Here is a 72,089-nt window from a genome sequence, read left to right as displayed (position 1 = left end):
TGTTTACTGTTTGTTATTGCTTTCCAGTTTCCTTGTGTGAAGCTGAGGTGTATGTATTTGAGATACCTAACTTAACCATTTTTGAGTCTCGATCAGTTATATTTGATAACCATTTCTGAGTCTCGATCAGTTATACTTGTATTACTTTCTGGTTGCTTAGACTGAAGTGTTTGTTATGTTCTTGATGATGTCATGTTTTAACTTGACCATTTTGGAGTCTTTGATCAGTATTGTAAATTACTATTGAGATACTTTCTGGTTGCTCACTGGAGAACCATTGGATTTTGTGACTTATCATTGATGCCTTCAGTTGCTGATAGAGAACTGTCGTGATCATATGATTACTATTTGATATTATCTGTTGCTCATGAAGAACTGATATAATTTTGTGGCTTATCATTTTATGATGTCTTTTTAGTTGCTTGTATAGGACTGATGTGGTTTTTATTATGATTCTTTGATTTATGATTTCATGAGCCTAGGGTAGGTTATCTATGTGTAGAGTCGGGAAGTGGCTTGCAATGGGGGTCGGAGCCCTAAGAGGTTGCCTTGAGAAACCCATTGTAAGTCATTTTTAATAAGTGAAAACATTTACACTAAATGAGAGAAAATGAACCTAAAAAGATAATTGTATGTTCTCTCCCATGCCTTGAGTGCTAGTACAGACTAGGATGGGGTAGAGAGAATGCTTGGTTACGACCTTGCATTCCATAGTAGGCCTCGTCCGTACGAGAGGATACTAGTGGCCGCAGGATCAGTAGGGACCCGGGATTCCTAAGGGATTGCTCGGGTAACTTCTACATGACTTTTGCGATGACACTTTCCCACTTGCATATTAGGTTTCCTACGTGTCTTGTGGTACCTCTGGGATTTAGATGTTGATCTTTTTAGGAACCCTTAAGTTAGCATACTTATAGGATTTCCTGGACTTAGAGAGTATTTATGATTATAGGTTTCGTTATCCTATTTGGGACTTGAGACTATCTCCTCAGCGCGGTGGGAGTGGACCATTTAGGTTCCACGCGGTCGGGTGGTAGTGCTTTTACTCTTACCATTGAGATCCGTTCCATGGTCACCGTGGCTAGAATTTTCATGATTGGCATTTACCTTCACTATGTTCTTGGATTATTATGATGGATGGTTAGATTTTATGATAGATGTTTTATCATTATGGATGTATGGATGTATCATGTATGGGGAATAGTTTCATATGTTTTTACTATACTTTGTATCATGGATTTGAGGATGTTGTATCTTTATCTTTACATATTTATATTCTTTTAAGCCTTTCATACCCTGCGACATGTACAGTGGATGATTGAGCATTCCGAATTAATTTGTCGAGAGGCATTCGGAACAAATGTATATTATGGACATGGGACTTTCTGATTATTCTTTCATATGTATGTGATAGTTGTTAGACTTAGAATTAATTAAATTTAAATGTGACTCAACGTCTTGGGATCTTTAAGAAATGTAACTTACAATGTATGTTTGTCGATGATTACATGTTATTGCTTCCGCTACTATGTGTTCGATGTGAATGTTATACTTTCTTACTTTAAAAAAAAAAAAAAATGTTTAGCAAACTTAGTGAAACTTTAGGTTAATTCTTTTGGATCCCTTGGCGGGGTGTTACATCTGGTATCAGAGCTCGAGTTTCTACATTGGGAGCTCTGGGTATATTGGAATGCCACTAGTATTAACTAGTTGAACAAAAATGCAAACCTTAAACTGAAATTATACTTAAACTGAAATTATAGGTAAACTGAAAATTGAAAATATCTTGTTTGCAAAACATGTGTCTTTTATCTATGTGTTTTGGTAGTATGTTTCATGGTTATTTTAGCATCTTGTGTCTTGGATATTATTGTAGGATGGTATCTGGGATGAGATCTTCCGTTAGAGGCCATAGCCTTGGCCGTGGCAGAGGTCGTGGACGAGGCAAAGATATTAGTGTTCATGAGTCTATCCACGAGAGCCCCATTCAGGAAGAGAATAGGGAAGAGCATGTCAGTGAACATCAGGAAGAGAACCACGGAGAGGGACATGCCGACTCTGAGGAGGTTGATCTGAGGCAAATGTTGCGAACCCTTATTGATCGCTTACCTCCTGTTCTTGAGCAGGATAGAGCACACCAGGCAGGACATGAGCATAGACACAGATCTAGGAGTCCTCAGAGGGATCGACATAGATCCATAGTATCTTCTCAGATGAAGGATCTTCAGAGGTCCAAGATCAAGCCCTTTAATGGGCAAGGTTCTGGGTATGTAGCTGAGCAGTGGCTTATTGCCCTTAACAGGATTTTTACTATGCAGGACTTTGACAGTAATGTCAAAGCGAGATTTGCCATTACCAATCTAGAGTTATTTGGGGCCACCTGGTGGACTATTGAGGAGAAGAAGTTGGGCATTAACATGGGTAGTGTCACTTGGGAGATTTTCTTGGAGAGTTTTCATGAGCGATTCCGACCAGAGGAATGGAAGCAGCATAGAGCAGATGAGTTCCATAACCTGAGACAGTTCACTATGACCGTTGTAGAGTATGAGCGCAAATTCTATGAGCTCATGCCTTTTTCGGGATTCAGTGACAACCCAGCATAGTTGGCACAACATTTCATTCGAGGCTTGAACAACCGTTTTATTGGCGGTGTTAAGGTATTTGAGCCTAAGACCCTCAAGGATGCGGTACATCGAGCTATCCTGGTAGAGCAGAGTGTCAACTTTGGACAAGGGGGCTTTGTGGGAGCGCCTACTATAGCAGGATCTAAGGGCAACCACAACTCTGGTGGAATCAGGAAGCCTCCCTTCCCTAGGAGGAATCAACATTCTCAGCAGCATTCTCAGCAGCAGCCTCAGCAGCATAAGGGATTTTACCCTCAGGCACAGAGTGGTGGTGGTGGATCCAACTCTAGGATCAATCGCAATGCTCAACGTAATAAACAGAATCAACAAACTCGGCCTGCACAGAGCAGCCAATCTTTTACTAGCAGGGGTAGCCACCAGCGGTCGAATGCACCACCTATAGGGAGAGGATCTGGTAGAAGCACGGGATGTTATTCGTGTGGACAGATTGGTCATATTGCAGCATACTGCCCATAGCGAGCATCTCAGTATTCAGGACCTAGGCCAGCAGCATCTGAGCCTACAGTCAGAAATGTAGGTGGATCTCATAGAGTATTTGCAGCGGTGGATCACCGTCAGGCAGACCATCAGGGGACAGTAGTTGAGACTACAGGAGCTATCCGAGGTACACCTCTCTCTGTATTATTTGATTCAGGTGCTACAGATTCTTTCATTTCTCCATCTGTTAAGCAAGATCATGGTTGGCAAGTGGAACTAGCCTCAGGCGCTAAAGTTTCCACAGATTTTGTAGTTCATAAGTGTGGACTTAGCATGGGAGGGTTTCAAACTTCAGTCGATTTTTGAGTTATTCCTCTTGGCTCCTATGATGTGGTCTTAGGTATGGATTGGCTTGGCTCTCATAGGGCTAGTATAGACTGCAGAAAGAAAACCATTATGTGTCAGGATGACCAAGGGAAGGATGTTGAGATTGTGGGGATACCGAGGCCTATATCCCGACGGATGATCTCTGCTAAGCAATTAAAGCGAAGCTTTCGTAAGGGATGTCAGGTATTTGTCGTTACGATAAATGAGCTAGATGAGGAAGACTCTACGAGGAAGACCCTAGATCACCCTATTTTGCAGGAGTATGCTGATGTCTTTCCGAGTGAGATTCCAGGCATGCCTCCGAAGAGAGACATTGATTTTAGCATTGAGCTCACTCCAGGAGCAGAACCTATCTCTAGAGCTCCTTACCGTATGACCACTCAAGAGTTAAGTGAGTTGCGTTTGCAGTTAGAGGAACTTTTGGCCAAGGGTAGTATTCGACCTAGTGTATCACCATGGGGAGCTCCAGTGCTCTTCGTGAAGAAGAAGGATGGTTCTTTGAGCCTTTGCATTGATTACAGATAGCTGAATAAGGTGACAATAAAGAACAGGTATCCTTTACCAAGGATAGATGATTTATTTGATCAAATCAAGGGGGGCTACAGTGTTCTCTAAGATTGATCTTAAGTCAGGATATCATCAACTTCGCATCAAGGAGGCTGATATTCATAAGACCGCCTTTCGAACTCGCTGCGGGCATTATGAGTTCACAGTGGTACCCTTTGGGCTGACAAACGCTCCATTAGTTTTCATGTGCTTAATGAATGGGGTGTTCCGTTCCTATCTTGATAGATTTGTTCTTGTGTTCCTCGATGATATTCTGCTATATTCTAGGTCCCAAAAGGAACATGAGGAAAATTTGAGTTTAGTTTTGCAGCGCTTGAGAGATAATCAACTTTATGCCAATGCGGCAAAGTGTGATTTCTTTCAATCAGAGATACAGTATTTGGGACACGTTATTTCAAGTGAAGGTATCTCTGTAGACCCTGCGAAGATCCAGGCAATAGTAGATTGGCCTGCACCCACTACTGTGTCGGAGATTCGTAGTTTCATTGGTCTAGCTGGTTATTATCGCAGATTTGTTCAAAACTTCTCCAGAATAGCACACCCTATTACCTCCCTTTAGAGGAAAGGAAAGCAGTTTCTTTGGACAAAAAAATGTGTAGAAGCATTTCAGAAACTCAAGGAGCTTCTGACTAGTGCACCGATCTTAGCAGTACCTGATCCAGAAGGTGATTTCATGGTGTGTACAGATGCTTACCTTGAGGGTATTGGAGCAGTTCTAATGCAGAATGGTCAAGTGATTGCTTATGAATCACGCAAACTCAAGGATCATGAGTTGAATTATCCTACACATGACCTTGAGTTAGCCGTAGTAGTTCATGCCTTACTGAGATGGATACATTTCTTGTTGGGACACAGATTTGAACTACATAGCGATCATCGTAGTCTTCAGTACATATTCACGCAGCCTAATCTGAATGCTAGGCAAAGGCGTTGGATGGAGTTTTTGTGCGAGTATGACTTTGAGGTAAAGTATATCCAGGGGAAGGAGAATGTTGTAGCTGATGCTTTGAGTCACAGGAAACATGTGATATCATCTATGACTCTTAGTGTCGATTTGAGGTGTCAGATACTTCACGCACTCCCCACTGATTCATGGTATATGGAGGTGTGCAGTGAGATCAATTCAGAGAGACCCTTGGAGGGTAAGTTTTCAGGCTATGTCCTAGAGTCAGATGGCCTTTTGAGACATTCAGGAAGGATCTATGTGCCGCTACTGGATGAGCTTCGCATATTGATCCTATCAGAGGCCCATCGTGCACCTTACTCGGCACATCCAGGTGTCAAGAAGATGCATGCAGATTTGCGACGTTTATTCTATTGGTCCGGGATGAAGCGCGACATTGCTGATTTTGTGGCTAGATGTCTTGAGTGTTAGAGAGTCAAGGTACAATACCAACATCCGACAGGACTTTTGCAACCGAATCTCGTTCCTTCATGGAAGTGGGACATCATCTCTATGGATTTCATAGTAGGATTACCTATGACTCCTCGTCGTCATGATGCTATCATGGTCACCATTGACTGGTTGACTAAGGTGGCACATTTTGCACCAATCAGGTCTTCCTACACTGCAGCTTCAGTAGCTAATGTCTTCATGCGTGACATTGTGAGACTACATGGTATTCCACGAAAGATCATTTCGGATAGGGATCATGTTTTCACTTCCGCATTTTGGACATCACTACAGCATGATCTTGGAGTGCAGTTGAATTTCAGTTCAGCATATCACCCAGAGACAGATGGGCAGACGGAGAGGGTGAATCAGGTTCTCGAAGATATGTTGAGGATGTACGTGATGGATAGGCAGACTCATTGGGAGGATTATCTCTACCTAGTGGAGTTTGCTTACAACAACGGGTATCACAGTTCTATTGGCATGGCACCTTTCCAAGCCTTATATGGACGCCCTTGTCGTACACCTTTGAGTTGGGATAGCCTTGAGGATCGCATCATGTTGGGTCCAAAGATGCTTCGTAACATGGAGCAACAGGTGGTGCGTATCCGAGAGCACTTGACAACGGCACAGGATAGGCAGAAAAAGTATGTTGATGTCCATAGGTCAGATAAGTAGTTTGCTGTGGGAGAGAAGGTTTTCTTGAGAGTGCGTCCGCGGAAGAGTCTGATCCATTATGGAAAGGGCTCAAAGCTAGCACCTCGCTTTGTGGGACCATTCGATATTCTTGAGAGGATTGGTCTAGTTGCCTATCGTCTTGCTTTACTGCCCAGCCTTGCTCGCATTCATGATGTTTTCCATGTTTCAGTACTTAGACAGTATATCCTTGATGTTGTACATATTCTTGATTGGAATGCATTGTAGGTAGAGGACGGGCAGCTGGCTTTGGAGCCAATTTGTATTCTGGAGTAGCGGGAGTTGACCCTCAGGGGTCGAACCATAGAGTAGGCAAGGGTCCAATGGGACCCTACTGATGACTCTTCAGCTACATGGGAGGATGCATCTAGATTACGAGATTTATATCCCTATTTGTTTATAGGCTTCCAAGAGTAAGCCTAAGTCTAGGGGGGGTGGATGTAGTGCCTGCCCCTAGTCTACATTTTCGAGCTACATTTCTGATATCATTGCCAAACTCTTTTAGGCCAATTTATGTTTGATGATTAGTATTATTATTTTAGAGATTATCAGATGTTGTTTTACACTCAGTTTATTATATGATGAGATTACTTGGTACTCTATATTTCATGCATGTATGATGATTATTCAATGGTTTCAGTTATCGATGATGATTAGTTAGATGGTTTATTATTCCATGTGCTTCTTATGGATACTTACCCCATACTGCATGTGTATGGTGTGCATGTTGTTTTATTTATGTATGGTGTTTCTGATGTGGTTAAGGAAGGGAGTTGTAGTCACCTGCTAGTCGGGATCTACACGATGCACCACTTCCTGCCATTGTCTGTTTAGCTTAGAATATTGTGTTTGTACATGCGTGAATTTTATGCAAGTTGCAGGTACCGGGTATCGACTTCCCTGAATTGTCAGGATGAGCGTACCCTATCGCACTGTCTCAATGGTAAGAGAGGGGAGATAAACTCTTAAGTCCAATTCCTAAACCCTTTAGCCAATTGTCCTAATTGATAATTACGACAAGTATCTGAGTTAAGTACCCTCTGAATGCATCAAATGATGTAATTTCAGGATTATAACCTTTTTGTTTTGATTTAGTATATCCTTTTCTATGTAGGGTTTTCGTATGTTGTTATATGAGTCCTTGATGTGTTTTCTATTAATTAAGTCTAATTAAAAAGACTAATTAAAGATTTAATTTAATGGAGAATTAATATGATATCTTTAATATTTAATTAATTGAGAAATTAATTAAATAAAAGAACTAAATTTGGAGATTAAAGTTCAAAGATAAATTTAGAACAGGATAATATTTATTTAATTTAATAATAATATAATTGGAGTTCATTTTTAAATAAATGCTAAATATTATTGTTAGTTAAATTAATTAAATATGTTATCAATTAAGTTTCTAAAATTAATTTAAAAAGTTGAAAGACATTAAATTATTAAAGGATTTTAGATCGCATGATCTAAGCATGAGTTTAAATTTGAGTAATCAATTAAAAGATTAAATTATAGAAATTAATAATGTTATTTTAATTTCTTAAAAGTGCTCATGAGATTAAAGTAATAAATTAATTTAAAATAGAAGTCAAGTAGAATATTAAATAAAATTTATTTAATAAATCAACTTAATATGCATGAAAGTTGAATGCAAAATAAAAGAAAAGATAATAAAGGTTAATTGGAGTTAACTCAGTTGTGCAAAGAGTCTTCTCGGGTGAACGCACAATTAAGTGCCCCAGTTTGAGGAGAAAATTGGCTTATCACAACGTTGGGGGTTCATTCTTGGGGGACACGAATGGGGATACGTTTTTGAACAGAAATTTTTGTGAGACTACTTTTGGAAGCGAATTTCAGAAGGCTGATACCAAGAAGGTTTTCCAGAAGAAGGTTACTGAGAGGAGCAAATTCTTTTACAGTTCTTGGAGATTGCATAATAGCATCAGGATCAGGTAGGGTCTTGTGTTTTTGTTTATCGATTTATTACGCTATTATCCTTTCCTGTCTTCTTCGTGTCTGGGGTTTGTAAATCTGAATTCTCTGCGAGGAATGTTTAAACATTACCATATTAGAATTTATCAGATACTTGTCTATAACTTCTGTACACAAAATTTAAATGGGAAGGGTTGAATCTTAGACTGGAATTTTAAATTAAACGTTCGGATGATTGACTATATTTTCTATATTAATATATATAGAAAGAAAAAAATTTTCAATGCATATGTTTATATATATATATATATTAAAAGAAATTATTTTAATATATATATAGTTATAAATATATATATATATATATATATATATATATATATATATATATATATATATATATATATATATATATATATATATATATATATATATATATATATATATATATATATATATATATATATATATATATATATATATATTTATATATCCAAACAAATTTAATTTAATTTTTTAAAAAAAATTGATATAACACATATTCGTACTTCTAAAAAAAAAAAAAAAAAATATATATATATATATATATATATATATATATATATATATTTAATAATATAATTTTTAAGTGGGGGGGAGGGATTTACCCCGTGCCCACCCCCACTGTCGGCATAGCCGACAGAACCTGCGTCGCAGGTACGATGGCAGGCCGTCAGCTTATATAAGCCGACGGTTATATATATTACATGGTTTTATTTTTTTTATAACATATTTGTTAATTCATTTTTTTTTATAAAAAAGTATATTATTTACAAAACGATTTTATTATTATTTAAAATTTTTAATTAATAAAATTATAATATATTTTATTTAATAATAGTTTTATTTTTATTAATATTTAATAAATAAATATTAAATGTATTTCACATAGTTTGTAAATATTAATTTATTAATAATTTTTGGTTTAATATTAATAAGTTAATAATTAATGAATAGATTAAGATAGGTAATTAGAACAAGAAATTATTGATTAATTTAATTAAAATTGGTTTAATTAAAGTGAATTAATAATGAATATCAAATGATTAATGGCAGATTTGGAATATTGACTTAATGGAAGTTATTATAGAAATGGGTTAATTGTAAAAGGGTAGTTGAGAAAATCGAGTTACTTAAATTTGACATTAAACTGAAACATAAACCTTACCTTAACTCAATAATATACTTTCAAATCCAATCTCTGAGACTTTGACATTTTTTTTGTGTCCTCTGTGTTTTGGGGTTGTTCTAGTATTGACCAGTTTAGGTCGTTACCAGAGGCTCGGGGTTGTGATTGTGATGTCATGATGATTTGGTCTCGATCTTTCTTAACCCGACCATGGTAATGTGATGAAGTGCTCTATGACATGATTGTGTTTACTGTTTGTTATTGCTTTCCAGTTTCCTTGTGTGAAGCTGAGGTGTATGTATTTGAGATACCTAACTTAACCATTTTTGAGTCTCGATCAGTTATATTTGATAACCATTTCTGAGTCTCGATCAGTTATACTTGTATTACTTTCTGGTTGCTTAGACTGAAGTGTTTGTTATGTTCTTGATGATGTCATGTTTTAACTTGACCATTTTGGAGTCTTTGATCAGTATTGTAAATTACTATTGAGATACTTTCTGGTTGCTCACTGGAGAACCATTGGATTTTGTGACTTATCATTGATGCCTTCAGTTGCTGATAGAGAACTGTCATGATCATATGATTACTATTTGATATTATCTGTTGCTCATGAAGAACTGATATAATTTTGTGGCTTATCATTTTATGATGTCTTTTCAATTGCTTGTATAGGACTGATGTGGTTTTTATTATGATTCTTTGATTTATGATTTCATGAGCCTAGGGTAGGTTATCTATGTGTAGAGTCGGGAAGTGGCTTGCAATGGGGGTCGGAGCCCTAAGAGGCTACCTTGAGAAACCCATTGTAAGTCATTTTTAATAAGTGAAAACATTTACACTAAATGAGAGAAAATGAACCTAACAAGATAATTGTATGTTCTCTCCCATGCCTTGAGTGCTAGTACAGACTAGGATGGGGTAGAGAGAACGCTTGGTTACGACCTTGCATTCCATAGTAGGCCTCGTCCGTACGAGAGGATACTAGTGGCCGTAGGATCAGTAGGGACCCGGGATTCCTAAGGGATTGCTCGGGTAACTTCTACATGACTTTTGCAATGACACTTTCCCGCTTGCATATTAGGTTTCCTACGTGTCTTGTGGTACCTCTAGGATTTAGATGTCGATCTTTTTAGGAACCCTTGAGTTAGCATACTTATAGGATTTCCTGGACTTAGAGAGTATTTATGATTATAGGTTTCGTTATCCTATTTGGGACTTGAGACTATCTCCTCAGCGCGGTGGGAGTGGACCATTTAGGTTCCACGCGGTCGGGTGGTAGTGCTTTTACTCTTACCATTGAGATCCATTCCGTGGTCACCGTGGCTGGAGTTTTCGTGATTGGCATTTACCTTCACTATGTTCTTGGATTATTATGATGGATGGTTAGATTTTATGATAGATGTTTTATCATTATGGATGTATGGATGTATCATGTATGGGGAATAGTTTCATATGTTTTTACTATACTTTGTATCATGGATTTGAGAATGTTGTATCTTTATCTTTACATATTTATATTCTTTTAAGCCTTTCATACCCTGTGACATGTACAGTGGATGATTGAGCATTCTGAATTAATTTGCCGAGAGGCATTCGTAACAAATGTATATTATGGACATGGGACTTTCTGATTATTCTTTCATATGTATGTGATAGTTGTTAGACTTAGAATTAATTAAATTTAAACGTGACTCAACGTCTTGGGATCTTTAAGAAATGTAACTTACAATGTATGTTTGTCGATGATTACATGTTATTGCTTCCGCTACTATGTGTTTGATGTGTATGTTATACTTTCTTACTTTAAAAAAAAAAAAAAATGTTTAGCAAACTTAGTGAAACTTTAGGTTAATTCTTTTGGATCCCTTGGCGGGGCGTTACAGTAATGACTAGTTTCACATTTCTTTAATTATTGTTTGATAAAAATCATTTTTCCCCTTACAATTTTCCACACTAACCAATAAGCCTTTAAATAAAGACTATTTTAAAATATTTTGATAAATATTAAAAAAAGATTAGAACTTTATAAAATATGAAACCTCAAAAAATTATTTAATTCTTTTGATTTTTTTAAAAATCTTTATTAGTTTTTAATGTGATTGAACGATTGCGTTAGTTTCTTATCGTCGACATGAACTAAAAATATATTCAGAATTATCATCTTGAATTAAAAGAAAAAACTACAAAAATAGTCAATCAAATCCTCTACAACTAGATAAAAAGTAAAAAAGAATTCCATTGCAACACCTTGAGATGCAACCAGGGATCAACTGACCTTCCTGGTGGATTTGAAGGTCAAACACGTTTCTTTCCTTGACCTTCTCAACGGAAAATCACAGCCTGTGTAGATAACAAGATGATTGCTTTATGAAAATATATTGTGGGCAGTTGAATTATAACAAAACTTGCCCTTAATCATCCATCCATACAATTAACATTGCGTCTTGTAGCAAAGAATATGACAATGGTGCCCCAAATAAGGTGATGTTTGTAAAAAACCTTTAATTGCTTCTCATAATACAATGTCAAATTTAACATGTATTGACCATGAAGCTTTCCAATTTACACTACAAGTTCATCCTTGTTGCCCTTCTTTCAAGATTAAATTCAACCCACCTCAGATTTAAACATTCATCTAGTATTGGAAGAGGTGTAGCCAAGGGAAATTGATGACATTGTAAGAACTTTCTAAAACCTTAGCAAGTAATTGTAAGTTCTTGACTGCAAGGTGCCCCATTCATGATGTAAAATTGTAAGAATTTAGCTTAGGCCAGAATTCACCCAAGAACTAAAGAAGTCAACACAAGCACATAGTAGACCAAAATAGACAGAGTATGATCAGAATGACGATATTCATTCAATATGCTAGCTTAGCCAACTTGAGGGTACACTAGGAGTGTTTGTATATAAAGGCCTCAAGAGAGCTTCTAGAATACATAGAAGTCAGCAACATGATAAGTCATAGAAGCAAGCACATGTCCACCAGATATGGGTTATCTTCCATTAAGCACGGGATTAAGTGCAATGATGTGAGGATAAGCCTAGAATGGTGTAGCACGCAAATAAGTGGTGTAGACAACATGTGCTAAATGAGGAGTGTGAATAACTGTGTTATCAATATGAAAACTCAGTGAATGATGCATACTCCTGTGTTGTAAACACCATGTGCATAATTAGAGTTGCATAACTCAATGAGAGTACACAAACTCCTAAGTGTCTCACCTAAAATTTAAAAAAAAAAATGCAAAATAATTAAATAGTGCATTAACCTAAGTAAACTTAAGTAAGTGTAATGAGTAAATACTTATTTACACCAACACCCTCCCTTAAGTGCAACTTAGGGGAATGCCCTTAAGCTTACGAAATCTAGGATGAAATGCATAATGGGTCTCGGCTACTAGGCCATGTTAGGTACCCATGTACATAATGATATGCAAATCTCTCATAAAGCGAGGAAAGAGGGAAAACCTCATGGGAAAAACCCTCCACCAAAAAGAGAGATAAATAGGGATGCACAGATGGATAGAGTAATCAAGACCCCCCCATTACGACATACATCCAGTATATACATAAGAGAATGATGAGAAGAGGAAGAGAGATAGAATAGGCTCGCCCCCCCCCAAAGAAGAATACTGACCAATGACTACTCAGATGAAGAAGCTGATCCAAGACTACAGAATGGTATTCCTCCCCTTAGGAAGAAACAATGCCAAGGGTGCAAATGAGATGCTTCCACTATGCGTGGAAAGAATCCCATGAATAAGTGATGTCTTTGAAACCTGCTCAACTGGCTGAAGAACCTATCCCAAAGAACTGTCTATCTCTGCAACTGTTGATCATAAGTATCCATGGTCACTTCAACTTGTGAGGATCGATCATGTAGAGAATGAACAAGAGATTCTAATGGATCCCTCGTGACAACTGAAGAAGGTAATTTTGCATCAAGAAGAGGCAGATCATCAATACTATCCCCCAAATCTGTCACTGAACCTATATTTGGAAGACTAGATGTACCCTGTTGTTTTAGACCTATCACTATGGCGATATACACATTTGGATTGAACTGATGAAGTAACCTTTTGTTGTAACTATCGATAGAACTCCACATGTCTGAATCTATTGAAGCACTATCGCTAGTGTCACTATCAGTTTTCACACTATATGATGTACGAAGAGGAGTAGAGGACAAGCTTGGTGAACTTTCCTCAAAATGTACATCCTTCTCCACAAATATCTAATGTGTCTCTAGATCTAGAAATCTGTATGCCTTCACATTGTCTTCATAACCAATGAAAGTACAAGGCCGAGATGACTGTGCCTTGCATCCCTTGGAAGATGTCTTTGCCCATGCAAGAGAACCGAAGACTCTAAAGTGTGTCATAATAGGTTTTCTGTCGCACCATGCCCCAAAAGGAGTTTTTCCATCTAAGGCTGGATGAGAAGAATGATTAAGAATGTGAGTGGCACTGGAGATTGCTTCAACTTCTAATGATGGATCGAGAGACTTGGCATGAATCATGCAACTTGCCATAGACTTGAGAGTGCGGATCCTCAAGGCTGCAACATCTGTCTTATGTGGACTGAATGTTGGCAAAGTCTGAAGATCAATGCTCTCATGTCTACAAAAGTCCATAAGTCTTATGTTCACATACATGCTTCCATTGTCCATTCGGAGTACTTTGATGGCCTTTCTAGATTTCTGTTCTACATGAGTCTTGAAGGCTAGAAACTTGTCCAACACTTCATTCTTGTTATGCAGAAAGTAGACCCAAGTGAACCTTGAAAAGTCATCAACAAAGCTAAGTATGTAGCAACCCTGGCTAAATGCAAAAGGACTTGCTAATACCATGTGAACCATCTGTACAACACCGATTGCTCTAGAAGACTTCCCTCTTTGTAACTTCCCCTCTGGATGCATATCCACTAAATTTGTTGAACGCTCACCTTTAGAAAATTTGATTTGAGGTAGACCTTTGACCATTCTATATGTGCAAAGTTACTGAAGATAGCAGAAGTCAAGATGACCATACCGCTCATGCCATAATTGCATGTTTGAATTGGATTGAGATAACAAGCCTTTGAAGGAGACTTGGGCACAAAATGAGAGAAAGAGTACAATCTTTGTTATGATTCACTTTCCCCACTACAACCAAGGAATTTTCTTGAAGACTGTACACTTTTATTGAGTCTGGAAGGAACTCAACTCTATGTCCATCTCCAAGGTGAGTGATTTGGTAGATTGAAAGGAGATTTGAACTTAAGTTTGGAACATAGAGAACCTCTTGAAACTCTTCATTTTCCATCTCTGTGTTTCCTTTTCCTTCAAATTCCATTTTTCTATCATTCCCCATGAAGATGTGTGGTACCTTTGAGTGATTCATTGAAGAAAAATCCTCCTTTGAAGAACTCATGTGATATGAGGCACCTGAGTCAAATATCCATTCTTTTGAAGAGTTTGAATTTGCCATGAGTGCTTGCCCTTTGCCCTTTGAATCTAAAGACAACCCTTTATCCTTATAAGCATTAGGCAATGGAACATTATGTTTCTTCATGATGTTGGTCAGTTCATCAATCTTTTTGAGTTAACACTCATGCTCTTTATGACTCGATTTCTTGCAATAAGCACACTTATTCTTCTCCTTATTGTTGTTGTCCCCCTTCTTGTTCGAATTTGAGGACTTGCCTTGTTGATTGGATTGTGTTGTTGTCTTTTTTGCATCCTTAGATTTATTCTTCTTCCACTTCTTCTTACCCTTTCCTTTACTTGAAGACCGTCTAGCTGAATTTTGAGAACCCTCATTGTTGGCCACCAATGCTTTAGACTCAGGTGATTTGAGAATCCCCATTGATCTCAACTTCTTTTCTTCATCATCCAACCATTTAGCATATTCGTCAAAAGTGACTTTCTTGTAGGCTGACCTTAAGGTAGTCTTTGAGGTGTTAAAAGAAGATTCAAATGCGGAATACTCTTATGGCAACTTGTTATGAATGAGATAGATCAATCTATCATCTTTGATAGAACTTCCACTATTAGTAAGCTTTGTCCTTAATTCATTCACCTTGATGATGAAATCCTGGATTGAATCATATGACTTAGGATCAAGGAAACAAGTTCATCTTCAATTTTGAACACATCCTCTTCAGACACTTTCCCATAAAGGCTTTCGAGGGTATTCCAAGCTTCCTTGGATGTAGTACATTTCTTGATTTGATACATGATCTTATCATCTACCCCCAAACATATATCACCTAGGGCTTTCCTATCCATTGCTACCCAAGCTAAAATTTCACTTTCTAATGCCTTATCACCTACTAGTTTCAGAAGAGTACCATCTACATATTGTGAAACTCCATTATGCATTAAGTGATACCACATTTTGATTGACCATGAAGCATAGTTATGAGGAGTTAATTTAAGAAACTTAAAGTTGCCCATAATGCAAAAAATGAAAGAAAAGTGCATAAAAGAGAGAACACAACACCAAAAACACCCCCCCTTTTCACTAAATCAAGAAACCCCCCTAAAATATATGCTTTGGGCACTTTATCAGTAGTGCGATTACAATGGGCCACTTGCCAATTTTGGCCTTCGTGGACTTCTGATTTTGCTTGTTACAACCTCTAAATGGAGTACAAATCTGAAACTTTACAATGTGCTACAATTCTGAAGCATTACAAAGAAAAGAAAGGCCCTACTGCTGAAAGTGACACTTTTGTCCACACAACCCTGCAATTTGATACTAGATTTGGAAAGTAGACAAAAAATAATGCACTTTCAAAAAAAATGGAACCTATTTTTGACTCTAGATGTGCCCATACAGAGCGTTTGAAGTTGCAAAATGCAGGATTATCTAGGTATAGTCACCAAAAAATGTAATTTCTAAACAATCTGTGCACCAAAACCAGAAAATAGCTGCACCATTGAAAAATTTAGAAAATTCTACCCAATTTCAAAAAAAATTGCATATGATTTGGAGTCTGGATGTTTGAGTTATGGCCTCTTGAAGTTGGACTGCAAAAACCAAAATCAATCTGGAGAGGGGTTGCATCAGGGAATGACGGGGTTAAATTTGACGGTCATACAGTCATCGCAACAGTTGTAATATGCCCTATAATGACGTCCAGATGGGCATCAATTTTATACTTAAGAAATTGATGACATTAACATCCACCATCCTTATAATGACATCATCATGATGTCACTCGATGACATGGTGGTATAGAACCATACAGATGTTCATGGTGTGTCAGTCCACGCAAGCGTACAGAGATTACATGGCAGCCAAATATGTGCTGATGTAGATAGCAAGGTGGCAACTTGCGTGTGAAGGGCATACTGCTGACTGTGCTACGTATGGGGTTGCCCTAAGAGTAGCGGTTCTCCAAGTGTTGGACGTAGATTGGGGGAGGACTGTCTGTGTGGGCAGCTTGAATCACACCATGTGGCTGCAGTAGGGAACCATCAATTACCGCGTGGCGTTATTGTAACACTGATTGGGACTGACTATATGCATAGTTAGTGTCGTGTGTCAATAGTCGGGAGCTCGTAGGGTGCCGGTCCCCCTTACATAGGTGGCCGAAGATTGCTACAGATGTCAGATTCTTTGCAAACGTCGATGGCCTATGGAAAACTGTCGCTGGAATGTGGGTTAATTGTCCCACATTTACTGTGCTTTGTATTGCGCAATGGTTTAAAACCAAATGCCCCAACTTATTGAAATAAGTAGCAATCTGGTTGCTGAATGTTGGAGGGTGGGCCGGATAGGTTGCTTCGACCGCCGATGACCAATGATGTTTGTTGGGTTTTGGATTTGAATTGATGAAAATTTAGCAAGTGCTTGCTGTACAACCTGAATTGTGCAGAGGTGCCTGTAGTGATAATGTCTGTGGATTTAGCAGGAGTCTGCCAACTATGTAAAATAAACCCTACAAAAAATAAATATCTCCCACCAAAATACAGAGCCGAGCTAGGGTGTCATTGCCCGGTTTGGCAAAAAAAATTTCTCTGCTAGGGCAATTAATAAATTCGAAAATAATAATTCAAAAAATACCCAAAAAAGGCAGAGATGAAAATTAATCAAATCTAAAAATTAATGATCAGATCAAATAAAACGATCATACCCAAACTGCAAATCGAGGCCTTCGAGTTTCGATTTGCAAATTTTTTTGCCTCATGATCAACTTTCACCTAACATAGGCAAATTTATAGTCGATCTTCACCGAATCGACACTTCGGATGCAACGGTGAGGTCAGATCTAGCTCTGGATGCTCCCAATTTTTGTGGATCCTCCAGATTCGTGTCGAGGTGTTGAAGTATGAACGATCTCGAACAACTATGTGATGAGAATCTCCCTCAGCTCTGATACCATGTAAGAATTTGGCTTAGGCTAGAATTCACCCAAGAACTAAAGAACTCAGCACAAGCACATAGTAGACCAAAATAGATAGAGTATGATCAGAATGATGATATTCATTCAATATGCAGCTTAGCCAACTTGAGAGTACACTAGGAGTGCCTGTATATAAAGGCCTCAGGAGAGCTTCTAGAATGCATAGAAGTCAACAACATAATAAGTCATACAACCAGGCACATGTCCACTAGATATGGGTTATCCTCCATTAAGCATGGGATTAAGTGCGATGATGTGAGGATATGCCTACAATGGTGTACCATGCAAATCAGTGGTGTAGACAACATGTGCTAAATGAGGAGTGCGAATAATTGTGTTGTTAATATGACAACTTAGTGAATGATGCATACTCTTGTGTTGTAGACACCATGTGCATAATTAGAGTTGCGTAACTCAATGAGAGTACACAAACTCCTAAGTGTCTCACCTAAAATAATAATAAAATAATGCAAAATAATTAAATAATGCATTAACCTAAGTAAACTTAAGTAAGTGTAATAAGTAAATACTTATTTACACCAACAAAAATGCCTAAAGCTCCTCACACATATACATATGAAGTTTTCAGTGGATATTCCTGACCAGATGATGTGTCCTTGACATATTACAACTAGGTTCAACGATATTTCCCTTCTTTTGGACATTCAAGACTGTGTGCGGTCGAGGGCAGACCTAGAATTTGAAGGTCACCCTAGCCTATCATATGATTTTTTAATGACAGCTAAATTATTTTCATGCCTTTCATTTTACATTAAATTTAAAAATAATAAATTTTAATTAGCAATATAACTTATAATTATAAATTAGTAATATATACAAAAATCTCCAATAAAAGAAGCAAGTTGTTACTTAAAAATTAATGTAATTATATAACAAAAAATATAAAAATATAAAATAAAAATTCATTATATTATATTTCAACAAGATTCTAAATTAATAAAAAGATACAAGTATCAAAATTAAAATATATCTAAACAAAAACAAACAAAAAATAGAAACATATATAATATAAAATAATATATATTTATCTTACATATACATTATATATATTATAAAATCATATTTATGTAAATTATTGAATAAAATACTAAGTTGCTTGTAACAAATATTGACGGTTTAGTAATAAATTTACTTGTCATAATGGTGATTCTCTGAAAATTTAGCCTATTAATTCATACGGTCTTCCAAATTTTCACCCTGTCATATACAATTCAAAATTGCAAAAATGAGCAATACGACCATCAAATTCTAGGCCTGGTCGAGGGTGTCTTAAAACAGTGCAATTCTTGCATTCCATATCTTTCACATGGTATCTTTATAACTTCGAGCCAATCTTTAAGTGTGTTTTGCCACTTGTTTGGCATTTAAATTAATCCATTTTAAGGAAATGATCGCCCCCAAATTTTTGGATGAGTGTAGTTTTATGTCAAGGGGACTCAAGAGTTAAGTGAGTCATTAATAATATGAGCTCTTGTACTATGGAGTCCTATCAACATCGTTTAAAAAAAAGAGAGCCAAATGATCCTTTCAAATATGGCAAGTTAAATCAATGATAAATAATTTAAAATATTAAATTAAAGGTCAAATTTATTACTAGATTAATTTTAATGTCGATATTAATATTAAACATATTCTTTAAAGTTTAATTTATAATTTATATTATTAAAATTTTATTTAGGTTTGAATAGTTTGAATGACTATGATCTTTACATTTTAGTAAATATAAATACAATGAAATAGAAATAGTTCACCATGTCAAGTATCTATTTTATAAATATTAGTGTGTTATTTAGGGGAAGAGAACCATTAGCCACTTAGGCTAACTTCATGCACCTAGATCTTCTAAACTGTAAGTTGAACTATGCCAATTTTTTTAGTGTACCTCTATAGGGTACTCAAGAACTTAAAAACTAGGGCTTCAACATTTGGGAATTTACAGATCTCTCTATAGAGGTCATGGAGTGTGAAGTGGTTGAGAAGTGTCATTTTAAAACACTCGCCTAATACCCGCTATGTACACCCCCCAATAGCCGCTTACCAAAACAATTAGTACTTTTGGCATAAATGGACCAATCAACAACTAAGAAAGCTAAAAAATGATCCACTATTAATACATGTGTAATTGACTATTAATACATTTGTTATCAACTATTAGTACATGTATTATCATTCATTGGAGCTTTTTAAAAGCGGTAATTGGGGGGTATCGATCATGAAACCCTCACGGTCATTAGGCCCCCTAGTGGTTATTGGGTCTCTTCCCTTATACCATCTTCTCTTATGTTTCTTTCTTTTGTCTATTCTCTACCACTTAATTTGTAAAATGTTGCAAAGGTGAAGAGACCTAGTAGGTGTCGAGAGGTCCAATGATTGATATAGTATTGTTATAGATACCCCCTTTTACCACTTTTAAGAAGCCCTAAAAAATAATAACACATGCTAATAATCAATAACACATGTACTAATAGTTGATCACACATATACTATAGTTGATCATTTTTTAGCTTTTAGGTTGCTGATTGGTCCATTTATGCCAAAAGTGCTATTTTTTTGGTGAGCGACTATTGGGGGTAAACATAATGGGTATCGACAAACATTTTCAAATGACACTTTTCAACCACTTCACACTCTATGACCTCTACAAAGAGTTCCATAAATTCATAAACCCTTAACTTTAAGCTCTTCATTAACATACAAAGGTTCATTAATAAAATTGAGAACTTTTGACATACGGATTAGAAGAACTCATCCATTCCTCCATTACATTTCTCTTCTTGTTTGACTAAGTGATGCAAGAAAGAATTAGGGGAAAAAAATTGTGAAGGACAGAGAAAGTGACAAAATTTATAAGAAAAATAATAAAAAATAAAAAAAAATGGAGAAAAGAGGGAAAAAGGCATTTAATAGATGGCATTATATAATGTAACTTGTGGCTTGAGGGTTTATTTAATGTAACTAGCTATGCTAACTTGTGGCTTGGTTTGGTATAAGTAGAGGGTCTTGTCTTGTCATTATTCATGATTCAACATGAAGGAAGTTAGCTAGAGAGAGGAGTAGCTGAGCAGAGTGAAGTTTGTGAGCAGAGCTAGTAGTCGCGACTTGGGAAACAAGAAGGTTGTTTGGTGGCTTGCAAGCATAAGTTTAGATTCTTCTGGGGGTTTTCTACTAGATTGTGGATTTGGGCTAGCTAAGATTTGGATCTTGCAAGATCTTGCATATATTACTGTTGTAATTGCTTATGTATTTGGTCATAACCCAGAAGACCTTATAGTCGGGCATATTGGATGTAAATTTTATGATTATGAGAACTAACATTATTTTGGATCTAAATCTTTGTATTATTGTTATTCTTCTACTGTGTGATTATTTGCTAAGGGCTAGGACATCTCCTTTGGGGATTCTCCTGCCTTGCACTGCATCATTAAGACAACATGTGTACATGCCTAATAAATGTGGATCATGCAGATGCTAAAATCACAACTCCAATCACTTCGACTAAAATACAGATGGGGAAACCAATAAATCAATGCATGTTTTCTTTAACAACCATAAATTTGCATCTCTATATTACTTTTTAACTTGGATTTTATTTTGAATGTTCAGGGACTTTGATTAAGCTTGGAAATAGATTCTAATTTGTTGATGACAAAGGGCCTGGATTGTGACATAGAGTCAAAAATGTATGAGCAATACAAAGTATTCCAAACAATTTATCTCTCTAGTTACAGAGTGACTCATCATATTCATGGCATGTCATCCATCTAAGTTCCCAGCAATTGACAAACATTTTGATCACTATGATGAAGAATTTTTTATAGCTCATATAAATTCCTCATAACTCTTAGTAAATCGAAAACTATTACATGAATTCAGAAAAAATAGTGAGTTTTAAGCAACAAAAAGAAGCAATTATAATACATCTATGACGCTTTAAAAATAAAACTTGTTGAGACATATGTTACCTTTTTCCTGTAACTACACACTATATAATAGCAAGATGTACATCTATAACTACATAATATATAATTGATAATTACAAATTAGAAGCACAATTTTTTTTTTACAATAAAAAATTCATATCAACTATAAAGTTTGGCAAAAAATTGAAGAACAAACAACATCATTTTCTATATAACCTTATATCATTCAACTTCGTGTACTTCATTAACATGTACAAAACGATAGACAAAAGTTGACCTACACTTCTTCAACGCACCCATTGCACACATAGGTGTGATTGCTAGTTTTTTATAAAGCTAACTATTTGTAACAATTAAGGAAGTTGGGGAAGAAAGTAGCAAACGTAAAAGTAACTTGAGACATTCCATAAATCGACCACTCATTTGGCACAGAACAACAAAATGAAAAATATGTTTGATTATGATACTAAAGAGGAGGCTGAATAGGAAAGTGAAAACAACTAAAAATGAAGAAGGGAAGAGGAATGGGTTCATAAAGACGGGGGAAATGTAGAGGGGACAAATAGCTCAAAGAATTCGATAAAAGAGAACTCCACCCAAATTTTTGTAAGCATAAAAACAAAGTTGACAGACCTAACCTATGTTGCCATGCTCGAAGAAGAGGAGACAAACAAAACCAATGTGTAAGGGACTATGTAAATTTGGTATTGAAGGGACCTGCACAAAATGTAAAGCTACTGCTAGGGAGTTGGAAATGCTCAAAACCAAAGTTAGAGACATATAGAAGAAGATGGGGTGTGTTTCTTGGTTCAACATGAGTGTCATGCACAACTTTGCCACCCCACTCTACTTGATGCAAAAGAAGATCCCATAGGAACTACAAGGAAATTTATAAGTTCTTTTCCAAGACACATCTATTTCATCAGGTCGATCGTATGATCAAAACTACTTGCCATGGTTAATTTGTCCTTTTTTTTTTTTTGGCTCTTAGCACAATTTATGATCGTAGGTGGCCTTAAGACTCTTTATGATTTAGATAGTTTATAAGACTACGATTCCAAAGTTAAAATTTTAGTTATTTTATTATATAATACTAAACTACTATGATTTTTGATATTAGTACATTGCTAAAATATTATTAACATCTTTATTTTGCTCTTATTAATATAAAAAATAATAAAAACATAAGTTTATCAAAATAAAATGAACAATCAAAGACAACATCTTCAACAAAAAAAAATGAACAATCAAAACAACATCTTCAACAAAATACACCTTTGACTCTATTTTAAATCTATAAAAAATAAAAAATATTTATTAAATATGAGCTAATATGCATTAAAAGCAGCCTATTGACCAATATATTCCCATAATAATAACTAATATTCTACTAAGAGCTGCGGTAAACAATTATAAAATAGGAGTCTCCCAAAATTAAAATTGTAGTCGAAATTGGAAAGGGAAAATTCCTACAAAAAGAATATAAAAAAAATAAAAATAAAGGTTTACTCCATGAAGGGCACAGAGCTTACGAAGATCTGATGCTTGTTTTGGTTGGAAAATTCAGCATAACACACAAATACCTAACAAGCGTTGAAGGGCATTCACAGGGAATATCAATAATAAATCGTTACTCCTCTCAGAACTTTTCTGTTCACAGGCCGGGGAAGAAAATCAGCAAATATGGGGCAGGCGAGGAGGATCGTTGGATTTGCCTCTGCAATAACCAGGAACCTCCGTCGTAATAGTGATGTTCATAACGCCCGATGTTTTGCCACTTCAAGTACCCCGCCTGTGTTCATTGACAAGAATACTCGTGTCATTTGTCAGGGTATAACGGGCAAAAATGGTACATTTCATACGGAACAAGCCATCGAATACGGAACTAAAATGGTTTGTATCTATGAATACGTTTTGTTTTGTCCTTTAATGCCATTCGAATAAAAAAATTTGATTATCGTCTGTTCAGTGTTTGTGGGACTTAAGCGTCTGATCTCCTTGAGCATCGTCCAATAATGTATGGGCGCGATCTTTTCCTGTAATGTGTTTTCTAGGCCTCTTTTAAAGTGATTGTTATACGCAGACGAATATGGGCTGTAATAAGTTTCGTTCACAGATCAAATCTAGCTTTTTGTGTTTTGGGCATTCTCTTCTGGTAAAAAAATTAAATTTTGACATACATTGTACGGTTCGGTTACTTGTTGGGCTGTCATTGCGGTTGAATTTTCGTTTTCCTAAAATTTCTTGTATTACATGCTGAGACATTTTCTGATTGTAGTGTTTCAATTTTAGTTTTCGTCAACGAGAGAGAACTAGTACGACCCTTGGGATGTTGCAGATCATGCTCGAGTCAAACTGTTAAACATGGAATTCGCTGCCTTCCAATTAAAATTCTAGATCATTTCTTTTGAATAGGATCTCATTCAACTGTGGCTTCTAATGCAGCTACATAAAATTTTTACTTGGGAATTTCAAAAGATGGATTTTAGGTAGTCTAGTTAGACGCCTCCTTTTCTTGTTGTCTTGAAACAGTTAAATATGACAAACATTTCCATCATCACAATTGCACATTCCATGATGGGTATATATAGTGCTGGTGGTCATCGAATTGCCCGTGGTTTGAGGAATTGGTTTAGCATACCAATGGGGACATAAACTATGTGGCAGGGAGAAGTTGCTTCTGCATCATGCCATCAGTGGTCCAAGGAAAATCATTGCCGGTGTGAACAATATCAAAAATATCTTGCAGGTGTTTTATATATCTATGTGACAACCAATGCAAGAAATTGTACCCACGAAATATGAAAGGTCTTAAATAAACTGTTTTTGGGAGGAGAATAAGGAGATTTCCCAAAATCCAGACAGTAAGAATATGCTTTTGAATATCACTGCCTCATCTTGGTCAGCGTATTCCTGCAGTTTTTGTTATTGTAAAAGCCCATGGGAAAGGGATTTCAGCTAAGAAAGGATAAATGATTTTGTGGAGCATCCCCAATTTATGCCACCTTGTCCTTCTAGAACTATATTTGGATAAAAAAGAGGCAAAAACCAATGCAATTATTTCATTTAGAGAAGAAATCATGGGTGGACAGTTGAAAGATTGTTCCATTCATTTACAACATTCAATGCATTTTAGGGCGACGGGCAGATATTGTTATATTGAGGGAAATATTTGTGGAAACATCAGAACTCATCAATGCAAAGTTTAAAAGGGTAGGGGAATTGGGCACCTAGCATTAATCCCTAATTGCTGTGAATATCCTCTTAAAAATTCATTTTGTGTATGGAAGCGAGCATAGACTCTCTAATGGAACCATGTAACAGCCAAGGCCAGAGAATCAGACATACGGAGATCATGAACCATCTCAAAGATTACTCATTTAAGGAACATCATGATGACCTCTTTCAGAGTTAAGAAAACAAAATATATTTTGCAAGATGTTTATCAATAGTTGTCAGTATTAGTGCAAGGATAGAAATTGTAGTGGAAAAGAATCCTTAGCTAATGGAATATGCTGAAAGAATAATAATGGGATGCACTGATGTAGAATTTTTCCTAAAGTAGCTTATATGAATTTGCTTCTGCCTCATTCTTTCCAATTGCTGTCATGTTGTCGTTTGATCTCTGTTTTTATCCACTGTCCTTCCATGCATTTAGTCCCTTAGACCAATGACTCTTCCCCCCTCTGTTAGCTGTATTTAGTCTCGTATTCTTTTTCCTTGTAGGGTGGTAAAGTTTTATAAGTATTTGTTAGCTTGGCCAGCGTTGTGGTTGTCATAGCCTCATTGGAATATTATCATAAAAGACTACTACATTACTTGTTTCACCAGCTTAAAATTATGTGCTTTGATTCACGATACAGTGTGTGCTTTCAATGCAAGGAAATTGACATACAGATTAAACTCATTCCACAAAAAATAATGATTGGTTTGAGTTATAGACATTCTGCATGGCTTGATCTCATTAATTTGTGATGCCTTTGGTTTGGGTTCATCTTACTAATGTGTCCCATTTGTTACCACATGATTCTAGAGGGTTCTTTTTAATGAAATGTGTCTTTGCTCATTCTTGCTTGAATTCATGCCTAGATTATTGCACACATGTTGCATTGAGTTGTAAGTTTCTTCATTCCTGTCAAATGCCCAATCTAACTTATTTAGAAGCCGTTTAAAGAAGAAATTTCTGTGAATGGCATATTATCTAATATCTTCTTATACATTTTGTGTAGGTTGGTGGAGTGACTCCCAAAAAAGGTGGAACTGAACACTTGGGTCTTCCAGTTTTTAACAGTGTTGCAGAAGCAAAGGCTGAAACCAAGGCAAATGCCTCTGTAATTTATGTTCCCCCTCCATTTGCTGCTGCAGCTATTTTGGAAGCAATGGAAGCTGAGTTGGATTTGGTTGTTTGCATTACTGAAGGCATTCCTCAACATGATATGGTAAAAAAATCTGACATTGCATTAGTGTGACATTGTTTTAATAGTTTTGTATCATCATCTTCCAAAACTGTTTGCAATGTTTTAAAAATGGTATATTAAAACTCCTTTTTCACTAAGACTGGGTACAATGTAACATTAGAGCAGCCTGTCTTTCTCATCTTCAATGATTTCAAAACAACGTACTTAAGTCCCTTTCTTATATGCTTTCATTTGCATTTGTATAAATGGCTGATATTCATGATTGTGAACTCGAGTGCCTTACTTGATTGTTGGTAATTGCAATTTTTTTCTTCTGTAGTTTTTGTGCATTCAAATGCTTGTTTTTTTCTGTTTGTGTCGTAGTTCATACCACAAGGGGGACTCCTTAGTATGTTTCTGTGGTTGTCTGTGCATGTTCGGGAAGAAGGAAAGAAATATCAATGTCCACAGATGATCCAAAGTAGTAAGTCAAGTGTGATTCAAAAAATAAACTAAACTACATGATAAATATCATGGCAAAACTACTCCAGGTACTGAAAGGCAAGTAGAATTTAAGTAATAAAGAAAAGCAAGCATAATCAATGTGCTGATTATTTCTGATTCCTTGACCAGTTCTGTGAAAGGAACTTACATTTATTAAGCACAAAAAATAATAACACTTGTATGTATTTGGAGTTCCCTGTTGAACACATGGATTAGTTCATTCTATGTTGAAAAGAGTGAAGACTAATTGGTGGTAGTGGAAATAGTTTTTAGACCTTCCCTTTTTGGTTCTCTGATTTGCCGTTTTCAGCAAGGAATCTATCTTTCAATACTTAAAAGTAGGGGACATTTTGAAGCATCATGTATTTCAGCCTCATTGCCATGTTTTTACCAGTTAGATTTTACTAATTAAAAAAAGGTTATTTCAATTATTAACTGGGAGATTTTTAAATTGTGTCCAGTCGAATGCATTTTTCTCTCGTTGCTCAGGTCTTCTCTGTTGTCTTGAATTTGAATGTAAATACAATTCTTTCTGAAGCTTTCCTAGGATTTAGTCCTGAATAATTTCTAAATAACACTGCATCAAAATTTGAAACTCAATTTTTAGCCACTGAGATGTGGAATGTGTACCATATTTAATTCAATGTGTGTACTCAAGTATCATTATTAAAGTTGACAATTAGTTTCTTTACCATTCTTGCAGTAAATTTTTTTAACATTTTCAATAACTTTCAATTACTGGCATCTGAAAATATTTCCACAATAATTTTTTTCCTTGGTAATAGATTTAATATTATTCATAAAAAGGCAAAGGTACATTTTTTGAAAGCAGTAGTAACCCTAAATTACACACCAACATGAAATTGCAGATTAACAACTTCTTTGCAAACTTCCCACTCCTACCAGCAGCTAGCCCTTCACAGCTGTAACAGTGTCATTTTCAAATTTTACAAATTTAACAAAATTTTCAGAAAAATAAAAAACTGGCAATCTCTCATGCCACCTATCCCAGACATAATTACATTGTTTACAAAAAAATCAGACCCTTAATAAACATTCAATTCAGCTTCAAAAGAAACGAACCCAACTCCCGGGGACAGAATTGATCACTGGAGCACTTGTAATCATCCTCCTCAGCTTGCTGGTGCTTCCATGTGCCCGTTCCTTGTGCCATTGCGTTCACACAGCCACTTGTTCAGTTTTGCCTCACTAATATTTTGGTCCTTGAGCAGCATTATTTTTGCGTCTGGCTTCTCTGCACATTTGAAGCCATTGGTTCATCTTCACCTCATCCTCCGCTGTCCACCCAGCTGCCCTCTTCATTTCTGCAATGTCTTCGTCTAGCAGATGAATTATCACAGCCAATTTAATTGCTAACCAACCTTTACAAGCCTCCTTGAATCTTTGCCTCCTGCGGTTTTCATCAAACCCCCACACAAATGGGGTGTACTTGGTTCCTTCAATCTTCTCAAGTCCACTTTGTTTGCCAGTGAAGTGTATCTCCAAACCTGGAATTGACTTCACAAGAATTTCATCCATGCCCCCAAGGAATTCTCTTGGAATAATTGTCTCCATTACCACTCTGATAATTTCCTTTGCATCTCCTGGTTATAGCCCCTTCGCCTTAATCATTGAGAATACGTCTGTGTTCGTTCTGTAGTGATTCTCCACTTGATAAACATCTCTCCCAAAATGATCATCACACTGTCTGTTAATTTCTTATCATCAAAGATGAACAACTTGTCAATCTGCTTTTGTTGCTTGGAGGAGTTGAAAGTGAAAGCCGTCTCTATCCTTCCACTCTCAAACGAGAACACATTTTCCAAATTACTCCAAAGCCTACAAGTTAAATTATTAACTTCTATGTTTTAAAGGCGAAACTTCAGCCTACCCCTGTAATAAATGCAATGTCCTTCAAGGGCTGCACATCACTTTGTCCTTCATCCACGATCACCTCACCATTCATGTACGCCTCCGTCAAAACTAAAAACCTCTTTTACTACTCTTTTTGTTTCTTTAGGGCGATGAGAATGTAACAGTTATTAAATTTAGCATTCCTCATCCATTACTAAGTTTTGAAAGTCCTCAATTTTAGTCTCTTCCATTTTAAATGCCAAAGCCCAATTTGAAAGCGTGCCTGCCTCTTTATTCCCTTGCCTTCGACATGTGTTATTTTATAGTCTTCTATGGGTGTCAATTCCTCATTGATTCCAACTAGGTAATCCTGAAGATGCCAAACATCCATGTCTCCTTTAATTATTGCATTTATAATTATTTGTGAATCTTCTTCTACATGAAGTTTCCAAACTCCTAGACTTTTTGCTGCCCTGATGGAGAATAACACTGCTTCAACTTCGGCTATATTATTTGTTCTATTTACTAGTCTTTTCCCCCCCACATGCAATTACATTATCGTCCCAATCTCAAATGGTAAATCCTGCTCCTGATGGCTTCAGGTTGCCTTTAAAAGCATCATCAAAGTTACATTTCCACGAGCCCATGTTTTTTACCACAACACATCACCAACCACCTCAGATGATGGATTAACCCATTCAAGCCCATTGTTTCAAACTGTCAATCAACTCCTTTTTGTCCCGAAAAATTCATCTATTTCTTTCCTTCCACATTTCCCAAATTACTAATGATGGACTTAATATCCAGGTGCTCAATAGAGTCAATTTTCCCATTTGTTGTGGCCACTTGTCAAAAACCTCTCCTATTCTATTTTGTAAGGGGCCTTGCCAACCTAGTTTATTTTGAACCATTCTCCAACATTCTTTTGTAAATTTATATGTTACAATAAGTGATCGACATCCTCTTCTGCTTCTTCTCATGAAACACATTTTGTTGGTCCTTGAAAGCCTAATCTGTTCCTTCTTTCTCCAGTTAGGATTCTACCTTTGTTTGCCAACCAGGCAAAGGATCTGGCCTTTGGTAAGCATTCTTTAACCTAAATAGATTTGTTGGCCATTTCTCACTTGAGTTTTTTCCAAGAATTCGTAGCGTAATTTTACTGAGTACCTTCCATCAGTTGCTTCATAACTTTCCTTAAACCAAATGGTAAATCCTGCTCCTGATGGCCCTGTGTTGCCTTTAGAAGCACATCAAAGTTACATCTCCACGAGCCCTTTGTTTTTCCCACAAAACATCACCAACCACCTCAGATGATGGATTAACCCATCCTAGCCTATTCTTTTAATCTGTCAACCAACTCCTTTTTGTCCTGAAAAATTCATCTATTTCTGTCCTTCCACACTTGCCAAGTTATCAATGATGGACTTAACATCTAGATGCTCGATAGAGTTGATTTTCCCATTTATTGTGGCCACTTCTCAAAAACCTTCTGTATTCTATTCTGTAAGGGGCTCTGCACCATTCTCCCACATTCTTCCGTAAATTTATATGTTACAATAAGTGATCATCCTCTTCTGCTTCTTCACACAAGACACATTTAGTTGGTCCTTGAAAGCCCAATCTTTTCCTTCTTTTTCAAGTTAGTATTCCACCTTTGTTTGCCAGCCATGTAAAGGATCCGACCTTTGGTAAGCATTCTTTACCCCAAAATAGATTTGTTGGCCTTGAGTTCTTTCCAAGGATTCGTAGTGTAATTTTACTGAGTACCTTCCATCAGTTGCTCCACACTAAATCACTTTGTCTTGCTTAATATTCAGCGTAGCTTTCCTAGAACCAAAGATTTCCTTGAGTTGATTTTTGTGCCGTTCTGTTAGATTTGTGATTTCTCCATTCTTCCATTTCCATGGTCCCCCTAAAACATATGTACTCAATTCTAGGTAATCTTCGACCTTAGCAGCCCAATTTTCTATTCAACCAGTTCTTTAATTCAATTAAATCACCTTGTCCCCCCTGTGCGTTGTTCCCATTCCATGACTCCTCCCAATTTTTTACCTTTTGACCATCCCCTATCTACCAAGTAAAATGATCTAATGTAACATGCCTACTGGAAATTAGGAAGTTCCAAATAGCCGACCTTGGAGGGGGATTTCTTATAGTAAAAATTCTGTCATTTTCTTGAATCCAAGTATTTGGATTTCAAAATTCTGACCCACAGTCGCTCTGATTGTGTGTACATGTTCCAAACCAGCTTAGCTCCAAGTGCTTCATTAAGCAGATTCTAGTCCTTCAATCTTGCTCCACTACAATGTTTACCAATACAAATTTTGTCCCATGCCAAGAATGATAACTTATCTTGCTCATTTGCTCCATTCCAAAAGAATTTGCGCATTTTCTGCTCTATTAATTTGGTAACTTTCTTGGATATCTTTAAGCACATCTTAGAGTATACTGGGATTGTTGAGATAACTGTTTTTACCATCAGAATCCTCCCAGCAGGGGATAACCATCTATTTTTGCCACCATCCATCTTCCCAAAGCAGTTATCCATTAATTTTTTTGCCATAGTTTAGCTGTACTCAAGCCACCAAATTGAGGAATGCCTAAGTACTTACTTGGAAGTGAGCCAGATCTAATGTCCAAAATTACGCTGATCTCTCTCTATTTCACCCCTAGAGTATTGAAAAAGAAAATAGCAGATTTTCCCCAGTTAATCCTTTGTGATGATGCTTTATTGTATTTATCTAGGTTTCGTTGCATGATTATGACCTCTCTTAAAGAGGAAAAACCAAACAAAAGTATGTCATCAATAAATTGTAAGTGTGTAACCGCCTCCACACCAACTGCAATTTTTATACCTTTTCAACTTCCAACTCTCCTTTTCCTAGAGATTAATCTGCCCAAAGCTTCTGCCAAGATTATAAATAAAAAGGTAGAGATCCGATCACCTTGCCTAATGCCTTTGATGGATAATGTTACACTATGGACATAAAGTAGAGGAATGCAGAACCAAGATGCCACCAACAAGGAAATTTAACAAGTTGGTGAACTGCATGAGAAAAGGAGGTAATAATCCTATAATGTGTTTCAAATGTGGAAAAACAAGACATGTGACATTAGAATGCAAATTGGGAGATACTAGAAGAAACTTTGACCTTGGAGAGCAATGGGATTGCCATGTTACATTTGTCAGAAATTTGGTCATGAAGCATACAATTCCAAATATTGGTTCTCTATCGACAAGGATGATAAAGGAAAAGGAATTACAAATCAAGAGCAGGTTAGAGAAGAAATGAAGAAAATATGGTTAAGGATGAAAGTGTTACTTCAATGGAAGACCCTTTGTCATCTAGGATGGGGAATTCATCTACCAACTAAGCAAGTTAGTAAATGCTCAACTAAGCAAGTTAGTAAATGCTCAACTAAGCAAGTAAATGCTCAAGGACTTAGAACTTCATTGATATATCAATTAGTCCCCTAGATCATTTAAGCTATAGCATCTATCAGCATAAATAGATGCATTGGTGATAAAAATTATATAGCACAGAAAGTAAGACAAATTTGACTATTGTAGAATTATAAGGTTGAAAGGAGTATACTTTTATGCTATAGGATAAAGAGATGAAATCTCAAAATGAAGGATATTATTTGTAACTAGGTTAATTTCGGTAAAGAAGAATCTCGTCGGCTAACAAGATTTAATGTTTGGTACAAATAGCCGTTGGAACACCTTTGGTCACTATATATAGGAATGCCCATTTCACTATTGTCACATTATATCAATTGCGTTTGTATGAATGAAGATCACTTGTGAAGTACTGTCTAGTTGAGCAAATCTTCACTTGAAAGGAATTTGGAGCTATCAGATTGATCAAGTTACGAACCTTAGGCGTACAAAGGAAAGAACTTTTCGGAAAATTGTACAAGTGTGGAAAATTTGTGAATAGAACTCAAAGAATCATTATGGCTACAAGCATGAATGTCCCAGTTTTGAATGAGAAGTTATAAGAATCTGAACCTGAGTTCAAGCCACATCCACTGAAAGCTACAAAAGCAAACAAAATTGTAGCCTTATCTTCGATATTGCCAAAAGTTATGATGACTAAAGATATGAGAACCTTCACTTGTTGCAAATTGATTGAGCTAGGAGATGCAAACATCAAGGAAGCCTACAAGGAGATGTGTGAGGAGGATGGAAAACTAAAATAAGAGTTTTGACATCTAGAAAAAAAGGACTGACACATATGGTACATCTACCAAAAACATTTGATGAGGAATGGATCATATACATGTTCATTAGAATTCATGGAGAATACATATGGCTGGAAGGAAACAAACCAATTGAAACAACGAAAGAAACCATTCACGTGATAACAAGCCTATCGACTGTCGCAAGAGAATGTGTTATGAAATTGGACTCCAAAACAAAAATTGAAGGACCAACAAAATTCAAGCAAGATCAGAAAGCCATCATTGTAAGCAATATTCTGGATCAAGAGGTAAGATTTGCCTCAGTGGTTATTGGTTAGAAAGTCTATCAATCGAGTAGTTTAAACATCGTACTGTGAGGAGCAATACAAGTTGCATATGAAATTGTTACTCAAGGAAATATATATGGTTTAACAAATATGTCAAGGAATCAATTGATGCTGAATCTGTGAAGGATCAAACCAGAGAAGAAGCAAGAGATGAAATTCGAAACACTATTGGTATGTATCTTTTTCTATGTGTAGAACTATTTTTTGGGTAGCGGTAAAGTAAATCGGAAACTAGAAAGACCAATCATTTATTAGATTAATGAATATACAAGTCAGTTGGGAGGAAACCTCAATAAAATAATGTGGACATAATTCAAAGAATTTCAGGTTAAAATGCATAGAAGATATAGGATCCCACCTCATATTGTGGAAAAGTATAAGAATGATATATGCTTTCTAGTAACCACACATTCATGCATAATCAATGCAGTAAAGCCGAGGACATCACGTATACCACCCCTACTCTACGAAGTTAATGAAAATGAACTGATCACAAGCATTGATCAACTAAGTCCACCAGAGGATGTGGAAGCAAATAGGTTTGGAACATATGAAGAAGTGTACATAAAGATAACATTAGAACAAAAGAAATCACACGATGAGAAAGGTGAAGGAAGTAGCAACATAAGAAGACAAAAATCCACAACAATACTAGAGACATGCTAAGATAAAGAATAAAATAGTTAAATGACATGCTACCGATAAGAAAGTTGAAGAGGATACACTTGCAAGAAGAACTAGATTTAAGATTACAAGAGCAACCGTTGGAATATTTAGGACTTTTGTACCCTTTCAAATCTGATAAGCCCTTTGTAATTTATCCACTCGATAGACATGCACATTCATAACTTCAATACGGAAATGAAAACAAATATAACTTATCTACTTCAACATGTGAATGTAAACGTAAACCACAACATCACAACACATGACACAAAGATTTGGTCATGCAGAAACCTTTGGTTAGAGGGAAAACTGCGGTGGGGATGACATCCACAAATCCTTCACTACTGCATCAAGAGGTTGCCTTGCTAGGGCTACAATTGTTTGTCACTTCTGGTGACTTACTTTGTAAGGAGTAATACAAAAGATTTGTAAGGATCTACCTTTCACAAGGGTTTTACAAAACACAAATACAATGTGTGTACTTGGTTAAGAGATTTACAAACTATTTGTTAAGAAGGATTTATCTGCTACAATGGTAAGAAAATAGCAGTGAACTTTGATTTGAGCGATTGCAATTTACTTTGCTGTCCAAATCTCTCATCTGTTCAATGATTTATCACCTCTAGTGACTGATGTATCAAATCCTTTTTTGGCTGCTTGGAACTTTGATTTGTAGTACATCTAACTTCTCATTCCTCAAGCATATCCCTCGCATAACTTCAACAATAGCAGCTTCAACAACAATTTTCATCAATTTTAAATTGTTCCTTGTCCTTTAATAGAAATCTTTTACTTCTTTTGATCCTTGACCTATTTAGGGTTTAGGAATTTTTTGGAATTTGCACTTGATCTAGATCAACAATCTAGAATCATCCTTTTCATAGTATTGGCTTCTTGTATTTCTTTGGTCCTCATTCTGCCTTGGGATCATAAACAATCAAAGTGCTCTTCCCAAACACTTTCTTCGATCTGTACAAATATCTTTTCCTGCTCGGTGGAATTGAAATACATAGAATTTCGTACCATTTCAAACATTTATGTGCTTATTGTGTAGCTTGGTAATTACTCTGTCCATGCTCACCATATATGCTGTCATTCGGTATCCTCATGACACAGTTAAACTTTGTTTGGCTTGGTTAAGTCTTTGTTCGATGTACATACATCTGCTCGGTGTATATAGTGCTCATTTACAACTTGATTCATACTTACACTTTAGTTATGCCTTGACTTGGTTAATACTATGGCTCGGTAACAACATTCACCGACCATCATCTTCTATTCTCACCGACTGACCTTTTTGCACTAATGACAACAATGAATGTGTATAGGAGTAACAAGTACTATATCTTAACCTAGAAGAAGAACAAGAAGCCAAACAAAACCATCAACCAGTACAGGTACAAAGAAAAATTCCTAAGAGAGCAACTCTTAAAATTCCTAAACTGCCGACATATCTGAAGCAATAAAGCAACATGGAACTATCAGAGTTATATATGAAATAAAATATAAACTATGGTTGGATGAAGACAAAAAGATCATCGAAGATGCAATACTATCTCATTTTTACAAATTCAAAAGATTTCCAAATGAACTTAGGCAGAATATTGGCAAGGAATGACTTGACAAAATCAAGGTAAGATGGGAAGAAGCTGTTGTACAATAGAAGGAAAGCAAAGAAAGAACATTAATTATTACAAAACCAGAATTAAGAGTTGAAGATATTGACACCACTTTGGAGAAGTATAAGAAAAAATTTGCTATAAAGAATAGAACTGCAAATATATTGGCTGGATTAAATCAAGAATTCGAGTATTAAGCTATATGGATGTGGAAAGAAATTTTTGATATTGAAGAACTACAAGAACAAGAATCAGAAGAATCATTACAGATTGGAGAAATGTATGAGATAAGCAATATAATTGGACAAAATATGAAAAATGTAGTACATATTGATTTAACAGAGGAGCAAGATGATGAAGAAGCTGAAAGTGTTTCTTCCAAGCCAAATACACCAATAAGAGAGAATATTCTTCATTCTGAACAAGATTGAGAAGAAAATTACCTATTGAGATCCAAGATGATAGCGATGAGAAAAAAAATGGTAATCAACAAGGATCAGAAATCAATGACATAATAGAGCAAGAAACATGTACAAGTACCAGAACCAAGGAAGCATAGACAATCGATAAGGTTCAGGTCCTAGGTACCTGATGCAGGAGCATCCAGAGGTATAAGGGCAATCCTGTGTCACCCAAAAAAATGTACTTAGACTTAGTTTTTGTTTCACGTCTTTTCATTTTTGGATACCCATTTGGGTCAAATAAAGGTTCCAACTCTCACAGTTCAACTATCAGTGTGCTAGAAAATCCCGAAAAAATAGGAGCATGCAATTTGGCCATCATTTTGGTGACCTAGAAGGTGTAAATTGGCCAGATGAATGTAATTGTGATTTAGAGCATTCCAGAAAAAGAATCAGGTCAAAAGGCTCCACGGTTTGAAAGTTATTGCAGTTTTTCGGGTTTTGGAGACCTCCTAAGAATGCTTCAAAGTCAGGTTAGGGGCATTAAATGACCTCGAAAAGGGCCGAAAAATGGGGGACGAGCGAAGCTGTCCATAGGGCTATAGAGCGCTTCGAGAGCTTTCCGAAAATGTAAACGGTTCGTCAATCGGAGCTACGGTTCAAAAGTTATGCCTCCCGGAAGTTCAGTTACCGTTTCTAGATTCTTCTAGATTTGCACCGATTTCTAACACAGCTTCTGGAACCTTCTATTTGGTCGGTGGATGCCTACTAGCACTTTCTAGAATGTACTCCTAGTCCTTAACCCTCCGGGGTCTATTTAAGGAGATTTCTGGCATTGTAAAAGGCAGTTTGGAGTGGAGTTTGAGAGGAGGTACTGAAAGGAGAAATTATCTCCAGATTTATGCTATTGTAAGCCCTTAGGGCATGTTTTGAAGTTTATTTTCTCTGTACTATTTGTACTAGCTTATTTTTTCAGTTAATACAATTTTCCTTTTCTGTTGTGTCCATTCTTTTCTTGGGTTGTGTCCCCATCAGTACCACCAACAAGCAAAGAGAATTTACAGAAGGAAACAAGGAACAAACAGATGAAGCACAAATAATTGAAGCAGTAGAAGTTGCTAGAACTCTACAGAGTATGATTGTGATCATAGATAAACAAGAAAAAAAGGAAAAGAGGAGTTGAATCAGATGAAGAGAATGAAGATTTAGACAATGACCCCGAATATGCTATTTTAGAGCGGTATCCAATTGAACTAAGCTATAAAGAGAAATACATTTTTGTACAAAACTGTGAAGAAAAATCAGAAAAGGAAAGATTAAAAAAAAAGAGACAGAAGAAAAGAATTCTGAGGAAAACTGTTGAAATTTTTTTCAGAGTTACTACTGAAAGTTGATATTGATATGGATGGACCATTCATGGATTAGTTAAAGGTATTTATAGATGCAATTCAGGCAGATCAAGATTCAAAAGCAAAAAACAGAAAGAAAGTTGAGAAGAAACTGCAAAACGAGAAAGATGAGAAACTAGTGCAGAAGATTGCAGAACTTATGATAACATTTTCGGAAGGCATAAAGGAAATACATCAAAATTTAATGGAAGCCAAGAAGATATATAACAGGACATGCACTGCTACAGAACTCACTGCAGAAATCAATGCAAAGGTAAAAGAAATAAGAGCTAACATTGGTATTCTAACAAATATCTTACAACCTATAGCTGCACCAATATTGGAGCATACAACACAAATTGGAGAATTATCTTATAGGCTACCAGAACTGTGACATACAAAGGACAAGATCAAGAGAAATTTATTGGAGATACAATGTATGATCACACCCATTATGGATATGATGCAGAACTAGCTAGGAATTGCTACTGAGCTACTTGATACATTAGGACAGAGCATTACCGAGAATGTGACAGAACAAGTAATAAAAGTCAGAAGCACCATCACTGCTCTAAATCAACTCAAATAGGTATGGAGTAAAATTTACATTGACATAAAGGACAAGTACAAAACCATTTTTGACAAGTTATAAACAAGAGAGTACCCCAACCTGCATAGTCACTGGTGTACTCTTTGGCATTGCTGCCAAAAAGGGGGCTAATAGAAAAGCAAAATTTGGAACAAGTAAAAAGCCCAATTTGGGGAGAGTAAAGTGAATTTGGAAAAGATAAACCAAAAGGGAAGAGCAAAGAGTAAAGATCTTAATGAAGGAGAAATTGACTTAGGAGAAGTGAAACAAAAGAGGAGCAGTATAATCAGAGGGAAATTACAGACAACAAATTTTGATGAACAAAAAATCTTTGCCATCAATGCTGAAGGGGGAAATTGTTACTTGATAAAATCCTCTATAGGTTATTAAAGAAGATTTTTGAATATGGTTGTTATTGCGGGCAAATTACATAAGGCAAATCACATAGGTAAATAAGTTAAGTAAACATGCAAATAGATAAGTCCTATCGACAAAGGAAGGCACTATTAGAAAAGGTAAGAAAGTGAGAAATGTTATCGGAAGACTAGAACACTACTGATACAAAGGGAATACCATTGGAACAAAGGAATGCTATCGGGGAACAACAAACTGGACAAACAGGTCAACAAAGGAAGAACTTGGTAAAACAGGGACGTGATCATCACAACAAGAGATTCTTTGAATTTGGACAAAAGAAGAGGTAAAGGACATGAGTCAAGGAGCCATGAGAAAATGGTTTATAGAAACAAGTTAAGTGATTTGAGTGTTAAATTCGAGGAAGGTTTAGTGAATGAAATAAAGTTTTATTTGAGGATGACATCTAAGGTCAAAATGGTTTATGGAAGATTTGTAGGATATATTATGGAACTCTAATTAGGTTTAGAAAAAGGAATGATGTATAGGTCATCAAGCAAAAGATGAGAGAGAGAATGCCAAATAGAAGAAGTGAAGAACAAAGTTACAAAATTGTGGTGCAATTATAGAGTAGAGTAATTTATAGTTTATCAGTTTATGGTTAAAAGGTTAAGTAATTGAAAAGTGTGGTACTAATTCACCCCCCCAAGTACCTTATCTGAATCTTTCCAACACTTTCTCTGTTAGTATATTTCTATCATTATCTTTTGTTGTGTGAATGCAGTTGACAATTCTTCTTGCTTTCACCGAGTTGTCCAAAAATTGTGTTTCTATCCCCTTATTGCAGCCATGTTTCTCTTTTGTCTCCAAAAGGTTTCTTCTCTTTGTAGAGTCTCTGTTTATTTTTCATTCAATAGCCTCATTTTGAAAATCAATTTCTTCCATTCCCTTCATTATAATGTTTTCATTCAGCATGTTGAGCTCATGTTCTATTTGTAGTTTCTTTGTGAAAATGTTCCTGTACTTTACTCTTTTTCATCTTCTTAACTACTCTTTAAGTGTTGTAGCTTTTTGAAAAACACAAAGGCGTTGTTCCCTTTCCGAATTGGAGCTGTTAACCACCAATCCAACATCAATTCTTTGAAACCTTCAACCTGCATCCACATTTTTTCAAATTTAAAGGGACATCTCTGAGGAGTTTCACCTTCCTGGATCCACAGGCTGATTGGAAAATGATCCAAGCTTGTAAATGGTAGAATTCTTGCATTCAAGTTCCACTGTTTCATTACTCAATTCTTTGCTGTTACGAATCTGTCCAGTTTCTCTGCTATGTTTAGAAAGCCTTTCTATTGGTCCATGTAAATCCACTTGAGTGAAAGGTGAGTTCAAATAATCTGTTATCCATAACAAAATTGCTGAAGTTTCTCTGTTTTGCATTGTAGTGCCCCCCACCCCCCTCTTATCCGCTGGTCTTAGAATAGAGTTAAATTCACTGCCTAACAGAAAGAAATTGCCCTCCCTGTGAAGAATTTCTGACAATGAGTTTCTAGATGTCTAACAGACCCACAATAGAGTTAGGTCCATGCGCATTTATCAGTTCAAAACTTCAAAGCCATCATTAAGTTGTTTTGACTGCATGCGTGCCCAATGCCAAGATTTATCTGAGGTAATCACTTGGATTCCATAGTAGACCAATTCCCCTTGATGCCCCTTGAGCATCCATGACAGAACATTTCCATTTTCTAAACTGATTAGTAAAAGAGCCAATCTCATCCCCACTTAGCTTCAGTTCCTGTAGCATAACAATATTCTCTTGACATTGCACGAAAGGACCTTCGTTGCCCCCAACCTGCTGCTTTAAGCTGGGCGGTGACTTACTTCCTTCCTCATTTTTTCTTCTCACCAACGTCACTCCAACATTTCTTTGAAATAGATTGTGCAATAGACCTTTTTCCACTGATAACCTTAACAACATCCAGTCCCAAATGCTTTTCTCCACCCCACTCCTCATATTGTGTATTCAAAATCAAAACTGTTACTTTCACCTATACCCACTGCATCCTCAAATTCGTTTTCTAAGATCCTTTCTGGTGACATTGGAGTATCCTTAAAAATAATCATCTCTTTAGTCTCGTAGGTTCCACTACCCTTCACTTTTTGTGGAACAACTTTATTTAGTGTGGTTTGGTTTCCCTCATTCTCCCTTCTTCCTGATAGTTTCTTTGGTCCATAACCATTTCTGTGACTGTGTCCAGCTGTGCTCTACCCTGAATAGATTCTACCTCTCCCACTTCTTGATTAGGTGACATTGATTTCCTCGGTGTGTTAGAGGATAGGATTTTGCCTTTTGTGTCAAACAAGTCCTGTCCTCCCAATGCATGCTTGGTTAAGTCTTCATTCTCTGACCTAGTTGGAGATAGGGAAGAAGTTATCTCCATGGTCTTTAAGCTGCACCTCATCCTCATCATTGCCCCCACGATGTGTTGCATCCATTTGTGTACTGTTATTAGCTTTGTCACTGCCATCCTTATTCCATTCCTCCATATGATTATTCACGACTCTCCATCAATCATTCTCTTCCTACCCACAAGGGTTTCTATTTCCTTGGTTTATTGTTTAAAGAAAGTCTTGATTCTTTTGAGGCCTTCCCTTTATTCTCTGCTATAAGATTCTGTAGAGATTCACTTTGCACCCCTTTTCCTTTAGATTTTTTAACGGGCATTCTCCAACTTGGTGCACACACCCATCACAATACTGACAAGATGCCATGGAATCCTCTACTTCCACTAGTTGTCTCCATATCCCGTCTGTTGTAATGAGTTCCACCAGTTTTGGTAATAGATGCACAGATTGCTTTAAAATACAAACCCGAGCATACATGCTAAAGTTCTTTGTTTCAACAGCCTCATCGGTTTTCACAAATTTTCCCAGCTTGTTACCAATCATCCTTAAAGTATTCTCACTCTAGTACTCATGAGGTAAGTTGTATAATCTAATCCATAGTGGCACTTCATCCATATCAGCCATTTTTGGATTAAAGTTTGGTCCAGTCTTTAACATAAAATTCTTTGCTGCACACCATGCAAGGTCCACTCCCCATTATCCAATCTTTATACAATGTGTGTGACACCAGCCCCTAATTATTTTGAAAGTAGGCCATGGTTCACTCCATTTCAGAAAAGAACCTCTGTCTTTTAACTTATTCACTGAATCATTCCAATCATTATTATCAATCTGAATTCTAACTACAGTCGAGTGAATGACACTGTGACTTACCTCACATGTCTGTCTGACCGGGCTTGGTGTTTTCAGCCTCTAGAATTCTTTCTCCGGCTTTTTGAAAATTATTTGTTTTTGCAGCCTCATGTTTGTGTTCCCTCATCTGTTTTTCTGCTTCCCCTCATCAGTGACATTCTTTTGCCAATGGGCATCCGTGTTTGGGTTTGCCGGAGCCTTCCATGCTCGGGACCAAGGAGCATTGTTGAATATGTAATTCTCATTCCTGTTTTCTTTGTTAGACCCCTCAATCTGTTGATCAAACACCGACTGTAAACATCTGCTGAAGGGCCATTGTCTGAAGGCATTTCCTTTGTAGCTCCTACCATCGACCCTTGCCACAGTCGTCTCTTGCGCTTCGCCATTACAATTGCATGAGTTTTTGGAACTACTTGTATATTTCCACAATAGTTTTACTTATGTATATTAACCACGTTTTTAACATTTCCAATAGCTCGCAATTACTGCCATCTGAAAATATCTCTTCATTAATTTAACCTCTGTTTATAATTTTTTTAATCACAAGTATCATAATGACCATTAATTTACTAGAACAATTTAATATTTAAATGGTTCCAAAGATCTTTTTGTTCTGATTAACAGGTACGTGTCAAAGCAGCTCTCAACAAGCAAACTAAGACTCGTCTTATTGGACCAAATTGTCCTGGAATTATCAAGCCTGGCGAATGCAAAATTGGAATTATGCCTGGTTATATCCACAAGCCTGGCCGCATTGGTATTGTTTCCAGATCTGGCACACTTACATATGAAGCGGTATGACATGATATTGATAGTTATCTAGAACTTGTAATGTTGCCAACTCTGATGGAGCATTTTTTATTTATTTATTGTTTAAATTGGCAGGTTTTCCAAACAACTGCTGTTGGCCTTGGGCAATCAACATGTGTTGGAATCGGGGGCGATCCTTTTAACGGGACGAATTTTGTTGATTGTTTAAGGCGATTTGTAGAAGACCCTCAGACTGAAGGTATTTTATAACTACTATTTTCTTCTTGTGAGGAGATGTTTGAGTTTCTTTTATTAATGGAAACCAGTCTACAATATTGTTGACTCTGTTTATTTGCATAATGAGACTCCTAGTAGAAAACAATTTTACAATGTTGCATCATGCATGGATGGGATGCATAAACATACTTTTTTTTACAAGGTTGCGTCATGTATGGATGGGATGCATAAACATAGAGTGTTTTTTACAAGGTTGTGTCATGCATGGATGAGATCCATCCACAAAGAAGACTGTAGTTATATAAAGAAACATTGTTGGTCTAATCATAGCCAAAAAAACAACATTACAAACACATCAATGTTATTGATATTATCTGTCAATGATAGCAAGACAGTGAGATCTCAATGATGATATCCGAAGAGAGCCTGCAAAAACTATGGGAACAACCTGCTGTTACGAACCAGATCTTGCCTGCTATTAATTATATCTATCCTTGATCTGATCTGCTCTGATTTTCAATACAGAAGTCTGAACATGAAATTATGTTTGAAAGAATGGATCAGGACTGTAAAATATCAAAGACTGATGCAGGATAAACATGCTCCTATGCAACAGACAATAGTAGACTAGGTCAGCAAGATAACATAGGTAAGAGCATGGGCAGGCAAAATTATTTTTCTGTATAACTTGTATCGATGACCTAGAGTAATACATTATATGGGATGAATGTGGCTGTTCTGGCAAATTTCCTGAATTCATGGCGTGGAGGGGAATTCTGATCCAGTAGTTTTATTTCCATTCATAACTTTCAACAGGCTTAAAGACGTGTGTATATGTAATATGAAGTACCATGGAATATTACTTGGTGTGTCTTCATTTCAGCACATATAGCCTCTTATTGTGTATTCTGATCACAATGATGAGAATCAGATTCAAGCAGGTTAATTTTCATCTTGGTCTTGAACTAAAAACTCAAGAATACTTGGCAATTTGAGAAAAACATAGTTTCCAGTGGATTTTCTGTAAAGGCTTAGGCATGAGTGTGTCCAATAAGGTGTAAGAGTCCTTTTTTTGTAATGTTATAAAATTTCCTTTTTTTGCTTTCTGCATTCAATTTTAGCTAATGCTGTCTTCATTTTTTAAGCAAACTTGGGGATTCTTTCTGTTGATACGTGTGAATCTGCAGAGAACTTGAGTCTTGGTTTCTTTAGTGTCTGCAAGCCAGTTCCCATTGATCTTATAATGGCCAAAATTCCAAATACTTGCCCTGTCTCATGTCCGTGGTTCTGAATCTCAGACACAATGGAAAGCTCAGTGCTATGTTTCCACGTTAGTAAGGCATGTTGGAAACTGGCTGTTGTGGATGTATTTTTTATAAATAATCTCTATCAAAGTATATTTAGAAACTTGTTCTTTCCTGGATGACATTTTTTCTAACCTCTCCAATAAGAAACTACCATAGAAAGGCTATGGAATCTATTGACCTTGATTCCATAAAGTGTTGCATGTTGGCTGTTTGAATATTGAAGTTAACAAGATGAATCTGTATTAGGAATGGAGTTTGATTTAAAATCTATTTTGTTGTTGGGGAATCTAAGAGATCGCATAATGTTTTACACTGTTATACTTCCAGGCATAGTTCTAATAGGAGAAATTGGAGGAACTGCAGAAGAGGATGCGGCTATGTTCATAAAGGTATCTAAATATTGATTGTTTATTAAGTTATTTGGACATTTTTGAAGTGCTTTTCCTGCTTTATGCTTCTTCCATTTTTTGTTTGTGAGCAGTACACAAGGTTTAAGCTAAGCATATAACATTTGTAATAGTTAAATCAAAATGTATGCTACTTAATATTATTTACAATTCTTTAGGTAGTTTGGTTTAAATGCCCATATATTGTTTGTATGGCATTTTTCAGTCTGTTTAAGTACTCTACCAAACAGGGAACAAATCCTTGTGAACGATTCCTGCACTCACATCTGCGGCTTAGTTGCCTATGGTTTAATCTTTGATCTGGTTGAGTCTGTTGAAAGTTCTCACTTCTCTCGTAGGGAGGTCATGGTCTGGTTGATCTTGGGCCTCCCTAAATCTAGTCAGCCTTATTTAGCATCTCTAACAGTTTTGATTTTTAATTGCTATTGCATCCGATCTTTGTTATCTATCAAGATGGTTACAGAAAATAATTTAGCATACCTCTTCTACCAATTTAGAATAATTATTTAGGATTTTCAAATCGGCCGGCAAGAATTTCATAGTAAAGATATTCAATCGACTGAATTGTAATCAAATTTACCCCAGCCTGTATCAAGAATTTATTTGCTCAAATTTGGAATTACAGATAGCTGCACATTTATTTGTTTTCTGTAAGATAATCTTCAAGTTGAGGATATCAAATGGGTTAAACCTTGTGATACTTTTATGGAAGCTTAAATTCATCTCCACATGTTGTTCAGTTGAAGTAAATGATCAACATTTCAGCTCTTGTAAAGAGGATGTGTTCAATTGGTTCTACTTCTCCACTCTCTTTTATTATTGTGTCATAATCATTTTTTATTTTCTCAATTTGAATTCTGTAGAACACACTGTTGTGGCAATCAGTTTTTTACCATTTCCTCTGTGTTGATTTTGTTCACTGGACAGGTCAGTGGTTTAAGCACACAACTTCAGACATTATTACAATGTTATGTTATTTTTGAATATTTTTCCATTTTTGTGTCATATTTTCAGCTTCGTCACAAAATGGAGGAAATAAACAACACCTTTAGATTCAGCAACATTTCATACTCATTGTTTTCATCAAATGATTCTAATTTGCATTGCGGTTTATTATCTTCTTAAGTCAATTCTGCCTGGACCCAGCATTATTATGTAAGGATTGGTGTCTGGTTAAAATATGGGTTACTTTTTGTTGAAAGGTTATACATCTCTGCATGAAAGATGGATCCATTTGGTTTTTTCCCCTGTAGTTCGCAGAGACTTGATAAAGTAGAAGTAATTCTGATCAAATTAGGAACTGTGAACATACCACATGGGTCTGGCACGGTTCTTCAACAATTATGTTATGTGCCCACATTGTCTGAAAACAAACAGGAAATCTGAGTGTGATAATCTTTTGAAGGTAGGCATCATTGTTTTGTTCGAGGGCACCAAATGCAACAGCTCTTATGGTAAATCAATGTTATTATTGTTGTATTAAACAGAGGAGATGAAAGCTCCATATGCAGATTTATAAAGACATTTTTTTAAAACGAATTTAGAAACAATCGTTAACTAAAGACAAAAATAGAAACACTACCTAATAATCTAAAGGCTCACTAAGATGACCATTAAAAAACATTACTCTATGCTAATACCCTCCCTTAATGGTCATTGTTTAACTACCCTGCAAAAGACAATACATGTCTTGTGGTCATAAATTCTTCAGACATTCTGCCATTGCTGAGACCCTTTCTAGATCTGTAGTATGTCAATGACCAAAAGTAGCCAAAATCTGTTCAGAAAAGAACAAAGAAGGGTTGATGTTGTTATTATTGTTGTATTAAACAAAGGAGATGGAAGCTTCTTATTCAGATTTACAAAGGCAATATTTCTAAAACAGTCAATTGTGAACTAAAGACGAAAATAGAAACAACCTAATAAACTAAAGACTAAGTAAGTGTTAGATAGCTGAGATGAGGGGGGGAGGGGGGCGGTGAATCAGTTATCCACAGTCCCTTCAAACAACTTCAGTACCAAACAACATTCATAATCATCATAAAATTTCACTCAATGTATTCATTCAACTTTACAATTAACTCATTTAATCACTTTACTCTAAACTGTTCATTCACTGTTCTGTTTTAACTGACTGACAGGAATAAAACTTAGTTATTACTGACCCTAAACTTAGTTGTTACTGAGTTGCAGTAAAATGACAATAACTTGCAACATAATAACATTCACACATTTGACACCAATATTTTAATGTGGAAACCTTGATAAGGGAAAAATTACCTGGGACCAACAACCCAAAAATTTCACTATTGTGAGGTGAGCTCTGTTAGGAGCCAACCTTGTTAAAGATTACAACATATTGTTAATGTCACCTTGTTGGAGGATTTAACCAAAATATCATGTAGACCTTATCACTCCTTGATCTTGTCTAAAGAGTGGCCTGCTCTAAAGGACTTACAAACACCACAGATTGATTAACCCATAGAGGATTTCACAAACTTGTTAGGTCCACTTGTGTAATGTCCCCCACTTGGCCAATTTGGAGGTATGTTGTCGTTAGCCCATTCTTGTATGGTCCCGAGGGCTAACCAGGACTTCAAAAGGGATCCTGAGGTTATTTGGCCTAGTCAAATTTAATTACAGGCCAAACGGAGTTCGTTTGTTGGGTTTTCAGAAAGACTTACTATTTTTAGTAAGCCAATAGGGGGATGCAGTGCTTTCAATTTTCAGTGATAGGATGAGATGCGTTTTGTTGGGCTCTTTCTGATGAGCTATTATATGTGGGATTTCGAGTTTATTTGGTATATTATTTTAATGTTTGAAGTTACAACGATAAAGTGACTATTTAAATTAAATATTATAATGTTTCATAAAGTCACTTTATAAAAATCAAGAGTCCCCCTTTTGAGTACATATATGGATTTTGTAAAAAGAAAAAAAAGGAAGTAATATTAAAAGTCATGTATTATCCGACATTGGCAAGACGGAAGCGTGGAGCAAGTGAGGAAGGGATTAAAAGAAAGAGGATAGCTCTCATTTATTCATGCTTGGAAATATCAAAGAAATTGGGAAATTTTCTGAAGATTATGTCTCTATAGTTTGAAGGACGAAATCCCTTCAAGCTGGAAATCTTGATGCCATTGAAAGATATGGTCTTGAGATTCAACATAGCAGCAATCCGAAAAAGCAGATACGAAAAAGCAGTCCGAAAAAGCGGAACCGAAAAAGCAGGCTGAAAAAGCAGGTACGAAAAAGCACCTCGAAAAAGCAGAACCGAAAAAGCAGGCCGAAAAGGTAGTTCGAAAAAAGCAAAGCAGAAGGGGCAGCATTGAAGGAAATTATTACAGCCATCTCCAACTAGGTTCTTTGTTCATATTGCTTTTTAGGGTGTTATAAGCTTTCAGCTGTAAGTGTGCATTATACGAGCATTATCATTTTGTAATCCATGTAAATGCCAAAGTCTTGGCCATATTTCATGAGCATTGTAATTTTCATTGCAATCAAGAAGATAATAGTTGCTGGTGTCATTTAAGCAATTTAATATCATTATTTATTAGCTAGTTAGTTTGCATACCAACTGTTTGTAAAAATGTCAGTTGGCTGTAGATGTTCATTTCTCATGCTTAGATTATATATATGCACTGAATATTGTCAAAATTAGTAGCACACTCATGTTAGGTCATTGTGTAGTCCATTGTAGTCTTCTAGCACAAGATTCTCATTGATGCAAATTGAAGAAAAAGTCATTTGAAGCTAGCTGAAATACTATATCAGTCATACGTCCCTTGCATGTCAATTGTTTGATGAAATTCCTTGAGCTATCATCAGTTTTTTTTTGAGGGCAGATTTGAGGAGGGTTATTACAACATGGTCTACGAGATTTTCTGCTACAATGATTAGAAAGTAAGTGTAAAAATGATTTGTTTAGGTATGGCATTACCTTGCTTGTTCAGATCTCCTTTCTGTTCTTGTCTCCGTTGATATCCGTCTTTTGATCTTCTTTCTCTGTTCACTTGACTGGCTGATTCATTCCTTCTCTTTCTCCTTCCTCAACTCTGCTCGGTTCACTTGATTCAACTATCTTCTAACACCTTCAGTAATAGTTCGCACAATCAAAACCAGCAACCTAAAAACTGTCTTGTCTCCTCCTTAAATAATCGTTTTTGTGCTTCCAAATTCTTCCATTTGTTGCTGCTTAATCACAATCGTTGATCTCAGATTCAATGTACTTAACCACATAGAAAATAGAACTTTTCATAGAACTTCGTTGTCTTCCTTACCTTTCTTTAATCTCCATCATCAGATCCTTATTGAATTTTCCTAGTCGTTGATCTTGCAACAAACTTTGACTGGTGCGTTTGAACATCTCGAACATTCCGTATTTCCATCAAAAGTCGACCTTGGATTCCATTTCTTTCAACTTGTTCTTCCAGCTGTTAGTCGGTGAACATTGCATTTCACTCGGGTAATATAGTACTTGGTTAATACTAGACTTGCTCGGGTAATACTGAATTTCCCTCTTACTTTGCCATTTGTTCGGTGAATACTGTAGTCACTTGGGGAATGCAGTCTTTCTTCTTTAACCTTGTCACTCGGTTAAACTTTTATAGCTCAATATATTAAGATATTACATGATTATAAAATAATCAAACCATCATTACATTATCACTGATCAACTCCTTCGAGTGCTCATTCTATACCATATTTATCAACTCTCTTTTCAGCATACTTTCCTCGAATTGTCTTCATCAATCATAATGATATAGCACTCCATTGAGTTAGTGTAATGTCTAGCCAACTAAGACTTTGACATCAATGACAGCACAACAACTGATATGACTCTTTTACATGCATTCATAGCATTACCAATTACATTATCAGTTGGGGCTAACACTAAGATGACTATTAAAAAAATATTACAATATTCTACTAACAATTACAATATATTTGTCTTTAAAAAAAAGGTAACTTCTGCATTTGTTGATTTTCTGGCATTGAATAACCCTTCACAATTGTTTGGATTATATTGTTGGACAGAGAAATCTATTAATCTCATTGATGGATTTGTAGTGCATTTCAAATAGAATTTCACAGATTAAGATATAGCGAACACTGATTTTATTGTGTAAGGGATCAGATTCGTACACAGTCAAGCAATTTTGATTGACTAATGCTCCAGCAGAATTTATGTATATTACATGATATTCCATTTCTTCATGACAGTTGATTCAGTGATAGGGTTTTGCTTTCAAATGAACTAATCAAAGACCATATTGGACAATTTTTGCAAATTGTAGAAAAATCTAGGCATTTTACTTGGAATTTATTTGATGAAGATAGATGTCAGTCATTTTGGCTTACAACATCTTGGGGCACATTATGTCTAATGGAACCCATAATAATTACACATATTGTTCTAGTTTCTCAATTGTGAATTCTTCACAAGGCAAAGCATCCTCCAAATTTGTTGTAAAAACATATGCCTTTCTAGCAGATAGGGGGTTTTGCATGAATCTCAGTTGAAAAGTTCATTGTCAAAGCAGTGGTATCGAGATTTCAGGATGAATCCCAGCCTTTCATGTGCTTGCTGGTGTGTCTAACTAGAATTGGAGACATTCACTGCCAACACAGGGAAGTCAATATGACATTCTGATACATCCTGCCATACGTTGAAGTATACCGCCATAAATAGTGATACGTTGTCTCCGTTCTATTTATTGCAGAGTATTTCATACCATATGCTTGCCATTTAATTTAAATATTATTTGGTTTATAAGGCATGTACATATTCTGTAAGAAAACTAGTTATAATGGGATTAGCTATTGGTTAACGCATTTTTAAGAATAACTTCCTGATCAGCAGTGGTGAACTTTACTATAGCCAACAAGATGGGTTTAACTGGCTATAGCTGACAAGATAATCTTTATCATTGCAAATTACCTGTATTGCAGGGGAGTGAACATTTTGACAAGCCTCGCACAACATTTGAATTTCTATGAAACTTTCAAACTTCTGCTGGTTATATGCAGTAGAATATCTAAGGAAACTACAATGCAACCAACAAGAAACCATGGCACAGATCCGTGGCAAGGTTTATGGTGGCTACCATCTATGCATATGCATTTGGTAAGCAGAGGGGCAAGCCATAGATGAAATATTTCGCACTTCTCAAACTGTATTTCCTACCATGCTTTTGAGTGACGGATTCTTGATTTTGTTGGAGGTTTGACCTTACCATGATTTACATATATCCTACTTGATAGTTTTGTTGGGACAAGCATCTGAAAACCTTTTGCTGCTCGATCTAATAATATAGATGCAGTTGTAAGTTTTTCTGCAATAATCTCTTTCATTTGTTTGTGCATTAAGAGGTTAATGCAATCAATGCACATCTTTTGTTAGTGAAGTAATCATTACCTTGCTTAATTATCTGACAACTCAACAATGCAAAAGCACATAGTATCCTAGAGTGAATTTCGATGGTTGAGATTGTACTGAATTATATGAATGCATCCATTGCACACTTCTTTTATGTACATGGAAAAGCATTTAAAGCTGCTCACCCTATTATGAAGAGATGATTTGTGCTAAAACCAAAGAGCCAGGAGGTTTTAAACCATTTGGATGTGAGAAAGTCACATTGATTTTATTGATAAGGAAGAAATATGATTAGGAAGTTGAATGGAAGGGTTTTTTGTGTGGATATTTGGACTTGCCAAAGCTGTCGACTTAAAAAAATACTATGGTAGCTTCCAGCATGGTTAATTGTTTAAAGCAAGAGAAACATGCAGACTTACTTTAAAATTAGATATTTGACCCCACTAAAGTGGACACGTCACATATTCTTGAGATAAATACAGATGTTGCTTCTATTTGTGAAGTTGATGATTCACTGCTTCAAAATTACAAGCCTTTATTTCGTATGCTGTTGGAATGTCTAAGTGGGCTTAACAGCACACTAAAATAGTAGAAGAATTCAAAATATTCTTATGCAGTCATCAGACTCACCATTTACAAGCTACTTATTTGATAAATGGGTAGGTGAAATTAAAAATTCCTCAAACCTATTGATACAAACTTTGCTTCTTTGTCCCACTTTTGAGCATTTTGATGCAAGTTAAAGAGGGTTTATGTTCCACTCTAGTTAGTGATGCACAGGCATTTTGGAGGGAATCTTATCAGGGACTGATTTAGATGATATTAAATTTGTCGTTGATTTTGTAAGTAAGATTTTTGAGATGATGGACTTTGTAGACTTGAAAATTTAAAAATCAGATACATGAGGCTTATAAGAAAAACAATATGGGAGATGGAACAAATTTAACATGCCTTTACATACAGCGGCCCATTATTTAAATCTGAATTGGTATGATATAATTTAAAAATAGGCTTCCTTGCATTGAGAGAGTTAAGAAGTGATTTGTTTGTGGTGTGAAGATATTGGACCAATAAGAGGATGTTTTTGCATTATAATTTGATGTTTAAACTTTTAATGTGGACAAAGTGATTTAAGAAGTCTGGAGGCAATCTACTAAAATAGCGTGGAAGATATATAGGACTGAGAAGAGGATACATCTGCATTAGAATCTGATGTTTAAACTTTTCATGTGAAAAAAGTGATTTAAGAAGCATGGAAGCCTTGCATGGTAGGTGTATAGTGAGAGAGCTACTGAAACAGTGGTATAACTATAAACCTTAGTTCTTGGTAAATATGGTAGTTGATGAAAACAACCTCTGTTTGATTTCTTGGAGAGGTGCAAGACCTCGAGATTGATGATGATCCAAAGATTATTTTGCTAAAGGATGATTGGAGATGAATGATATAGCTGATGCAAGAGTTGAATGCTATCCTTTAGATGAACTGTGAAACATCTGGCACATTGAGCATTTATCACTTTCTTATTTGTAGCTTTCTTGGTATATCAGTATCTACTCTTGACACTTCTTAAACTTTGTTGCATTTAGACTTGAGTTTATGCCATTATCACCAAATTCCTTTGATATCTCATTTGTGCACTTAAAATCTTTAATGCTGTGTATTTTTGTCAATAATAGTGTATTTAGTGAAGTTTCCATTAAATTTTTACAATTTTAGCATCTCCCATCATCTGCACCCATTTATTTTGAAAAACGACATCCTCTTTTTGTAATTAGCTGGCATTGTCTCCTGGTGACTTTTCTTAATTGGTGTGTACTTGTTATAATTTGTTCTTTTGAGCATTTTCGAGGCTAATTTCAAAGAAGATTATTTAGAAGAACACCTTACTAGAATACTGAAGGGGAGTCGGTATAGGAGAAATATAAAGCAAATGATATGAGAAAGAGAATGGTTGAGATCAGAATCATAAGGAAAATAACAAAAAGCTCTCCAAATGAAATTAAATTTTATGGCATATTAGTGTAGTGCATAATGTTTAACTTCACTGGTGTATCAAACAATTTTTTCACATTTTGTTGTTTCTCCTGTTCCCTATTTAATGTTGTTTTTGATGGTATCTCATCAGGAAAGTGGAACACAAAAGCCCATTGTCTCATTCATAGCTGGCCTTACAGCACCACCAGGCCGCCGCATGGGTCATGCTGGAGGTTAGTTCATTTGATTTAGAATCAATTGGTTTGATGTTGTCATTATCTTCTAGCTATTCTGACAACTTTACTGATATCTCTCCAGATGAATTGGATATTGTATAGTTTGAAGGGAATAAATTATATTGTAGGTTGAGAGGTAATGCTTCCTGTAAAAGGTCATTCTTTTTCAGGTTGCATTAATTTCTTAGTAGAGATAAAGTTGCAGTTTTTATTACCCCTGATAAAAGATAAAGATTATGGTCTAAAATTAGTCCCTTTTGATAATTAAATGCTAAAGCATCATTAGTGTTTTTGAAAGTGACCAAGTTGTGTCATTAAATGCTGAAGCCTTAAATATCAAATTGTATTAGCTATTATTATTTTGCATAATGTTGTGCAAAAGGAGTTTGAGTATTTCAATTTAATCTCAAGTGAAAACATTTCAAAACTTAAATATAACTTTGAGAAGCAAAATTCACCTCTATGCAAGAAAGCAAAATGCTATGAAAGTGGAAAAGTCCCTTGAAGGTAAAGTGCTCCATCTTTGAGAAACATGAAAAAAATGTGACGGTTTGAGTCAACAGTTTTCTATCCTTTTTGTTAATGAAAAAAGATGCAGTATAATTAGAACAGTGAGCAAAGTAATCTTATATAATTAGTGATGTACAAGAACTGCTTTGCATAATGTTGGAAAATATTGTTTTGGCAAGGGAGGAAGGTATACATTTCTATTGTCTCTGAGTCATCAAAAGATTAATTTAAAACTTCTCAGTAAATTGTTTTGACCAAGGATTGAAGAAAAACATTAAAAATGGTAAGGGTATTTTGTGCTTTTGTTGTGGATAGATAATAAATGAGACTGCAGAAAGGAGTATACCTTTTTTCATGCAAAGCTGAAGCCAGCAAATAGGTAAGAATTTTGAGGTGGGTCAGAACACCAATCTTTGTAAGAGACCGTGTTCATTATTTTGTTAATGGCTAAGGAGGTAGCAATGCATTTGTTATATTGTTAATGCCAACTAGTTGCTTGGAATGTTGCCTTTGTGGCCATTTAACACAAGCAAATGATCAGAATTTCTGAACGAAAATGATAGAAAGGAAAGCTCAGTTAATTGGGTGATTTCAATGTTAAATGCTCTTACAGGGCATTGCATGTTGGGATACTTAATATCTTGTACTTACAAGGGTCTACCATCTATGTCTTGTTGCTAGTTGCTCTTAGTTGTACAGGTTAAACAAACTATCTGGGCACTGACAGGAAATTCTTTTCCATGGGTGTGATAAATGTTATTCACACTTCAGGTCACGATCTTGGTAGCCCTAGTTAATATTTAAACATCTATTTTGTCAAATATTTAAAGAGCAAGCTTGAAAAAAACTAATGTCCTTGAGCTTGTTCCCATAGCACACAAAGTTATTTATTTGGGCAATCTCAAAGCATGCAGAGGTATTTATTTGGGCAAGCATAAAAAACTGTGTGAAAGGGCTGTAATGCCCCTTTTTGGATGGCCCACAAACAATATTAATGACTATAACTGATATTTGTAATGTCCCGCAAACAATGTGAAGGATTTAACCAAAGATAATCTCTTAACCATTAATCACTATAACCATAGAACCGAGACTCGGCCCCAGCCTTGACTCGGCAAGGGTAACTCGACTTGTGAACCGGCTTGGACTTGCCTGTGACTTAGCAAAGTGGCAAAACCTTTGAAATTTAGAGATTTTTTAGGATTTAAACAACGTTCCATGCACCCATTATTGAATAAAGCTTAAAGACACAATAACATCATGAAATAGAAGGTAATTTGATCATATACATAAACATACATCGATTACATAAGTACAAAGGTAAATTGTAGCTAAAGGAAATAGTAACTATAGATATATAAAATCCATGAAATCAATCAAAATATATATCAAATCCATGAAATCCATCACATTAATAGTCATCATCAAATGTTCCAAACATATTTAAAGTTAAACAAAAAGTTAAAACAAGTCTATAGCTATGGTTCCTAGTCCTCATCCTCATCCTCATTCTCAACCTCAGCCTTAGCCTCAAAATAATCTATATTATGCTTCCTAGTAAGGTGTCTAAGGTAGGTCTTGGATGACTGATTAGCCATAGTCTTTGCCCTTGAGGTGCCACTAGGATTAACTGTATCTCTCTACTCTTCTGCTGCCATAGCCACGGCCTTAGCCTCTTTGTCTACTTGGTCAAGCCACTCTAGCTCCTTATCATCGAAGATAGGATCAGTAACCTCAGTAACCCACTTAGACTCTGGACCAACCTCCTCTAGAATAATTGCAAAGGTTTTACTATCCAAAATCTCCTTGGTCCTAAGGTGCAGGTTGTAATGCACAAAGACTAGATTATTCATTCTTCCACAGACAACCTGTTGCATCTCTTCGAGTGGACGTGCTCGAACATGCTCCAATTGCGCTCAAATCTTGAAGTGCTACATGGATGGCTCAATATGTGGATGGGGATTTGTTAAAGTTTTTTGATTGAAGGCGCAGTTTGTAATGCACAAAGACTAGAGTATTCATTCTCTCCATAGACAACCTGTTACACCTCTTCGAGTGCACGTGCTCAAACATGCTCCAGTTGTGCTCACATCAAGAAGCGCTACATGGATGGCTCAATATGTGGATGGCGATTTGTTGAAGTTTTTTGGTTGAAGGCCCAAACATTTGTCACCATCTATTTGAAAAAAGGAAAAGACAAAAAAATTAGTCTCATTTCTACTTTTAAAGCTAGAAAGTTAAAAACTACACAATACAATTAATATGCAATGTGCATAAGCTGCAATTTGGTACGGCCTCCTCTGCACATTTCGCTTCAAAAAATGGGCCTTGCTGAATTATTATAGGCATCCATCTGAAGCAATGTATATGTGGCATTAGTGGCTATCTTCGATATCACAGTATATAGGCCACTAAGAACCTCCTCTTTTGCCTTGAAATCATCACGGAAACGGAATGCTGGATTGAGGTAATAGGCTGCTGCGCGGATGGGTCTATGAAGCTGATTTTGCCATCTCCCATGAATTATGTTCCAAATGGGGCCATACTTGTCCTAAACTCCTACATATTTGGCTCTAATGGCCTCCTTGGTCCTATCTATGCCCTCATATATGCGTCCCATAGCGGGCTTCTCATTGTCAACAACTAGTGGGAGGGCTACAAGGGGCTTAATGACCTACAAAACAATTGAACAAAAAAGCAATTGAGTGGATGATGATATGATCGTTAAAATATGAAACTTTGCAAAGTTGCACAATGAAAATAAAACAAAAATATGCATACATTAATTTATAAATTTTAAGTTTTTAAATTACCCCTACAATCCCCTTACAAGGGGTCCAAAAACCTTCTTCATCATAAATGTATTTTGTTGCATCTATCCTTACAGGGGTGGTAGCATAGGACAGGGAGGTCCATTGTGGACTGACAAACATGCACCTCAAAGCTAAACTTGAATTCAGCAAGTATTTTAGTGTGATAAAACTAAAGACAAAGCTTGTGATACTGGGACGAGCCAACTCCTTTTCCCCTGTGTATTCCCTCGTAATGTTGAAGACCAAGGCTTGATTATAGATGAACTTGCAAAGATTTTTGGCCATATCAACACATGATTTCACCCATTCAATCTTGCCAATATCCTCTAACATGAGGTCAAGGCAATGGGCCGCACATGGAGTCCAAAAGTTTTTTGGGCGCCTCTCCAGCAAAAGTTTTTTGTAGCAATTTAAAATTAATTAGTAAAAATTTAGACGTGTTAAGAAAATTTTAATTTTTAAAAAACTAAAATTAAAAATTTAGAAACTTAGAAGTTAAAATTTTACTATCAGTCACCACCTATACAACATTCTCTTCCCCCACCTCCTTTATGACCTCAATAGCCTCACATAAGTATGTTGCTTTTTGACATGTGAGGAAGCATCTATAGACTTCAAAAACATGGGAGATCGTGATAGTGAAAACAAAAGAAAATAATTATCATCAACCAATCAATAAAACAAAATTTTTAGTTATTCAATTAATAATTTAATACATGAAATTTTAGACTTTGAAGAGTAGAGGATGATGAATCACCTCCACAAGAAACAAGAAAATTTAGGACAGTACTATTCCTCCTATCTGTGCATCCATCTGTCATAATGGTGCAATCCTTTTGGGTCCAAGTCTTTCTATGGTCCTCCAACTCAAGTTTCATTTCCTCAACCATTTCTAGTAAGAGAGGACCACTCAACTCATCTTCAATGGGGGCTTTAAACCCGACACCATAGATGGAAACCACATCAATCATGTCCTGCCAATAAGGAGTACAGTCATATTTATAAAAATATTTAAATTAAAATATTTCAACATCAAGTTAAAATTACAAAATTTTATTTTAAAGTTAAATTTAAAAAATTAAAAGTAAAACAATCAAATATAAATGAATTACCTAGTTGCAATAAATGGAAAAAACCCAAAACTTGCAAATTGATCTTCTTCTAGCATCATGGATCTCCTTGTTCCGACCCAAGCTCTCAAGTGAGGGTTGTCCATCAGGAGTGAAATATGGTACAAAAAAATTGTCCAACCTAGATTTTCTGACTTAAGGGTGAAAGGTAATGCCAATACTTACTATCAGGGGCAGTGCTACTAGCAGGAATAGATGTAGAAGCAATAGCACTACTAGAAGCACTAGGACGATAGGGAGGAAGGGTATAACCTTCACCGACACAACCTACTGAACATAGGGGTGTAAAACTAGATACAGATGCAAATGTAGATGATGGTGGACGGGAACCAATTTAAGCTAACTCTTCTCATTGTTTTTGTCTTAATTCCTTTTCTTGTTCATATTTTTGTAAGGCAACATAACAAAAATGTTTAACCTCAAGAGTTGCAACTTTACAAGGCTCAGCATCATGTCCACATATGCTAGCAATATGGTCTTTCAATCTATTTATCCCCCCACTATGAATGAGTTTACAAATAAGCATCTTGTTTGATATCTACCTCTACCTAGAAAGTCTATGGTGTACTTCCAACACCCATCTTTTTGATTGCCTTTAGTGAGCTTGGGTTTTTTAGGTAGAGCAACCATTTTGATTAGGGAAAAAAAATGTTTTCAAAATGTCAAGGTTGCTGCAATAAGACAATTTTAACCAAAAATTACTATTTAAGCATTATACTTTATGATGATTTAAAGTAAAAGAAAACCCATAAACATAGAGTAAAAATTCATCGAAAGAAAACTCATATACATTGAGAAAAAAATCATCTAAATCCAAAAAAATCAACTCTTACCTCTTTCAAATGAGCTGTTTAGTGTTGAGAAGAGCTCCTATAAACTCCTTGATGATCTAAATGCAAGTATATAGCTGCTCCAATGTCACAAATGCAAGCTTTTCTCCTCTTCCTTTCAGCTGGTTGCAAAGCAATGGCTTTCTTTTTCTCTTTCCTCCTCTCTCTTTCTTCCTATTTCTCACATAAGAGTGTTATGAAAGCTCTTTCAGAGTTATCAGGAAAAGAAACATTAGAAAAAACAAATAATAAATATTTTTTTTTTTGACATCCATTTTTCCCCCAGCTGCGGCCCGGTCGCGTGCATCAACTTGTGGGTCAAGAGAGTCAAGCAAGTCACCCAAAGGTGACCTGCTGAGCCAGGGTTACATGCCATTTTGATCCGGTTGAGGCCACCCGACTCGCTGACCCGGGCAACTTGCCTGACTCGCGGTGAGTCTCGCTAATCTATAACTGATATTAGTAAAATTTAGTAACAACTAACAAAAAGTTATTATAATATTCAAATCCATAATCAAAGCATCATGATATTTATTAACATCATTAATATTTGGATCATAGCATATCTTCATAGCAAATCACATTATGAAATGCTTGTAAACTGTCAATTTCCAAGATTGGCCATCCTTGATTGGCTGAAAGCATTGGAGGTTGGTCACCCTTCCATATCTTCTTCACTCACCTTGGATGCTGGCCATCCTCCTTAATCAAGTCCAAGAGCATGAAAGGCTGGCCATCCTTCCAACTCTTGCTCCAAAAGCACCAGAGGTGACCGTCCTTCTCAACTTTTGTTCAACTTGATACGAACCTGAATGTGGGTTGTCCTTTCATGTCTCATGAACTTGGGCTGGCTGTCCTTCCTATTTGCAATACACTTCTTATTGCTGCTTTGGATCTATATTCTGAGATCATTTAGTGAATTGATGTCTTTTGATTGAGACTTGTATATTTGATTGATTGATGAATTGCTGTTGAATGCTTGATACTCAAATGATTTGATGCTAGAATGGGTGAGACTCAAATAGCTGATGTTTGAATTATTGATATTATACTGTTTGACTTGATTAATCTTTGTGGCTTTCTGGTTTGTTGGTTAAATGAATTGATAATTATTTGCTGATTGATTGTTCATATGAGTCGATAATTGACGACTTTGATGGATTCGTGAGTGATGATTACAAGCGATCCTTCAATGCTTGGAATGATCTCTCCTTTAATGTTGAAACAGTCACTGCTATTCATAGGAATTAACCACCCTTCCCTGCTGCCTTGTGAGAATAATAAATTATTTCCAACTTGATCTCTCTTGGGTGTCCTGAAATGAAACTTTCTTCCCTTTATATCTTCCATTACGAGGGAGAAGTCACAGCTCTATATCATGCCTGCCCTTTGCAAGAGTCGCAACCTTTCACAATTACCACTCTTTGAAAGCATGCACCCCTTCACAATTTCTGCTATTTGAAAGAGTTAACCTTTCAAAATTGCCACCTTTAATAATTTCTGCCCATTAAAAAAGTCACAACCTTATTTTCTTGCCGTTTCATTCTTCTTTCTTTAGTCTTTCCTTGATTCATGCGCTTAGGTCTTTCCTCCATTCTACAAAGGATTTGTCCTCTCTTTCATATCTTCTAACGAGGAGGCGCACACTGCTTATTATTCCTTTAATTAATACCTGATAATCATATTCCATTTTACCGTGGTCGTCCCCTTACAGTGAATCACTTTTATCCTTTTATTTCATCCCCTAGGTTTAATTGCTATTAATTCTGCAATCTGCTACGTAAAATAGTAAAAGACAATGATTTCATTGCAGAGGCATGACAGGGATTAATTGGTATGTTCCACAAACACTAGACAAAGACAAATAAAAGGCTTTCTAATTAATAGCATCCATACAACATCTGACCTATAGTCCAGACACCTGTGAATGTGTCCTCGTGGACAACGGCAATTTTTATGTCTACTAAGTACTGCATATATAATGGATGTTTAAACTAGGTTCTTACACCCTTCACACACCCACACCACACATACAATTTCACTATCTTCTTTACAATCTCATCACTGTTTCTTTGAGGTACTATTTACTATTTATATGGAATTTATGTGTTTATCATTTGCAAGAGACATTATAGACCAAAGACCAAACATGAGTCCAAATATTTATAATTATAAACTGACTATTGCCTATTAGAATCTATTTACAATCATAGAATTGTCAAATCTCCCTCAAAATAAAAAGTACAGCAGAAATTAATTTAGACTTATGTGATTGGATTGTAATAATTTTTAACCCAACATAGGAAGAATTGTGAGACAAAGGTGACTCACAAGGGCATTGCATGCTCCAAAAGCTTTGCCAATTGGTGAAGATGCCAGGGAATGGAAAACCAAAAAGACTGGATAAAGTTTAATTCGTAGCTCTTACTAAAAAATGTCCAAAGTATTTGTGTGACAAAAGAACTTAAATAGGCTATAGTATTATTGAATCTGTCTTTACGTCATCCCATCTATATACTGTAAAATTGTAAATACTCAACACAATAACTTCACCAATGCAATAGCTCTTCTTAGATTAAGGAAAATGTATTCTAAATTGAAATGAATTGGTTGACGTGCATTGCCAATTTTAGTAGTTGCTTACAAGTCTGTAACAGTGTTTTAGTAATTTTCTTCTAGATCATCAGTGTGCAAGCCTGAGCACTGCTGCATCATTAAAGAATAAGCTCTTGATTGAAGGTACACAAAACAAGATCTGATAACATTGGTCTCTAAAACAAAACTCCAGGTCTGTTTTGAGAAAGTGAAAGATGAGAAGTGGGTAAATATAGGTTTGAACAAGAACCTTGCTTGCAAGAAATGATGGTTGATGCTGCAAGGCTTATCATGTATGAAGGTACACAAACAATATCTGATAACATTGGTCTCTACAACAAAATCATAGGTCTGTTTTAGGAAACTAAAAGATGAAAAGTGGGTACATATAAGTTGGAACAAAAACTTTACTTTCAAGAAGTGATGGTTGATGGGGCAAGGCTCATCCTGTATGGCATTATGGGGAATGATTATCATGTTTTAATTTTACTTGGGTCTTAGGAAATCATATAAGTATAGAATAGGTAACAGATTGCAGCTGAGCTTTTAACCATAACATTATTCTGTTTGTTACATTTTCTCAATAGAAGAAGCTGGCTACGCAGGATTAGTTTTATCATTATGAGATATATAACTTGTGTGACAGCCCCAGCCATTTTATGGAACCGTTTATATATATTTTTTACAGTTAATTTTGTGAGGCAGAACTTAAACTTTACTGATCTGCAACCAGTTTAATTGGAAATTTCTTTTCCAAGCTGGGCATGAAACAAAGACATGGCTTTGTCAGAACACCAGATAATCTGAAGTATTTACCCAGAAGAATATTCAATTGTTGTTTTCCAGTTTACAGAAAGTACATTCCACGTTTATTGCTAATTAGCTTCTGCCCAATTGTTTTCATCTATTAGAGTTCTGATGCTGTGTATGGGGTAGGTTTCATCTGATATAACTTTTAGATAGTTTTTTTCTGATAGAAGATGATGCTGTATTACTTGTGATATATTAGTAAATGCCTCACCTAATTGTTTTTGTTTGCTGGCAGCAATTATATCTGGTGGCAAAGGTACAGCCCAAGACAAAATCAAAACTTTACGAGAGACAGGTGTAACAGTTATTGAGTCCCCGGCAAAGATTGGCACAACAATGTTGGAGGTTTTCAAGCAACGGGGGCTTGTTTCCTAATTGAGACATATCATGAGAGTTGATTTTCAGTGTAGGCTCCAATTGAAGAACTGTGGCCAATTTTGAAATTTGAAGTGATGGTTGATTTATAATTTTTGCATTCTTCTCTTCAACAGTTTACTATTGGTCGGTTTTCACATGGAAATATTGCTTTTTTAAATATTATTTTTGTAACACCAATTAAGCAATAACAAATCATCAATAATTTTGGTTAAGTCATCAAACTGACAGGTCCGCTTTATATATTTATTTACAAGAAATGCAGAAAACTCTTTAATGGTATTGTTTGTGTGTTTAAACCCCAATAAAAGAACTAGGAATGGGGCTAGCCTCCGGCTTGGAGTTATAGTGGTTGTGTAGCTTGATGGCGTTTACAAAATGTGTTTTTTCACATTGCTCCCTGATCCTCTATTAAAAATGGGGAGTTTAGCTGAGTGTAGCATACTGGATTTGCTTACACCAAAAATAATGGGAAATCCATACAGTTTCTTTCAAATGAACTTTTACCCACCAGTTATCTTCTAGTTATTTTTTCTCTATGTTGATATCGCTGCTACTTACAACATACAGACCTTATTTATCAGGAAAATTCACTCACAAAATTCAGAAAGCTTTGATTGTTCCTTGTAGGGTTCTTACTTTTTTATAGGTCAAACTACATGGCATGCCAAAGTTGAGTGCAGATGAAGTAATTGGATATTTTTACCCAATTGGGGTGGAGCAAGAACAAATATTGGCTCACATTGCCTTAGAGAAAATAGTTATAGTGGAAAGAGAGAATACTTATGGTGAATGTCACTATTTATATGATTGGTGAGTACTAGTAGTTTATAAAGTGAAAGCAAATTGGATCATTCAAATTATCTTTTTTTTGTGTTAATACCAATTTTTATTGAAAGGATCATAATATTAGTTGAGCACACTGGTAAAAGAATCTGTTGCACTTAAGGACCAAATAAGCCATCCATGGTAGGAGTTTACATCAAAGAGCACCTAATCTTAGCAATGCCATAATTACATGCATGATTAACTAGCAGTTGATAAAGAAGAAATTCACATTATGTCCCCAAAGATCTATAGTGAAAATATGAGCTATTCTATCAATGTGAGGAGTGATGAAAGACACCAGGACATTGACATCGAACCTTAATATATATTGTATGTATCAATTAGTTCCCTGTCAATAATAAACATTCAAAGTATTTATTATAAGTGAGTTCTACCAATTATATTTGTGGTGTACTAATTATATTTGAAGTTCCTACAGGTTTTGCATACGATCACAATGAATTTCTACGGTTTCAATTGCAACATGTAAAGAGAGAACCCATACAAAATACATGAATACAAAGAGTTATGTAAGATTTTTTTGGTTAATCTAAACTATTTATATATTTCATTTGAACATTTGCATAAGTCGGTTCCTTGTCAAGCCATATTCACAGCCACTGACCTTTTTGGAAGTTAGCTTTCCTTATTAGATTTGTGGTTTCGTAATTACTTTTTGAGTTCCAGGAGCTTTGCATACGTTAGCTTTCCTAATTAGATTTGTGGTTTCCTAATTACTTTTCGAGTTCCAGGGGCTTTGCATACGATCAAATTCTTACCAATTTCCATTTCCATATGCAATGATATAACCCAAGCAAAGTTTATGTTACCGATCATAATTTTTCTGACGTCTGCCTCGTAAGAACCAACTGAAGTAAAGGTGATATTTGACACTATGCATGCATAACAACGAAATGGTTCTCTTGGCTAGATTTAAGAGATCTAAATCTTGGCAATAGTTAATGTGGTACTTGTATTATAATCTGATAATGTACAGTTTTGAATCTAGGTTTCGTATTCTAGAATCCATAATCGGGATAAATTTTATGATAGATTAAATAAATTTGCAAACAACATTTGCCAAAAAAAAATCTTAATGTAAGGGCACATTTTACTTTTGAAGACAAAAACTACGAGGGCTATCAAAAGTTTTCAAGCAATATCTATATAAACATAATTCCATAACCATGATCCAGAATTTGGATTCCAATAATGAGTAGCATTGATGTCAACATCAATATTGATTAGATTAGAAAGGGTTTAAACTATAGTACCTAAGTATTTATTTGTACCAAGTAACAAACCATTAGTTACAACTAGAAGCTTTCAAGTTACCAAATATGATCTGAAAATCAAAACTAAATGTGAAAATGAAATATCACGAGTTCTAGTCTCTCCCCCATCCCCGTGGTACCGGTGGGCGTGTCGCGCCAGCACTACCGGTCATATTAAAAAGTTTACCCGACGCATTAAAAAAGGAAATATGCTTAGATCAATAAATATAATATCTAACAATCAATAATCATCACACGAAAGTGTATTTAATTACTGCAGATTTGTTTTAGTCCTTTAACAAGACCCTTACGTTGATCTCTCTTCTCATCTTGGACCTTATCAACTTGCGTAGGCTCCTTGGGCTCCTTAGGCTCCTTTGGCTTTGCATCATAACACTATTTAATTACTAGACTTGATTTGGTCCTTTACCAAGACCCTTATTGATCTCTCTTTACATCTTGGATCTTATCAACTTGCTTAGGCTCCTTTGACTTTGCATAATAACATGTTTAGAATTCATATACTTCTGGCTTCGAGTTGATGTTTATAGTGAATATTGATGCATATACTTCTTACTTCTAGCCATTTTACTTCCTATCTCTTCTCATTTCTCTTCACAAACATTGATGGCTTTTTTGCCAATTTTTTCTATTGTATTTATCTTAATTTTATTTAATATATAGGTTTTTTGCCATTTGTTTTAAAAAAAACATGTTTGAAATTCTTAGTACTCGTTTTTTTAGTGATAAACTTTTATTTTAGAAAATGCATAACAATTCCTTTGTAGCACATCACTTTTTAAGAGTATTTAAATGGGATGGATAATATTAATAGCAATTCCAAGGGTTTATAGAAATGATAACCTTGGTATAAGGATTTTGACCCAACTATTGAATCCTTTAACAAGATTCCTCTTTGGGTAAGGTTGCCGAATCTTTCCCTTCACTTTTGGTTGGATTCTATCTTGAAGGCTGTGGGGGAGGCCCTTGGGGATTTCTTGTTGGTTGATTCAGGGTCTTCCAATGTGTAGGACGACGTATGCTCGCATTCTTGTAGAGATTGATGTCTCCAAGGGGCTCCCTAAAATGATAATGCTGGCCTCTCCAAATGGGTCTTGGATTCAACTTCTTGATTATGAGGGAATTTCCTTCAGATGCAGGAAATGTCATAAGACCGACCATCTCGTTGCGTGATGCTCTTCTGAAAAGGTTAGATCAAAGAAATCACCTTCTTGGTGGTTGGGGGTTTCAAATGATCACTACACGGTTCAAAAAGTATCCATAGTTGTGGATGGGCTGGATAACTCTTCTAAGATTGATCCTTCTTTGGTGGAGGATTCTGTTGCTGGCCCTGATGATTCAAACGTTGTCCCTGTGGTGGTGACTCAAAATGTTACTGATGTCCCTTCTGCTGCTGTTGAAATTGTTGATTCAAATGTTGTCCCTTTGGCGGCTCTGATTTAGATTGGTGTTGTTGTCCCTTTTTCTGCTGCTGTTCAGAACACTATTGCAGGTGCTGCTTCAACAGTTTTATCTTTTGATGTGATGGTTTTGGGGAGTGGTTGTGGGGTTGTTTGCCCTGATTGGCAGAAGGTTGTTCTAAAGGTGGAGGATGGATGGACATCAGTAAAGGGAAAAAAAAGTCAAATCCTCCAATCCTTTGTTTGATATGTCTTTATGTTCTCAAAAGACGGGACCAAAATGTAAATCTTGATGGTCTGTTTTGAATGAGGTCTCAGGTCCTTTCTAAATCTGTTGCTCGCTTGCTCTTTTAGAGGCTGTTTCTTTTTGTCAGGCTCTCCTGGCCTTCTTTGGCCTGTTGTTTTTTTGTTGTTTGTTAAGGTTCAAGACTTAATGTCTGTTTCTTTTGTAAACCGATGGGTTTTAGGTACTCGTTAAAACCTATTTTACTTAATCAAAAACAATTATTATATTTCCATGCACTATATTTATCTTCACTATATACTCGTAGCTATTAGGTTCAATAAAGTGGTTTTAGTGACCCTTGATTAGTTTAGCATCTTTCACCACTTTTTTGAGGGCCAAAGTATTTTTACTTCATAATGTTATTCATCAATATGAGTAATTGTACAAGACCTTCCATAAAAAGTTTGGAATTCATCATATATGTGGCCATGTGTAAACAAGCGTTCAAACTTTTCTCACCTTCTTAAGTAATGGTTGGAATATATTTATAACAAGATTGTAAGGTGGGGCCTATCTTAGGAATCTATAATTGTATGACCATAAATGTGTATCATTTTTCTTACTTTTGTTAATGTTGAGCTTGTAAGAGCCCAAATACATAATAATAATAATGGACAAATGGATATAATTGAAATAACAAATCTCAAAGAAAAGAATTGTTTTTGATTAAGCAAAACAGATTTTGAAGTGTGCCTGAAACCCTTTACACATCAAAATATTTTCAAAGGACATTATTATGGCAAAATTCGGGGCTTATCCTTTAGACTGGGTGTCATTTTGATCTGGTTTGGTTTCTTCACCAGCTTCGTGGCCTTGGACTCCGCGGATGGTTGTCACAAATATGTTTACTTGGCCTATTGCTCCTTTGTTGTCGTTGCTGCCTCGGATCCCTCCCCTAGAGGTCGATGTTGGTATGCTTGAGCGACCTCTTTGTTGAGCTCCGTAGGGATTGATATTGACCACCTGCCTCCCTTCCAGTTTTCATTGGATGCCCTTGCTCATCTCCTCCCGTCACAATAGGAGTTGAATGGGCATGTCAGGATAGCCATTTACAGACAATATATCACCACGACCTAAAGTAACCTGGTTGGGGAGTTACATCTTAAGATAGCCTTTTATGCTGAGCACTTCTTGATTATCACTGATGGGATTAGTACACGACCTAGCTACTTGTCATGATGTTGGTGTCATGCCTTACACATCTCCCTTGGATCTTTCAGAGTTGGCTCCCACCGGTTACAGATCCAGACTATTTATCATATGGGCAAAGAGGACCGGGTCTAAAGCTTGTGCTCCTTGTTTGAGGCTGAGACTGAGACCCATTTCATCTTCTACTACCCAACCTACTATGAGATTAAAGGGAGATTCTATTGTCTTTTCAGAGAGTGTATTTACCTTGTGACTTTCTTTATGTACACGGATAAGAGGTGTTTGGCGCTCTATCTTAGGGAGGCGATGCGATTTCAAGACCACATGCTACAATGCTTCACCCCCCAGAAGGCCTCGGATCAGCCCCTTATCACCACCTTCTTCTCCCCCTTGTTTCTGACATGGGGGGTGAAGTAGACCTCCAGTGCCTCCAATACCCCCATGGCTGGCCACTCTAGATCAGTGAGACCCCACCCCAAACTTAATACTACTCTTCAGCAACACCACTCCAGCAACTCGCAGTGACGGACCAAAGTTCCTTCCTGCCCAGATCCATCTCGTTCGGTGTTGGATTTCTTTCAACGAAGAAAGGATCCCTAGTCCTTTTGGTTGTATGCTCTCAGTCCCTTAGACCCTTGGTGGTCTTGATTTGGACATTAATAGATTTATCTTATCTTATCCAATAAAATGATATGCAACAACAAAAATTCCCTAATGGATTAAGCAATTATTAACACCTCACCCCCTTCAAAAAAAAAAAAAAAAAAAAAGATCATTATTGTTACACCGTCTTCCATTAAATGCACCAAACATGATGTCTAGTAGATTTGCTTAAAAGCATATTTGCCAACATGTAATTAGATGTCATCTATATATAGACTGCAATTTTACTTGACACACTGATTAAAATGATTTTCAATTTCCATTATGTTCTTATACATGTACGATTAGATTGGGAAATCATTTTCCATTATGTTCTTATACATGTACGATTAGATTGGGGCATTGCCATGTGAATTAATCTTGTGGAAAGCTTTTACCATACACTAGGCCTATCAAACAACACTATAGTTCATCAATTTTCCTATAAATTATGTATATCTGTATCCTGATTTAGTGCTTTGAACCTGTAGCACTCACAACTCTTTAAGTTTTTCTCCTAGTTAAAGTGCTTATTACATCTACAATGTACTACATCAGATGCCATGATGTCTTGAACTGTCGGATCTTATACATCGAACCAATTTATCTGCTCCATCATCTAGTTGTTCATAACCATCCTCTAATTGACTTTCTTAAGCACCTTCTTATTAATAGTAACTTCTTTAACTACCTTCCATAAAACAAATTCAACATGAACAATTAGTGTTGTATTTAATGATACATCCATATATAAGAAACACACAATTTATCTCTGGAGTATGTTGATGTTGACTAATATGAAGTGTTTTACTCCAAAATGCCATTATTCAATCATTTCTTCCATTGAAATTGCCCACTATCGTTTAATCTTTATCATAATCTTGATAGATTCGAAACATGATAAATGGACATCTGAATTATAATGTGAGCAAGTCAGTACGTAGGTATATGTAAAGAATAAAGTACGTTAGAAGTGACTGAGCTCACAACATGAATCTAACGCGAGTCTTGACAAAAACCTCTTGTTTGCCAAAGGAATTAAACTTAGGAAGGGCATGCACATTCCATTGGAAAATCTTCAGTGTGTCTTTAATAACAGCGTATAGATTGCCATCACAGTCTCTGCTAAAGAGATCTTCAAATGCGCACACCCTCCAAAGCATATCAAATCTCAAAATTTTGGCGCTAAAATCAATCTCAAATCCAAATTCTCAACATTATAGATGCCTTCTTTTGCTTATTACAACCCTACTCGTTTGGTGAAAAAAAAGGGAAGTAAAAATTGAAAAAAGTAGGAGATTTTCCACAGCAAGTCAAATTGTGATACTGTGTAGTTTTTGAGTCAAACTCATTGACCCATGTATAATGAGTAGTGTTTCACGCACGAATCCATCTCTCATGAGAATAAATGGAATACTTAGCACTCATTGGATCTAGGTGATGCTCACAGAGGTGAAGCACTAGGATTTCCTAAGAAGTCACCCATCTCAGTATTATTCCAGGTTGAGCGTGCTTAACTACGTAGTTTCCTCCATGGTTAAACCCACTCTTCATACAAAAGAGTTCATTTGCACTTGTACAATTAGTTATCTCCAGATAACAAACAATTGAGTGGGTACCGTAATAAGCAATTCATTAGGCCTAAATGCTATAAATGTATTTAATTGTTGGAAGAATGCTGATACACAAAGTGCAAATGTTTATTCATATTTGACACTTATTTGCATATACATTTTTTGAACCATTTTGATTGAGCTACTCTTAAACATCACACACTAAAAAATAAAGTACACTTGGGAAAAGTAAGTTAACTAGAACTATTAAACAATTTTAGTCTAGGAATCAAGTGTTAGTCTATCATGTCTAAGCTGCCCACTTTGATTGCCACAATAAAAAAAGTCTATTGGCCTTCAAGATAAAATTTTATGATAGAATTGTTGATCAATAAATCACATTTCTTTAGATATGTTAATATATATGTTTTATTTATTGTTTGACATATTTCAAATGGAATACCTTAAGGGTGAGGAGCTTATCATTTTCTCTTTTTGAGGTCATATTTCTATAAGTGTTGCCCTAGTATTTATCATACCCAAATTTCAAAATTTTCAATCAAAATGTGCAGGACATAAAAATTCAAATTTTAAAGTGTTTGAAGACCTATCCAATTCTTGGCAGTCTCATGATTTCAAATCCTTCGGCTAATCACTAGCTCGATCCAACACTTTGAATTTTTGAAATCCAGCTTCCGAGTCAAAAGTCGTCGCAGGTTAATGAAGGAAGCAAAAATACATATTTTCAGTTGCATCATTAACCATTAAGCTCTCAAAAGGTTAAGATTAAGTGTCAAAACACATATTTCATTTTGAAAGCTTAACCATTAACCTCTCTTTTTAAAAAAAGGTTCAGATAAGCTTGCAAATTAACCTTCGAAGAAAAGGTTAAGATAAGCTTGCAAAATTAACCTTCTAAAAAAAGGTTAAGATAAGCTTGCAAAATTAACCTTCTAAAAAGAGGTTAAGGTTTGGGGGTCAAAACACGTATTTTCTCCCCCGTCATTAACCTTAACTTCTTGTCTCAAAGGTTAAGTTCCAAAATACATTTTTTTGAAGGTGGTTAATTAAACTCTCTGATCGAGTTAGTAAAAGAAGAGAATTGAAAGGATGAATTAGTGGCTAATGCTATTGCTAACTATTCAACTAGAGATAATCCAACAAAGCTTCAATGCATGGAAACTGGGGAGGCATAAGCTATTAACAAGGATTGTGTGACAGAATGTTCAAGAAAGATAGAAGTGCTGCCCATCACTTCCATTCTCATAGTCCATAGTATTTATCCAGCAAAAAAAAAAATGATAAGACACGATAATTGTTTGATATAATATTTCAATCTCCAGCTTGCGGCTTCCAATGGGAATTAGTGGTATTCACAAAGATTATAGACAGGGCAAGATAACTATTTGGTAAAACGACAAGTGGATTAGCACAAGATCACAAGAAAAGTGCGTGGACTGTCACACTAGCCATCCTTCATCTTCCTAGCCATAGTACACTGAATGGTCTTTGTTGGTTGACCACTCATATCTACATTATGCTTGGTTCCTGAGTGCGTTTGAAACTATTCTTTGAACGTTGGTATAGTAGAGATGATGCACGATAACCATTTGACATAATACTCTAGATTCAAACTGCAAGATTGATGGTCCCGATCATCATAGACAAGCTCATCATCCACCCAAGTATTCCAATGCGTAAGTAGAGGAGATCAATATTGTTAAGGTGAAGAAATTGAAAACTATATTAATCTGTTTCACTATCTTCTCGTCATCCTCCAACCAGTAAGTCAAGTGGGAATTAAAATTGTACATTTTTGTTTTAATATCATTTGGTGATATCACCTTAAAGCGAAGCATGTATGTGCTTACAAACATGAACATGTAGATATGAGTGCACATAGGCGGCAATATCAATTGACTCCAAAGAGGTACATGTAAAGTTTTGTGCTAAAATGATCACCAAAAAGTTTGAAGAGGAGCATTACATTCCCTTTTATGCAGTCAAAGATCAATACCAAACCATCACCTCAATATCTTGGCAGGTTGTGACTTCATTCACACAATGCATTTGATTGAGCTCAAGGCCATGCACTCAAACTATTTGACAAAGTGACTCTTGAATATTTGTGCCAGAAATGAAGCTGAAGCTCATTATTTTGGAAAATCAACAATGTCTTCCTAGAATCAGCCACATATTTCACATGGATGGAGAACATCTGGAAAGCCAACCCTTCCAAACATATGGTCATCAGTGTTCCATGATCAGATGAAAAGCTTCAAGGCATTTGATGTTGATTCTCTTTGTAGTGTGTTGGTAAACAAATTTGTCACTTGAAAAATGGCCTAACAGAGTGTATGTGGCAAACTATTCACAACAGTTGGATAGGCCCTTGATATGCGGCCTTCCTCTCCGTTTAGAGGGGCAACTCCCTTGTATGATATAATTCTTTAAGTTTTCAAAATAAAAATGAAATCAAACTTTAAAAGATGAGAAAACTCATGATGACAAATGCACCACATGACTTCACAACTTTCTTGAATTAACATAAACCGCTAATAACAACAATCAAGATCTACGCTTGGAAACTATTACTAGCACAATGTTGATCCAAAGATTCATAAACATTTGCACAATACTATGAGAATGCTCACTACAAAGAGAATCAATATTTCTAACAATTTTGATTCGAAAGAAGAGAACTCAAATTGCACGTTCCTTTATTTTCTTGCACCAAGAACCTAAGAGGAATTTTTGATTACAAAGACAAAATTTGTACACACTGTCCATATATCATCTTCTGATCAAAATTTTAGCATAGTGTTCCCTTTTCCTAAAATCTCAAAAAGTCCCTTACAAAGCCAAAAAGACTCATATAGACACAGAGGTTAAGAACTACCTCTTCGTGGTTAATAACTAGTTCCCAAATACGTGATTTGGGTGAGGTTAATTAACCTCTACAATATTAACCCAAAATGACAAAAGTCATTGATTACATAGGTAGAAGATTAAAACCATTACATCACATGAAGGATAAAACTTTTTAGAGAGCCTTGTTATGGCTTCAAAATCTATGTGCGGATAGGAATGAAGGTATAAGCCATTGCACATTTTCTCCAAGACATCAAACCCCATTATCAAATGCCTTGAAGCTTTTCATCTGATCATGAAACAATGATGACCATATGTTTGGAAGGATTGGCTTTCCAAATGTTCTCCATCCATGTGGAATATGTGGTTGATTCTAGGAAGACATTGTTGATTTTCTAAAATAATGAGCTTAAGCTTCATCTCTGCCGCAAATATTCAAGAGGCACTTCGTCAAATAGTTTGAGTGCATGACCTTGAGCTCAATCAAATGAATTGTGTGAATGAATTCGCAACCTGCCAAGATATTGAGGTGATGGTTTGGTATTGATCTTTGACTGTGTAAAAGGGAATGTAATGCCCCTCTTCAAACTTTTTGGTGATCATTTCATA

At 36.0% G+C, this 72,089-nt stretch overlaps 1 protein-coding gene across 1 annotated transcript; it reads left to right on the top strand.

Moving 5' to 3' along the window:
- The first annotated feature begins 23,052 nt into the window (after positions 1–23,052).
- On the top strand, positions 23,053–61,680 carry LOC149576544 (succinate--CoA ligase [ADP-forming] subunit alpha, mitochondrial). The gene is made up of 7 exons (XM_089817796.1): positions 23,053–23,433; positions 25,770–25,979; positions 41,727–41,897; positions 41,988–42,111; positions 43,724–43,785; positions 52,309–52,390; positions 61,317–61,680. The coding sequence occupies exons 1-7, from the start codon at positions 23,224–23,226 to the stop codon at positions 61,454–61,456; spliced, it is 999 nt and encodes a 332-aa protein (XP_089673922.1). The 5' UTR covers positions 23,053–23,223; the 3' UTR covers positions 61,457–61,680.
- The last annotated feature ends 10,409 nt before the right edge of the window (positions 61,681–72,089 follow it).

This window comes from Cupressus sempervirens, chromosome 1, assembly GCF_028749045.1.
Source record: "Cupressus sempervirens isolate cs-2001-9-10 chromosome 1, ASM2874904v1, whole genome shotgun sequence".
Classification (NCBI taxonomy): domain Eukaryota; kingdom Viridiplantae; phylum Streptophyta; class Pinopsida; order Cupressales; family Cupressaceae; genus Cupressus; species Cupressus sempervirens.
This window is presented reverse-complemented; position numbering and strand designations above follow the sequence as displayed.

Coding starts and splice junctions, on each gene's coding strand:
- LOC149576544 (XM_089817796.1), top strand. CDS start 23,224: ATGGGGCAGGCGAGGAGGATCGTTGGATTTGCCTCTGCAATAACCAGG. Junction 41,898..41,987: donor GCACACTTACATATGAAGCG/GTATGACATGAT, acceptor TTAAATTGGCAG/GTTTTCCAAACAACTGCTGT. Junction 52,391..61,316: donor CCGCATGGGTCATGCTGGAG/GTTAGTTCATTT, acceptor GTTTGCTGGCAG/CAATTATATCTGGTGGCAAA.